The sequence below is a fragment of the Arachis ipaensis genome, chromosome B3 (assembly GCF_059453495.1).
Source record: "Arachis ipaensis isolate K30076 ecotype BB chromosome B3, ASM5945349v1, whole genome shotgun sequence".
Lineage (NCBI taxonomy): Eukaryota > Viridiplantae > Streptophyta > Magnoliopsida > Fabales > Fabaceae > Arachis > Arachis ipaensis.
The window spans coordinates 39,901,578-39,973,666 of record NC_142438.1 but is presented as its reverse complement, the minus strand read 5'-3'; the positions used below and the strand labels follow the sequence as shown (position 1 = coordinate 39,973,666).

The following is a 72,089-nucleotide window of genomic DNA, read 5'->3' as shown; positions in this document are numbered from 1 at the left end:
AAATTCATTAATTAAGAAAATACTTATAAAGGTTATTAAACAAATTTATTATTAATATTAATTAGAAGATAATATTAATGAAGACTTTTGAATAAATAAAGACAATTTTAAAAAAATAAAAAATCTAGAAGAATAATAACAACACAAAAAAAAATTTATGTGATAATAGAGTAATAGATAAATATTAATTTCTAATTGTGATAAAATTTGTACATCAAGTTTTATATAATATAAAATAGATTTCACTTCAAAAATAAAAATTGTTGACTAGGTTAATGTTCCTATAAAGTATCTTTCAATAGATATATATATACTTCAATAAAATTTTATAACCATTATGAAACGAGAGACAGCTAGGTGGGTATGCACTAGAAAAAACTTAGAGATAAGGTGGTACACAAAAACCTATAAAAAAAACTCAATATTCTAATTTAAGGCATTTTTTAGTTAATGAGTCAAATAAAATTAGATTTGTTTTAATGCTAATATTTATTTTTTCTGTTTACACGATTAAATTTATGTTATGTTTGGTCCAATAATATCTTTTAACTTTAACTATTTACGTTAATATTTTTCTTTTAACATATTATTCGAGAAGTTTTTAAAAAATAAAAAGTTTAATTTATTCAACTAAGTCTATTTTCCTGTTATTGTATCCCGTTAAGTTTAATTGTGACGTTAATTTATTTCACTTAAGCTTAATTAAATTGAATCTCATTATAGTTGATTAAGGTTCAGTTTGAGAAAATAGCTTACTTAAGTTATTTTTAAAAACATAACTTAAATAATAAATGATTATATTAAAAATAGCTTATAAATAAGTTATTTCGTATTTAGATTTTTAGTTTTAAAAGTATTTATTTTATAAAAATGTGATAAAAAAGTGGTAGTATTATGAGAAAAGTCATTTTTTTTTTTTACTTTTCTATAAACTCCTAAATAGTTTCTTAAAAAACTGTAATTTAATTTTAAAAATTATATCAGACATTAATACTACTACTTTTCATAAAAAAAAAATTCAAACAAACTATTTTTAAAATTTTTCAAACAGACCCTAAATACACAATCAACAAAATCCAAATCATTTTGAAGGTGCACTCCCCAATTGGCTAGGTTAGTTTACACTTCTTTTTTGGTTGCATTCTCGGTGCAATTAATCTTTTTTACTATAGAACCATCATAAATAAAAATAATTTTTCTGTTGTCAGGTGATAATATCTGCAATAATTCTGAAGTAGCTAATGATGGTATATTATATCCTTAGCTCGCAACACTTGCAATAATGCAAATTTGCTATGCTTTTTTTTGTGTGTGATGCATATAACACATCACTTTTTTATTTTTTTATTTTTTTTTGTAACTTACTGAAATATCGGCGGTCCAAAATTTCTATGCCAACTGTGGAACTCTATTCTAGTATGATAAGTGTATAGAAAAGCATTATAATGCCAAATTTCCAAATTTCACTCTGTGTTGCCGGTGAGATCAAGTTCAACTTCCTTTGATGCAAGCACCATCTAAATCGTTGCAGAAACTTTATTTTGACGGCAATGAGCCAATGACAAATCATATCACTTTCGATTGAATATAAAAATTTGCACAATTATATATATATGATACTCAAAATGAGATACAAAATTAGATCACTGCTGTGAGATAATTTACATACCATTTTTTTAATTCTCAACCAAAAATAGGTTAAATTTTAATTCAAAGTCACGACACTCATCCGTATTTATATGATTTCAACTTATTTTTTCCAGCTCAAGGGAAAAATTGAACAACCTTTATGCGAATATTGTCTCTATTCTCAAAATTATGCTTGATGATCATAACTTGCTTGTAAAATTATTTCAGCTTCTTGGGATGCACTTGCTGCTGCTGATTCTATTTGGCTATGTCTCATAGGTAAGAGAGGAAAGATGGATGCAGATATAATTTGCCTTCGGTTTCTGAAGTTGTTGCCTTAGTTGTTGGTGATTTTGATGGATCTACAATAGAGTGAGATATTATTGTCGAGGATAAATCAGGGTCACTTCAAAGAATAATTGAGTTGCACCCTTCCTATCTAGGCTAACAATATCGACTTTTATTCCCTTACCGTGAAGATGGGTGGAGAAGATATTCCATTGAACAAAATTAAAAAAGGACAAACAGCTGAAGACAAATATGTCACAATGTGAGACTTTTATTTCATTCTGAATCCAAGATCGACCTTCACACAATGGTTGATGCATTCTAAATGGTTGAAAGCGCTAGGTTAAAATATGTTTACACCCACTAAAATGACTTTAGAACTGAGATAGACAATGGCCTTCGAGATGCCATTTTCAATGGCGAGACAAATGCTACCTCAAAAGGAAAGAGAATTATACTCCCAGCAATATTTACTAGTGGGGCAAGATACATGATACAAAATTATCAAGACACAATGACGCGGTTATCCAAATTTGTTTATCACTTTTACTTGCAGTCCACAATGGGATGAAATACAATGATACTATGCAAAGCACAAGGTCAAACCAGAAGACAGGCCATACATCATTTGCAGACTATTCAAAGTTAAAGTAGACAAGATGATTAAGGATCTTAAATACAACAAATTATTTGGTTCTACTAACGTAGGTACCTAATTTACATACAAGCTTCGAAAATTTTTTTCCTATGTCGTTCATAGCTGCTTCCTTATTCTAAGTTAGACATGTTAATACCATTCAGCTGCTATTTTTTTCTAGTTATTTATACAATAGAGTTCCAAAGGAGAGGACTTCCACATGCATATATGTTGTTGTTCTTACATGAGCAAGATAAGTATCCAACCCCAGCAGACATAGACAAAATCATCTGTGCTAAGATTCTCGATCCTAATGTTAATAATGCATACTATGAAGCTATCAAGAGTTTTATGCTGCATGGTCCATGTGGTCTTATTAGCAGACCAACTTCGCCTTGCATGGAAGAAGGACATTGTATACGTCATTTCTCTAAGAAATTCTATGAAGTTACTACAGTTGACGAAGATGGTTACCCAAGTTATAGGCATCGAGATAATGGACGCATGGTGAAATTGTCTGGAATTCATCTTAACAACAGATATGTCGTGCCACTTAATAAATTATTGTTACTAAAATACTGTGTTCACATTAATGTGGAATGGTGCAACCAATCAAGATCTATCAAGTATTTGTTCAAATATGTAAACAAAGGGAGTGATCGTGTCACAGCCTCATTTTACACAAACTCCACCAGTGATAATTCAAGTATAAAAGTTGATGAAGTGAAAATGTTTTATGATTGTTGATATATATCTTCTTGTGAAGCTTTCTGGAGGATATTTTTCTATGACATTCACTATAGAAATCCATATGTTGAGAGGCTTAGTTTTCATTTACCATATCAACAACCTGTTGTATTTATAGATAATGAATCATTAGTTGAAGCTATTGTAAAAGAGTCTATTTCTAGCTTGGTTTGCAGCTAACAAAATATATGCAGAAGCTAGAGAACTAACATATATTGAGTTTCCAGCCAAGTTTGTTTAGAAACCTTCACCTCGAGCTTGGGAACCCAGGAAAAGTCATCAAGTCATTGGAAGGATGATCTTCGTTCCACCATCATCTGGTGAGTTATATTACTTAAGAATGTTGTTAAATATTGTAAAGGAACTAACAATCTATGCATATATTCAAACCTACAATGTGGACTACTTGATGATGACAAAGAATATATTGATGCCATTAAGGAAGCAAGTCATTGGGGCTCAGGTCATTATTTGCAAAAATTGTTTGTGACTCTATTGTGATCTAACTCAATGGTGCGACTTGAAGCTGTATGGGAAGAAACTGCCATGAAATTATGTGATGGAATTTTGCATAATCACAGAGCCATGTTTGGCCTATCTGGTAAGCAAACAACTGCAATGAACAACCTTCTATTAAATTTCTATCTTTAAAATGTTGCTTATATGTTTTCATAGTAATTCTTTCATCTACCATATATTTTCCATAATTACAGAAAATAATATTTTTACTTTGTCAACATTTTAGATTTGGTGATCAGCGATGAAGAATTAAAGGACCTAACATTGATTGAGATTGAACAAATCTTGAACAGTAATGCAAAAAGCTTGCCGAATTATCCGACCTTACAATTTCCATCAAAGGATACCAACCATCTTAGTACATGAAACAAGATGATCTTTGATGAGTTAAATTATGATAATGTTGAATTAGAAAGGCAACACATTGAATGCCTCTCCAAATTAACAATATAGCAAAGGAGAGTATATGATAAGATCATGAACGCTACAAAAAGTTAACATGGACGTGTGTTCTTTTTTTTTATGGCCATGGAGGTACAAGAAAGATTTTTCTTTGAAAAACTTTAGCTTTAGCACTGAGATCAAAAGGACAAATAGTCCTAACTATTGCATCTAGCAGCATTGCCTCTCTATTGTTACCTGGAGGTCGGACTGCACATGCTAGATTTGCCATACTATTAACCCCAGATGAATTCTCTACTTGCAATATCAAGCAGGAAAGTCCATTGGCAGAGTTAATTGTAAAAGCAAAGCTAATAATCTGGGACGAAATCCTATGATGAGAAAATTTTGCTTCGAAGCGCTAGATAAGACCATGAAAGATTTGATGAAGTGCAAAGATAATGAAAGCCCACAGTTGCCATTCGGAGGGAAAACAATAGTCTTCAGTGGAGATTTCAGGCAAATCTTGCCAGTGATTCCAAAGGAAACAAGACAAGATATTATAAATGCGTCTTTGAATTCGTCATATTTATGGCAACATTGTGAAATACTAAAGTTGACTATAAATATGCGACTGCAATCCATGGCTGCAGATAGTGGCATACAAGATTTGAAGCAATTTGGTGAATGGATTCTTCAGGTCGGCAATGGAATATCGGAAGGAGTAGGGAACGAGAGCAATTTGATTAGTATATCTCATGAATTCCTTATCACCTATTATAATGATCCAATTCAAGCAATGGTTGAAGCAATCTATTCTAATTATATTTCTGGCATGGATAACCAAGGTCATTTGAAATTAAAGATGAGGTGAATGATTACATGACCGAACTCAACTACAATGAACGCAAGACTTATATTAGTTCCAATAAATGTTTGTTTGAAGGAGGTAGAAATGAAATTGAAGGCACACACTAGAGTTTTTAGCGACAATTAAATGTTCTGAGGTTCCAAATCATGAATTGAAGTTAAAGATTGGTTGCCTTGTTATGCTAATTAGAAATATTAATAACTCTTTAGGGCTTTGCAATGGTACTAGATTGATAATTACAAGACTTGGAGATAAAGTTATCGAGGCAAGATTATTAAATTCCAACAACTGTCTCGATAAGGTCTTTATTCTTAAAATGACACTCACACCAACTGATGTCAGGCTACCATTTATATTCCAAAGGAGATAATTCCTTCTTATGCTATCTTATGCAATAACCATAAACAAAAGCCAAAAACAATTATTAGACAACGTCAGATTATTATTAAAAAATTTGTCTTCACACACGGTAAACTATATGTTACCATCTCAAGAGTCACTAATAAAAAAGAATTAAAAATTTTAATTGCTTATGATAAAAACACTGACAAAAAAAATGTTATCTACCCAAAAATATTTAGAAATGTATGAAAAAATCTTTAATATTAGTTATTTCTTAATTATTATCTCAGATATATCTATTTGGTTTGTAAAAAACTTATTTTTCTTTGTTTACATTAGTCTAACTTTAATAATACATAAATAATTTTTATATCTCAAAATTGTTCAAGAATTAAATATTATTTTCGAAAAAAATTTTTCTAGTGTCAGATCTAATAGAATTGACTTGAGAAGAGTAAGGTGGGTCAGAGATTTAAATTTTCGAATAAAATTAGGATGAAACTTAATCCTATTATATACTACCTATAGCTACTCTTAGAAATGGCCAAAATTAGACAAAGAGACATGTATGTATATAACAAAAAGTGTATAATACATAATACATAAATACAACATAACATAATAACGTCGTTAATTTTTGCAATTGTTAAACACAACTTGATCATTGAGTATTACTATATAGTAATAACATTTTTAAAAGAATACAAATAAAAAAGGTATAGAAAGGCAAATGCAGAAAATAGGAGCCATCAATAGTGCGTGAAGGAAAAGCTATCAAAAAATTAATAATCTACAAAACTAAAAGGGCAAAAGTAATAATTGAATGTAGACCTTAATCATATATCACTTGTTAGTTTAAATTGAAAGTACCTATAAAATAGATTCATATGTACGCATTAGATTAGCTTAATACATAAAATAGATTCCACTAAAAAAAATATGTTCACTACCGTTAGATTTATCGGTAGAATTATTTAAAAAATTTGCTAATAATATATTTACTATTGAAATAAATTTAATGGTATAAATTTTATCGGTAATTATTTATTAGCGAAATTTTTTGTTTGTCACTAATAATTTTCGACAAATTTAGCGACAAATATTAACTTTTAATTGGCAAAATTTTAGAGCTTGTTACTATTGGATTTATCTCCTGATAAATTCGATGGTAATCTTAAATTTTATTTTTGTTAAAAAAAAGTTGTTTAAAAATTCAATATATAATTTTAAATGTTTAAATTCAATAATTTTCAAACTAACAAAATTCAAAATTTTATAATTTTTTATAATAATTTGTCTATAATTTTCCGTTAAAAGTCCACAAATAAGTTCACACATCAAAATTTAAGAATAAAGAAAAAAAATAATAATTACTCGTGTACGAAAAAAAGTACATATACTCTAAATCCAGAAAAGATGAACTTACATAAGGTTCGATATGAAAAATAAGATACCTCATGATGGCTAAGTAAATTGTATAGTTGAAATTCTCTAGACAATAAAATATTGAAAAAAATTAATTATACAAATAGTATATCTATTTAAGATTTCAAGTAATTTACTAACATACATATGTATATGTCTCTCAAATGGTATATCTATTTAAGCTTATACAATTTTAGCAACTTATAAACCTAGTTGAAAGTTTTACATCATAAACCTACTGTCTACAAGCACATTTTCTGGAATAACAAGCTGTACACCTTCAATTGCAAACTATAAACATAATCAACATACAAATTATAATTAAACAAGCAAATTAAAGTTCATATATTCAAATGAATAAATTGCAACAAACTTAGTAAAATAACAACAATCAACTCAGTGAAATTAATTCAGAAAATAATTAACTTAGACAATAATAAAATCAGAAAATTAACAACAATCAACAATAAGTCAATAATTAACTTAAAAAATTAATAAGCTAAAATTAACTCAGAAAATTACAAACAATCAACAATTATTAACTCAGAAAATAATTAACTCAAACAACAATAAACTCAGAAAATTAACAATCACCCAAAACACCATCAACTCAAAGTAAACCCTAATGGCTTAAATTACACCCTACCTAAGCTAACATTATTTAATTTCTAATTATACTAAATTAATATAACAAACCCTAATCACACACTTTATTAAAAAAATTAATCAATAATTCAATAAAATACCTAACAAAATCCTAAACAAATAAAAAAATCTAAAAAATACAAAAATTATAGAAAAATTATCTCTGATAGTGGCTGCAGAATAGTGAAAGCGTGGTGGTGATAGGAAGCAACAGTGAAACCTATAGTGGTGGAGTTAGGGTTTAGTAACATAACAAACAACCAAAAGAAAAAAATAGACAACAACCTTACCTTGGCGCGGTGGACCAACCACGATGATAGCGACAAGGCGACGATATCCAATTGACGGCAAGGGACACCAACAGCGGCGGCACGACGGAGGCTTTCCACGGAGACTCCAGCAGCAGTGATGAGGATGTGCTAATCTGCAACGACAATGTGGCTTACCGGCAGCTCCAGGTGGTGGTGGCGCAACCTTCTTCAATTCAAAGACCAGAGGGAGAGAGATGAGAGAGAGACGAGAGAGAGAAGAAGAGAAGAGAGAGAGAGAGTTTGCAGAAGTGAGGGAGAAGGGCTTCACATTTGAATTTTATCCCAAATTTACCGTCGGATTTATCGACAGAAAAATCTACGGTAAGTATTCGTCATTGCCTAAATGACGCATTTCACTAAATCTTGTTACTGTCAGAATTTTTAGATGGAAGATCTCGTAAAATCTGACGATAAATTCGGCGCTAATAAAATTAATTTTCGTGCCTCTATTTATCGTCGGATTTAGCGGTAGAATTTTAAATCTGACGGTAACTTATTCGAATGACGAATTTTTACTCATAATCGTCCAAAAATCTGCCGCTAAATTTGTCGATAACGTCCATCACTAAATCTGACGATAAATCCGACTATAAATCCGATGTTATTCAGCGTATTTTTTATAGAGTTCCATCTATATCTAGTTTATATTTTTTGCTTTATATCCCAATAGAATTAGTAATATCAGATTGAGCTGAATTATCAATTTTTGAATCTCGTTAATATTTTTGCAAAACTAACCACAAAACTAACCTTTAGGGCTCTTCATTTTTCTTTTTAAGATCATTATTTCCCTCCGTTAATAAATGCTCCTTTATTTTTCACACTAAATAAGATCCTAGCTACGTATTACCTTTACATTATCATTGTCTTCATTTATTTTGCTCACTCGATGTGAGGGTATCTTGCTAATTAGTACTGAAAGGCCATGACCCATGATGGATACTCACAGGCCTGAATTTGAATCCCCTAAAATTAAAAATAATATATTAAAGTGATAAAATAAAAAATAATTATGATTAAATTTATAATTTCTATTATTTGTAAGATTTACTATTTTAATTGAAGAATGATTAAACACTTATTTCTTACTTTATTAATCTTTTTATTTTAAAAAAACGTGATCCATTGAAAATAATATTGTGAGAAGAATAATATTGCATGATTAATAAAATTTATATATAGCCAATAAAAATAATTTGTATACAAAATTTTAAATCTTAAATCTTAAATTTTAATAGTATAAAAATAAAGAATTAACTAATATTAATAAAAAATATTGACCTCCTAACATTTTTTATTATGAAAAATTGGTGTGTTTGAATCATGTTATGCTTTGATGTTGTTCGTCCGTAATTATATTCAGCTAAAATTGTGAGCTTCGAAATTCAGCTCTTGTTCTTGTGCATGCAGAGCTTAATACTTTAGAATAATTGGTTACATTATGAGACAATATTATTCATTAATCGACGTATATTTTAAGATGAATTATGCAATTATGGTAACTCCATCCTTAAAAGAGTGTTATCATTTTATGGTTGTTCTGAGAGCTTGTAACCTTTTTCTCTTAGTGATATTATTATACTCATTATTGTGTAGATAAATTATAGGATTCAATTTCACTTCTCACGCTCAAAAGAAAATGACGAGAAAATGCGAAATGGTCGATCCTAAAACAAATACCGGATTGTCTGATGTGACCAAGAAACGGAATCATCCACTGCTCCATAGGATCTTTGTATTCAATCAATTTCATTATGAACGGCATTGACAAGGTTTGTTTGAAACATTTGCAATGGGATACTCTAAAAATGTAAAGATAAAACAAAGTTTGATTGATCTACACTCAACCATTTTCAACTCCATCATCTAAATATAACGTACATATTTATAAGATTTTCAGGTACAAATGAGTACTACAAAATAAGCATCTCATTCTATTATTCTGTATACTACATGATATACAGAATCAAAGGCACACCAAGAAAACCTGTAGCTTTTAGTTTTATTAGCAACATCTTTTGTTGTTGGAAACATTGAACATGCAACTTGTGCAGCACAGAAACGTTGGATTTATCAACAACTATCCCCTGACAATGATGCAGTGGAAAAGTCTGTTGCGGATCTTGGAGGAGATGACATAGTTGGTTTTGGTGGCATTTCCATAGACTCCATGCTACCTTCCAACATGTCAATCACTCTGCTTATGGTTGGTCTTTGAGAGGGAATTGTCTGAATGCACCACAAACCCACCATAATCATTTTCTTCGCCAACTCATTTTCTTCTGTGCTCATCACCCCATCAAGCCCCAAATCACTCCCAACCTCAAGCTTCTTGTAAATCACCAATTGTGGAAAGTATATCTCGCTCGAGCGACTCGCTTCAACATTCGCATTCTTCTGCCCTCCAACCATTTCTAGCAGCATCATTCCGTAGCTATAAACATCAGATTTATGAGATACACCTCCGAAACTCTTGTTGCACATCTCCGGAGCCACATATCCAACTGTGCCTCTAGCATATGACATTGACATAATGCTCTCATCCTTTGTGCCGAGTTTAGCTAGTCCAAAATCTGATATTTTTGGACGATAATTTTCGTCCAAAAGAATATTATGAGGCTTAATATCAAAATGCACAATCTTAGTGTTGCATCCTTTGTGCAAGTACTCCAATCCTTTAGCTATTCCGATTGCAATCTGGTACAACTTGTCCCAACTCAGGGCCGGAGTGCTTTGATCGGCCTTTTTGTGAACAAATTTTTCGAGAGAACCATTAGGCATGAATTCATAGACGAGAGCTTTTCTGCTTCCTTCGAGGCAAAATCCGACAAGAGTGACAACATTAACATGAGATGTTTTGCTAATGCTGGCAACTTCATTGACGAATTCTTCGCCGTTATTCCTTTTGGAGTCATTGAGCATCTTTACAGCCACAGAGGAACCATTGGGTAATTTTCCCTTGTAAACAGAACCATAACCTCCTTCTCCGAGTTTGACTTTGAAGGAGTTGGTCATTTTCTTCACGTCAGAGAAATTATATCTTTTTATACCAAGTGGACCTTGGCTTTCTAGAAAGGCTTCTATATTTCGATCATGCTTATTCATCAATCCTAATTGATTCTTTATGAACTTCCACACCTTAGCTTTATTGCGGCATATGATCACAGCAATCAGAGGTAGTCCAATTCCAGTTCCTAGGAAACCTGTCAGTACAATTCAGCATCAGCAAATCTAATTCCAAACTTGATTCATATTATTAGGTAACAAATTTATTTGAAAAAACTTGTACCTAAAACTAGCTTCAAGACTTTGTGCTTCGAACTACCTGCCAAGAGGGGGGAAAATTAATCATAATTAGATGAGTAGTGTGGAGAAGTGATTGTCAAATGGGAAAATATTTCACTTTTTGAGTTTTACAACTTTAGATATAAAAAAAGTAGAGAATGTTACAGCTACTTTCCTTAAAAAGAAATATTCAATGCTAAATAAAGCATGCGTTACACGATATCTGCTGATAGTATCCGTCACACCACAGCATCATGTAGGATGCATTAAATTACGGAGAAAGGTAGTGACAAGTCAACAACTGTGGGGAACTAGGTGACAATTTAGACATGTTAAATTTGTTCCTATGTGACAATGTCAATCATCTTTATTATTTTAATATCTCTTTCACTAATTAAGCTAATTGGCAATGTTTATCCCATCAGATTTATTATTTCACAGCTGCAGAGAGTATGCATTTTTATAAACACGGAAAATAGGGGCATTGTTAGGTGGGAACGTCTTTAAGTCAATTTTAATACGCTAGAAAAAAGGTATGTGCTATAATTTAAGAGTATCTTAAGGAGCAATCATTGCAATGGAGAATTGGAGATCCCATTTATATGTAACCAAATCCATCTCTGTTCTCATGACACACATGCTATATTAATTTATTTAGTACAGTAGAGAGGTTAGACACCTAAGTCAATGTGAACACAAGAAAATTAGTCATAGTTGGTTTTTCGATACTAGTAGTGATGGTGCTCTTCTGCTTTTAGCTTTTGGTATAAGATTATAATATAGGGAATAAAAAGACCATTTGGTAATTGGATTTTATTTATTATTATTGTTAGATGAATTTTGACTCTCTTTCTGTTGTTTTTGGACTACGATTGGCATAACTCCGATCCCATTGCATTCCTCTTCACACATTTGAACTTAATCCAAAGGCTAATTGAGAAGTCCCTTAAGACTAATTATTATAAAAAATCAAGATAATTATACATTTGTGTTGTAGAGTTTAGATAAATGTTTATTTTTTTTAATTTTTACAATATTTTCAATCAAATAAGTTATGTACTAATTTGTCATGAATCTGAATTTTATTTAAGAATTTATGATGGTTAATAAATTGTTTTATAATCCATATATAAGACAGAATTATTTAAATTTCTAATACTTATTTAAGCCGATAAGTGAACTCATTGCTAATTCATCCAAACTTAGATAAACTTAAATGGTAAATTTGCAAGAGAAAATTAAAAGAGAACATACTTTTATGAGAAGAACAAGCAGAAGCATGAGTTCCAGTGGGGCAATAACATGAAAACTGAGAGGAATCAGTTTCGTTATTGGTGCCACATACTCCTCCAGATTCCGTGCATGTTTTGCACTTTGAAGACAAGTCTGCATCATACTGAACATCAAACCCTTCATCCAATGCTCCCTTGAGATTATTCCCTACAGAACCTGAAACTTGCACTTGAACACTAACCCCACAGTTCCGAAACTGCTGAGCCTGAGTTCCATTGACAGCATAGAAACCACGTTTGCTGCTATCATTCTGGCACGTAAAATTGTTGGTGTAATGACTCCCAGATGGACAATCGTAGAATATAGTGATATTGTGAAGAGTGTTTGGGAGAAAATGAAAGGGACTTCCATTGAGAGAAGTGTTGGTGAGGTTGGAAGAACAGCGATCATAGACAAAGTCTGTTCTGACGAGTCTCATGGTACTCTGAGTTTGGTTTATGGCAAGTACATGGAACTTTTGCAAACCAATTTGAAGTGAAGTAGTGTTGTTGGTGCAGGTGAGTTTGAAACCATTGGTTCCACAAAACTGGGGTCTGTTCCCTCCCCAGAAAGGGTACGATGCGTTGGTGATGCGTGTTCCGCAGCTGAATGGTTTGCTGCAAATGGAGTATGAGGTGTCATTGTTTTCAGAGTAGGATTGCTGCAGAGTTATAAAGAAGAAGAAAAAGAAAACAAGAATGGTGTTACTCATGATTCTATGCAGAGAATGAAACAAGGTTATGGTCTTATGGAGATGGAGGAGCTCTTATTAGTTATTATTACTGTTGAGGAGCTCTTATTAATAAATAATAATGACTCGGAGAAGCTAATAAAGAGAGTTTCTTAGTTGTTTCACTTTCAGGGAATAGAGGAAAACAACAAATTAATCACGCGAAAAATTTGGACTTGGACTTTGGCTAGACTTTTCTTGGAAGCGGCGGGCTACTACATAATATTTTATAGAAAAATCGTTAAAAGTTTTATTTACTTAAAATTTCTTTAGTCCATACCGTTTAAATTTTATTCATTTAAATAACTAACGTATATAAATAAATTGAATTGGATTAGTAGTTAGTTTATTAGTCTATTTAAATAAGTATTAAGAATTTAAATTCTATTTTATGTATAAAATAACTAATTACGACTAATGATAAATTCTTAAATAAAATTTTTAATGACAAATTAATTTTTCACATGTTAGATTGGGGAGATACTGTGGAAAAAAAAAATCTAAAGCATATATAATATTATATATTGTGTAGACTAAAGTGATTAGTGATAAGCGTGTTCATTTGAAAATTCTAGGAGGAGAAGATAAGAGAGCGATAGATTCATGTTTGGTTAAACAAGATCGATGGCATAGTGCTGAAATGAAACCCATGATTCAAGACTTTTTGGACGTAAAAGGAGTAGCTTGAAAGTGAAATTTCATCGGAGCCAGGTGTACCAAGACTATTATACTAAACGTTTTTATATTTTTAAATAGGGTTAAGTACTGAAATCGTCCCTAAGGTCTGGGGTGAAAATCAAAATCGTCCCCACCCTTTTTTTGTTATTAAAATCATCCCCAACGTTACAAAATGTTATAAAATCGTCCTTTTGTCCATAAATAAAATTTTTCGGACAATTTTACCCTTATACAAAAATTAAAAAGTTTCTCCCCCTTCACCACTAACCTCTGTATTATCATCAACCCTCTGCATTATCATCATCACCACCATCGCTACACCATAACCACCAACAATCCAGCAACACCAACAGCAACAATCAAAATCAAATCAACAAAAATTTTAAATTAAACAATTCATCAATCATTAACTATAATTTCAGATCCAAAATTAACAACAACATAATTAAAAAATTTTAAAAAAGAAGTACAGGATGAACAAGAACCCACCACCACCACCACCATTATCATCATGGTCATCATCATCATCATCATCATCATCATCATCATCAGAATAACAAGAAACCAGAAACCACAAGAAACCACAACAAATCAGAAACCAGAAACCACAAGAAACCAGAAACCACAAGAAATCAGAAACCAGAAACCGGCGAGGAGCAGCGGTGGCGGCGGCAGCGAAGAGCGGCGGCGTCCGTGAAACCCTTCGCGTTCCCGAAACCCTTCCCCCTCTTCTTCCCGAAACCCTCCCTCCCCCCTCTTCTCCCTTCGCGTTCCCTTCCCCCTTTCCCTGAGGAGCAGAGCGGCGGCGGCAGCGAAGAGAGTAATGAAGACCAGTGGCGGTGGCGAGGAGAGTTCCCCTTCCCCCTCTTCTTCCCGAAACCCTCCCTCCCCCCTCTTCTCCCTTCGCGTTCCCTTCCCCCTTTCCCCGAGAAGCAGAGCGGCGGCGGTAATGAAGACCGGTGGCGGCGGCGAGGAGATGATTATTCATCTGCTTCTCACGTTCCATGAATAGAAGAAGAAGAAGAAGAAGAAGAAGAAGAAGAAGAAGAAGAAGAAGAAGAAGAAAGTGGTGGTGCAGGGCGGCAAGGCGGCGACAAGGCGGTGCGATGGTGCGGCGGTGGTGCGGTGGTGCCCTTCCCTTCCCCCTCCCCCCTGCCCCCTTTTTCTCCCCCCCCCCTTTCTTTCTTTCTCTTCACACCCCACCCCCCGTTCTCTGTATCTCTATCCTTTCTTTACTTTCTTTTTTATTTATTTTTTATTTATTTTATTTTATAATTATATTTATTTTATTTTATAATTTTTTTAATGAGGGGTAGTTTGGTAATAAAAAAAATAAAATTGGTAAAAAGGATGATTTTAAAACGTTTTTGAATGTTGAGGATGATTTTAATAACGAAAAAAGGTCGGAGACGATTTTGATTTTGACCCCAGACCTTAGGGACGATTTCAGTACTTAACCCTTTTAAATATTAATGATTAAAAATAATAAATTCTGATTATTTTTAAACATTCCTCTTCTTAAATTAAAATAGTAGAATTTATGTATAATAAAAATAAATCTAATGATGATTAAATTCTCTCTCTATTATTTTATTAATTTTTTTTATTTTAAAAGATTTATATTCATTAAAAAATAATAAAAATAATATAAATAAACAATTTAGTACTATTTCAAAATTTAAAATTGTTTTAATATTTAAATTATTTGTAGAATATATGACTAACATAATTTATTTATTAATCTGTTTGTGACATATATATATAAAATAAAGATTGCTATTTATATTTTGATAATGTCATTTTATTTTTAAAAAACTTATGTAAGCATACAATATGTAATACCCTCACTATTAGAATGTCACGCTTTCTACTGCGTTACTCTGATAATAAGAGGTATTACGACGACTTCATGTACTTAATAATAAAATATGAGCTCTTGACTTGAAACTGTGTCACTGTTTTTTTTTTTTATTGAAAAATCGGAAAAAATATTTTTACAATAAAATAAACAAGCATATACATAAACAAAACTCCTTACCCAAGTGACTTATACATGTTATATACATACAAATCATATAACTCCTATCCCTCCTACATAATTATAAAATTAATGGCGAGGGAAGAATAAATAATAACTGAACTAATACATCCATATCGCATAAGCTAAACTTAAAAATTTTTCATAAGCTTCTTCGTCCGTTTCCTGAAAAGAAAGTCTATAGGAGAGTGAGAACATTGTTCTCGAAAGGGTTCTTAGTAGAGGATTTTTAAGAATTATTGTAAGAAGCTATTATAGTTAATTAAAAACTATTTTCAAAACATAATGATTATCAATTTGTTATTCAAATCTAAAATTCGAATAACGGCGACGAAGGCGCGACAATGGCTCCAGTGGCAGCTCCCTCACAAGCTCTCTCTCTCTCTACCCAATATCTCTCTCTCTCTCTCTCTCTCATCGTCAGTATTGGTGGCAGCAGCGGGACGGATTTGACGGCGAGGCGTGGTGGCGCGGCGGCAACGCTCTTCCTCCCTTCTCCTCTCTCCTTCCTTCTCGTTCTCCCTTTCTTCCCTCTGCTCTTTCCCGTTCTCTCTTTTCTCTTTCTTTCTTCAGCGTCTTTGTGTGTGTGTGAGTGGTGTTATATGTGTGTGTGGATGGTGTTACGCGTGTGTGTATATGGAAAAGATGGGGTGTGACGGTGGTGAGGCGGTGGCTAGGGATTAATGGGTTCAATTTGGGGATTAGGGTTTTGTGTATGAAGTTGGAGATTTTGGGCAATTTAGTAATTTTAATAAAATTAAAGGGTAATATAGTAATTAAAAACTAATTTTGAATCCAATAGTAATATTTATACAATTATCATTTAATTATCAATTTACAAATTATTTTCAACTCAATACTCTAATTCAATATTTTGAGATAATCATATTAGTTTTTTTTTAATTATAAAATAGAGCTAAAAATCTATTATTCAAATTAAAGCATATAAAATTCTTATTATTATTCAATTACTAAAACTTTAAATCATATATAAGAAATTTCTTAATTGATATATAAAATTTCTTAAAAATATAATTTTAATTAAATATAATAAATTATAAATAAATTTTTATTTAATTTTTATAAATCCGAGATCTTACATCCTACCCCATTTATAAAAATTTTCGTTCTCGAAAATTGTTATAATAAAATAAGTTTAAACTTAAATTAAAGAAAATAGAATCTATGAATAGAAGTATAGGCATTGTCAAGGATGAATATTTAAAAGGGTCAAGTAAGCAATCAGATTCACAGGCAAGCAAAGGTATACAAGAAAAAATAAGTATGGTTGGAAAACATTCGAAACAAAGAATTCCAAAGAAAACAATGAAGAAAGAGATGGCACAAGTTCGCGTGGCACAAATAAAGATTATACATCAACCCGAAACTAACTCCATAACTTCTAACGCTCCCAAATCCCGTAATTCTCATTACATATTACTTCTATTTCGTCAATGACAACCCATTAGTGTTCCCATGTACATAAATCATTAGTATTAAGTTGGCCAGACCTAATACCATGAAGTATGCAATGGTAGACTAACAGCGTTAATCATCAGACAGTCATGCATATAAAACTCGAACTCTTGTTATCAGAACAAGTCATAAATCATGACAGACTCTCAGAGTATGCAGTGAAGCATAGTCAGTTCATTCCTCAGGCTCTATAGGAAAGACTACTTTGATACCATAATGTAACACCATCACTATCAGAATATCACGCTTCCAGATGCGCCACTCTAATAGCAAGAGGTATTACGATGACTTCATGTACTTAATAATAAAATATGAGCCCTTGACTTGAAACCGTGTCGCTTTTTTATTTGAAAAATCGGGAAAAAATACTTTTACAATAAAAAAAACAAGCATATACATAAACAAAACTCCTTACTCAAGTAACTTATACATATTATATACATACAAATCATACAACTCCTATCCCTTTTACATAATTATAATATTAATGGGGAGAAAAGAATAAATAATAACTGAATTAATACATCCATATCGCATAAGCTAAACTTAAAAATTCTTCATAAGCTTCTTCGTCCGTTTCCTGAAAAGAAAGTCTGTAGGGGAGTGAGAACATCGTCCTCGAAAGGGTTCTTAGTAGAGGTTTTTTAAGAATTAATGTAAGAAGATATTATAGTTAAAAATTATTTTCAAAACATAATGATTATCAATTTGTTATTCAAATCTAAAATTCGAATAACGGCGACGAAGGCGCGACAACGGCTCCAGTGGCAGCTCTCTCTCTCTCTCTCTCTCTCTCTCTCTCTCTCTCTCTCTTAGTCAGTATTGGTGACAGCAGCGGGACGGGTTCGACGGCGAGGCGTGGTGGCGCGGCGGTGACGCTCTTCTTCCCTTCTCCTCTCTCCTTCCTTCTCGTTCTCCCTTTCTTCCCTCTGCTCTTCCCCATTCTCTCTTTTCCCTTTCTTTCTTCAGCGTCTCTGTGTGTGTGAGTGGTGTTGTGTGTGTGTGGATGGTGTTACGCGTGTGTGTATATGGAAAAAGATTAGTTGTGGCGGTGGTGAGGCGGTGGCTAAGGGTTAATGGGTTCAATTTGGGGATTAGGTTTTGTGTATGAAGTTGGAGATTTTGGGCAATTTAGTAATTTTAATAAAATTAAAGGTTAATATAGTAATTGAAAACTAATTTTGAATCCAATAGTAATATTTATACAATTATCATTTAATCATCAATTTACAAATTATTTTCAACTCAACACTCTAATTCAATATTTGGAGATTTGAAGTTTTCTTTAAATTATAAAATAGAGCTAAAAATCTGTTATTCAAATTAAAGCATATAAAATTCTTATTAGCATTCAATTACTAAAGCTTTAAATCATATATAAGAAATTACTTAATTGATATATAAAATTTCTTAAAAATATAATTTTAATTAAATAATAAATTATAAATAAATTTCTTATTTAATTTTTATAAATCAGAGATCTTACATAATACAAAAAGATCATATATGAAATGTTATTATTAAAATAGGGTGACAATATCATCATTCTACACTATTTTTTATAAATAAATATTTGTAATTTTATAAGTAAAACACAAAATATTGTAAATAAAAACACAAAACTTCTAAATTTTTTGTTTTATTATTTTGTTTATTCTTCTTTTTCTCCTACTTTTTTTTATTTCTATTACTCTTTAGTTTTTTCTTTTTTTGTTTATCCTCTAAAAAGTTAAAAATAAAAAGAAGACCCAGCATAAGAACAAAAAGACAAAGAATGAAAAAAAAAACAAAACAATAAAGATAAGAGCAACAACAATAATAAAAATATAAAAGAAGCATGAAATTCATACGGTGAATGGTGTAGATAAATTTTGAGTAAACATTCAATTCAGTCCTTTTAAATTCTCAATTAGGATAAGACAACTCATGTCAATAAAATACACCTGTTTTGGCCCTTATCCATGACTAACGTGAGTCACGGTGGTCCCTCTATTATCTCTCTTCGTCAAACTTAACGAAAGAATCCTACATTGTAGTTAACGACGCTAATGTGGACATTTAGTCAGAGTTAAGTGTCACGTTGGCTGAGCAAGAATAGACCGGGGTCTAACTGTCACATTGCATTCTTCAAAAACGACGTCATTTCTAAAACTACAAAATAAAACGTCGCACACACCCATATAACCCCCAACCCATAACCTTTATTTACAGAATAATCAGACCCTTGTAATATTCTTTGCGGGAAAAGAGAAATACTTGATGGAGTAGCTGGCGATGGTGCTGACAAGGCCCTAGACGACCCTTCTAATGGCGCAATTGACTAGAGAGGGTCCTTTTTGAGATGCTTTTTCAAAATCATAAAGTTGGTGTTAACTTACAAGATGGGACATGCACTTGCAATGTTTAACAATTGACTGGTAAGGTTTTAATATGCACATTTATGTTATGCTTGGTTTTATATATATGCAGGTTTCAATTATATGCACATTACAATTATAATTGGTTTTATAAATCTTGGTGTGTTTCTGATTATTCAATGTGTGCTTCTGAGTATATTTTGTTTTCTGATTGGATAATGTGTATAGGTATGTCTTGTAGACATGCAGTTGTAGCATTGGCTAAAATGGGCCTTAAAGCTTAGGACTTTGTCCATAAATAACTAACTATGGATGCCGTCAGATCAACATATTCATACTACATTAAGCCTGTCAATAGTTAATAGTACTGGACACCAACTGATTGTCCAAAGCCGCTGCCTCCCACAATAAAAAAAGCTACTCACAAACCCAAGTTGAAAAGAAGAGCTGACCTAGTTGAGAGAAAGATAGGCACAACTAAAGCAAAAAAAGACTTTCATTGTTACCTACTCTAAGTGTGGCCAAAAAGTCATTACTACAAGACATTCATTAATAAGCTATAAGACCCTAATTAGAAGTCCATGATTGAAAAGGAGAGAAAAACACAAAAGGAGATAACAAATCAAAATCCATCTACCATTTTCATGACTGATCAGGTACTACTCCATATGTCACATCCTACCACATAGAGCTTACGCTTAAGTCGTAAAGTAGAGGTGGCGAGGTATTACGACCTCTAAAAGAAAACACACACACACACACACACACACATACACACACACATATTTGAAAGGAATTATAACTAGGAGCGTTGAAGAAGAAGCTAAGTAAAAGCGCAAATAGAAAATTGCATCGCACACGTAGGCTACGCATAAAAAGAGTAAATTAGTGCTTAAGGAAAGATAACATAGATATATATAGGGATCAGAGTACTAAAAGATACAAAATATCAAGCTCTAGACTCGACCTGCGAAACTAAGGCCGGCCGGAGTATACATACATATATATACATATCCCAAAGTTATTTCCAAAACATAAACAAAACATCTATTTCTCCAAAAGTAACATTTAAGATGGAAAAAATATAAAATATATACAGAGGAGAATCTATTTATATATATACATAGCATAAGTACAAAATACAGCATCCCAAAATAAAACTTCGCTTGCATAGGAAATCTCCAGATACATCATGTAAAACCCGGTTAATTAATGACTAATTAGCCCATAAATTAAAATATATTCTAGGAAGTGAGAAATAAGATTTTTATGGTTTAATATGATAGAGAAAATTAAAACAAAAATTTTGGCACCAATTTTAAAGAAATTGACCCAAGATTGGGCCGAACAGGCCAAACCGGGCCAACCGGACCCAAGTTGGGCCCAAGGCCCAGCCAAGTCTCTCTTTAATAAAGAGAGCTCAGCTCTCTCTCTCTTCAAAACACACACACACACTGGTTATGGAAAGGGAAACATGAAACCCTTGTTCCAAAAATCATTTCCAACTTCAATCCTTGATAACTTTTGATCCGGAGCTCCGATTGACGAGCATTTTGCGGCCACGCATCGGGCTTGTCGAGCTCTTCAATTCTATCTAAACAAAACTGTAAGTAAACTGCTTTTGCCTAGCTCCATTTCTGCTGGTATGTTCATTTCGGGTTTAAGGTTTGAAAGACTCAATTCCTTGATGATTTTTATATTTTAGGGGTTCACTAGACTTGATTCCTTGTGGGTATTACTCAAAGATCAGTGGATAGAGGTAAGGAAACTCTAAACCCTTGTGGTTGTCCAATTTCATGTGCCCTAGTATTAAAATTGTTCAATTATATGAACTAGTTGAGTTTATGTTGAATTAGAGTTGAAATTGCCAAATTGGAGCTTGATTAAAGTCTTGGAAAGGCTTGGAGCGAGCTTTTGGTGCTGGAAGACCCATTTGAAAGGTGTTGGAGTCTTGAAAGTTGAGGAAAAGTTAAATTGAAAGTGTTCCGGGTTAAGAGGGGAATCGGCCAAGGTATGGTTTCGGTTTTCTGTATCTAAAATTTAATGTGGTGTGAAAACTTAGGCTAGTGACCCATAGGATAGGAGTTGAATTTGTGATGATGGTTGATTGGTTGAAATGCATGATATTGATTATGTGAGTATTGGTTTTGGAGGGTGTAAATGATGTTCTTGTTGTTGGTACTTGTGAATTGTATATGATGATGATGAATGGTATGTTGACTTGATATTGAGATTGGGTTTGATATGGATATTTGATAGTGTATGTTGAATATTGTGGAATTGGAAGTATTGGATTGGAATTTAATGAGAATGTGGAATTGGTAAGGTGATGAATGTGTATTGCCTATTGTTGTACTTGAAATATTGAGTTTGAGATTGATTAAAGTGAATAATTTTAGTAGGTTGTAGATTGTATAAGAAAGTTGGAATGTGGTTGAGATTTAAAATAGTAAGGTTTTGGGTGGCTTTGAATGAAATTGGGGAGTGTATGTTTTGGAAAATTGGAGGTTTATAAAGTTGGTAAAATGAAATTTTAGTGAACTTCAACGGAACATATCTCAAGCTATTGTTTTTGGAATTTGATGCTTTTTATATCAAAAGAAAGATAATTTCACAAGCTTTAAAATGGTTTAAATTTGGTGGAAATCTGAATTTTGTGGAAGGAGATATGATCGTTGGAAGTTCGGGCCAAAAATCTGAATTCTACAACTTCAGCAGATTTTGTGATTTCTGGTTTGTGTGCGGACGCACAGCCCTGTGCGCATGCACACTCGGCGAGAATTTGGTCATGTGCACACGCACAGCCTTATGCATATGCACACGCAGAGACAGGGCTATTGGTGGCAGCGCCAGCACGCCCTGTGCGCACGCGAAACCAACGAAGGATTGCGAGTTGTGCGTACGCACAAGCCTGTGCGCACGCACACGTCTAAAGATATTTCTGGGCATGCGCACGCACACCCCTATGCGTCCGCACGCGACCCAGTTCTTTTCTAAAGTTTTTGTTTTCAAGCCCTTCACTTTCCCAACAAGCTCGTGACCTTTTGAGGTGTTATTTCACACTTATAAACCCCAATTTCATCCCCTAAATCTTAAATTGATGTAAAATGCCTAGTGAATGAGAGTGAGTTAGGGAAGAGGGTAACTTGTGGGTGAAGAAAGAGGATGTAGTGAGAAGTTATGATTAATGATGAGGTTATGAGTTGTTGAGGATGATGGTGGAATGACTGAGTATATGGAATGAGCCGAAGGGCTGTGTATAAGATACGAGCCGAATGGCGGTGTATATGATATGAGCCGAATGGCTGTGTGTGATATAAGTCGGGTAGCTATGTGTGATAAATTGTAAATTTTGGTTGGAAATGAAATGTGAATGTGAATGATTTGTGTATCTTGAGTTCTCTTTCTCGAAAGTGCGACCCCAGAGAGATGGTGGAAGGTGAGGATCCCCTTCCTGGTTTCTCCTGGTATTGTAAAATCGTCGCCAGCGAGATGGTGAGAGGTTAGGATCCCCTTCTTGGTTCCTCCTGGGCATATGAGAACGTACCTCCTGGGTAAATGCAAAGGGTTATGGTTTCGCCCCACTTGCTCCATGTTGGTTAGTATAGAGGCTCCCCGGGTGAACGCAAGGGTTGTGGTTCGTCCCACTTGCCCCGGGTTATGATGAGTGATGATATGGTTATAAGGAAAGATTATGGAATGTGTATGGATGGATGTGAAATGACTATCTGAGACACGAGTTTCCCTGGATGAAAGCAGTGACTAGCCACCACGTGCTCCAGGTTGAGACTCAATACTCTGCTGACCCTATGTCGTAAGTGTGGCCGAACACTGTGAAAGGTCCGGATGAGCTCGCCCCCGTGATAAACACCAAGAGTAGGTGTTGTATTATGATTATGATTATAAATATGAATATGTTATGATTGAGTATTACTCGAGTTGGGGATGCACGACAGAGGGACCGTCCAATGGTTAGCTACCAGGACTTGTCGGGTTGGCTCTATAACTGACAGATGAGACTCATCAGCCGCTAGGATAGGCATGCATCATATGCATTATATGTGATTTGTTTGGATTACCTAAGTGATTGCATATTAAATGTTACTTGATTATTTGCTATATTTGAATCCTATTTGTAATTTCTCTGTTTGTAATAACTGTGTTTGTTGCATTGGTTCCGATGGTGGTCGGGAGGTTCGGAGGAGTTGGAACGGGGAGTTTTAGATAGTTTTGAAGACCCTTAGCTAGTTGCCAGTTTTATCTCTATGGTTTAGTTATGCTTTAAGTTTTAATTATCTGTTGGAAGTTCTAGGATTGCCTTCGGCTTTTCCAGGACATTACATGTTAGATATGTGGGCACTGTTACCATGCTGAGAACCTTCGGTTCTCACCCATGCGAATTTTGTGGTTTTCAGATGCAAGACAGGTAGTTCCTCGCTGAGGCATGCTGGAAGCTTCTGATGTTGCGAAGATCTAAACCTTTTGGGTTTATTTTGGTTATTTGTATTTTTTTAGATACTTATTATCTCCACTTATTATATATATGCTGTATTAATTCCTCTTAGAGGTGATTTTGGAGACTCAGGTTTTGTAACTCTATATTTTGGGGTTTTCTTTTGGGTTCTCCTATATATCTATATGTATATACACTTATTCGCTCGGGCCGGTTTATCTTCACGAGTCGAGTCCTGAGTTTTGTTATATGTACTTGGAATTCTTGGTAACATAACTTCTTAGCTTGTTCTCTCTTGCACTGTCTGCTTTATCGTTTCGTGAGTGTTACGTTTTTTTTATTTAACGATTTTGTTTTATCCCTTCCTTCAAAGGCTCCTAGTTATAAAAATTCTTCACTATATTATATATTAAATTTTTATTTTTAGAGGTCGTAGCGCCTCGCCATCTCTGTTTTACATCCTAGGTGTAAAGCTTTGTGTGGTAGGGTGTTACACATCAGCGAGGTGCCTCTCGTCTTACATCTGAAAAATAACAATATATGTATGGAATGAGAATTGAAGGTTATCAGCATGATAAAGGTGCCAACATAGATAATATATAAGGTCTCAAGAAAGTCAGAGGCATTCATAGAACACCTACACTCAAATTTCAGCTTAAAGATCCAATTAAATTAGAAATTAGGTAAATTATCTAAGGTATACAAGTTCTAAATCTAACTTTAACCTAACACTTCACATTCTGTCTCCTCCAACCCTCCAAATCACCGGTGGAACAATCCCCCCTCACACCTCCGCCAAGAGGGGTCTCTCAGAAAACATAAACATACAATTCAAGTAAGAAAAATACAAATAGAATACAAATACAACAAATAGGCAATTAGCATATAAGCATAGTTAAACAATTAGACAAACCAAGATAATGCACACTCAAGCAAAACATACAAATGCATATGATGTATGTATATCCTATGGCTATTGAGCTCAACTGTCGGTTATACAGCCAACCTGATATGTCCTGGTAGCTAACCTTGGACACTCCCTCTGTGCGCGCATCCCCAAGCTTAATAATATCCATAGAAAAATCTCAAGCTCATCCATGGGAGAGACAATCACTCCAAGCTCAAATATATATATATCATGCACATGGGAGAACCCAGGGAGTTAAAGTGTCCAGTCACATCTTATGACAGAAGGTCAATTTGTCTCAATTTTATAAGCCAAATAGACTTTCAATTCATCATTATCAATATCATAATCATCATTAATTACACATCATGTATCATTCATCACTTCATTGGTTTAACAATTTGACTATTCACTTCTCAATCTCTTCCTCAATTTTCTACCTAACTCATTCAACATGTTCTCCCTTGTTCTAAAGGTTAAAGACTCACTAACGGACCCTAAATAGGTATTAAAAGAGTTTGAAAAGTTAGAGAAATAGTTTAAAACTTATGTTCGCGTACGCGAGCCCTTGGGCAGGGAGGCATCCCCACGTCGTACGCGAGCCTATCCTTAGGCCAATTCCACATGCATTTCATGTTCGCGTATGTGGGACGTCTGGAAGAACCCAGGGTCTGCGTCGTGTGCATGTTTGCATACGCATCTGCATCAAAAACATCAAAAAAAGATGTTAAGTTTGCAGAAAATAGGTTTTGACACCAAATTTCAAACGTGCATAACCTTTTCATTAAAAATCATTTTTAGTCCGTTCTTCAAACATTACAAACTTCGTGAATCCAATTTTTATTTGAAATAAATTTGACAAAATTTGATGGTCTGCAAGCCAAGTTATAGCCCACCAAAATTGGTCAAAAATCAAATTTTTGCCAAAAGTACCAAACCTCTAAATTTCCAAAACTCTCAATTCAAAACCAATGTTATTACACCCAAGATAGCACTAAAGGTATTCCATGCAATTCCATATCCTTCCCACAACATGCCCATACTCAATTTTACCATTTTCGTTCTAATTAATCCAAAATCAAAACCACACAATTCATTATTATTCAATCTATCATCATCACAGCTTATTATCATCACAATAATCAATAATCATTATCAATCCTCATCAACATCAATAATCAACACATTCTCATAATAAACTCAATATTTTTACCAAAATTACTAAACCTTAACAAGTTTACATAATTCAACTTATCTTATGGTCAACTAGCCTACGTTTTTGTGTTACATTACACATTATCTACAAGAAACCAAAACCATACCTTGGTCGATTCCTCCCTTGAAATGGTTTGGTTAGGACCCTTGAAGGATGGAAAAAGTCCAAGTTTTAGAGGAGATGTTGCTGAAATTTTTATAAAAAATTAGAGGCTTCGTTTGAAGTGGTTATTTAGAAATATTTGGATTTAATGATTTTATGATTTGATTTTTAGTTATTAAGAAAATGATTATGTTTTGAGTTTGAATTTATCGATGAGTGGAATGGGAGGTATGATGAGATTGAGTGTGATAATGAAGGATGATGAGGATTGATTTTAAAGTATGATTTTGAATGAATAAAATGATTTTGAGAATTGATTTGAAAATGAACTTTAAATCTGACTGAGATATATGTGACCGAGTAAAAGGCAGTGGCATTGTTCACTTGCTCCGGATAAAAGTTCGAGATGTTGGGTAAGAGGCAAGGGGTGAGTTCTGTCATCGCTTGCTCCGGGTCAAGATTTTAAAAGATTATGGTTTTGAATATGAGTTTTGACCTGTCAAGAATCATGGTGGTATACCGCTTGTCCAGCATCGCAATGTTTATGGGGATCGTGGTTATATATTTACCTCCCACGGGTGTGTGTTTTCCAATTGAAAATCTTGCAAGGATCGTGGTGGTGTACCGTTCGCAATGGTGGGGATCGTGGTGGTATACCGCTCACCAGGTGGGGATTGCGGTGGTGTACTACCCACCGATTTTCAAGAGGACGATATCCAGGTTAGCTACCAGATGTGTCAGGTTCTGGCAAAGTAACTGACACGTGAGCTCACGGCCAATAGGACAGGCATGCATCATACTGCATTTGTTTGCTTTGTCTGGGTATGTTTAATTGTTTGGTTTTGCCTATTTGATGATTTATGTCTAATTATTTGTTGTACTTGCTGTAATTGCTCTCTAATTGTATTTGCCTTGCATTGTTTGTTCCTATGATTGATTCTGTTTTGATTTTAAGTTTTGATGATGATTTAATTTGAACTAGGCCGGAGGCCAAGTTGTTTTTATTTGGGCCAGAGGCTGAGTTAATTTGATTTGAGCCAGAGGCCGTGATTGGTTGGATCAATAGTAAGTTTTGGTTAAAATAGTTTCTTGAAAAGCGGTGAAATGTATGGAATGTTATTTTGCGTGAAATTTTTATTAAAAAAGTATGAGTTTTAAGTTTGGATTATGAACTAACGAATCACTGTGATTGAAAATAGTTTTATTTAAAATGTCTTCTTATGAAAATTCTTAAACCCTCTACTTAGAACTAGCGAGGACGATGTTCTCACCCCCCTACAGACTTATCTTTTTAGGACAGACAAGGAAGCGTGTGAAAATTTTGTTAAGTTCTTAGATATGATATTTCTGTTTGTATATACAAGTTGTAGATTTCTCTCGCCTTTATTATTATATTCTTGTAAGAGAGATTGGAGTCGTGACTGTAATGACCTGTATATATAATATTTGTAAGTTGCTTAAGTAAGAAATTTTGTATATATGTATATGCTTGTTGTTTTGATTAAAAAGTATTTCCATATTTTTTAAAAGAAAACAACGATATGGTTTCACGTCAAAGGCTCTTATTTTATTAGTAAGTATATGAAGTCGTCATAATATTTCTCGCTATCAGATTGGTGCAGCCGTAAGTGTGACATTCTAATAGTAAGGGTATTACATTAAATGTATGAATTGTTGTGTTTTTCTGTTTCAATTCTACAATACATCCCTATGGTCCTTGCTAAATATTTAGTACCATTTAGCATTGACACTAGATGGATTATCAATAGCCTTCCATCACTTATTATGAACATATGGATTATCAATGGACTTCCGTCACCTACTATAAACATATTCTGCTTTAAGGTATTCAACAGTTCTGGTAGAGGGAAGGAGTTCAATTTTGGTCATGGTTGAAAGATTTTTTTTCGAGATATATAGGATTGTATTAGGAGTTGTTTGTATTTTTAAGGTTTTATCAATCTTTCTATTTGAGGTTCATGTTGATATAGAAAGATATTGTGTATTTTAGTTATATTTGGACTTAGTTTTATATAAGAGTAAATTCTTGTTTTCAAATTTTACACAATATCACCCTTGCTTCTTATTGCAGCTGAAAATGTTGTATACAGAAATGTTTTACCAGTTCCACCGTATTCATACACAAAGAAGAATCCACCTAAATTTAACTGAACAACCTTAACAATCTCATCAAATGCATGGTGTTGTTCATCATTCATTTTCTGTTTTGACTCATTGCATTGTGAATGTAAGATACCACGGTCAAAATTAAGCTCATCAATAATCATTCTATCATCTAAACCATCAATATTATCTTCACATGGGTATGGAATGGTTTTAAAATCTCTAAGTGATCTGCCATTTGCTTGCATTTATTCTTCAATCTTTATAGGAGTGAGGTTCAAAATCTATTCATCTATTAAACATAACTCTATATCCGAAAGAAATACAAAAGAACACAGATATTGTAAGACAATAATGTCTTAAAGTGTAAAATAAATTTAGGATACTACATATTGTATACATTACCTTGATTATGGTGTTTCCTTCTCATTTCAAACAAAATATCATCTGCAAAATATTTGTAGCATGTTTCCCAAACATATTCAAGTCTAGAAAGTGTATTTAAGATTAACAAAACAACAAAAAGTCCACGAAGGTATTTAGCTGAAGCCCACGTGCTAGCTTCTAGAATTGCATCAATAAATCCTCTGTCGTCTTGGAGGAGACTAAGTGCATAGCATATGTTTTACAAGAACTATACGAAACCCGTTTCACTGTACGTATGTCTTTGAAGCTTTTACAACCACGTTGGATGTTAAGTAGAAGTCTTAAGTAATAATCTTCACTATTACCATGTGGTACATGGCTTAGCCTACCTATTGAGAAGCCTATCTTCCTTGGAACCCACATAGAATGATCCTCCTTCTATACAAACTTATTTGAAAACTCACTATATGTAAGAGTCCTACCAATTTTCATATCTTTTATTAGCAGCCATCCATGCCAATAGTTTAGTCAGCTTTCCATCGGCACGTTCAATTACATCTTTTATGCTTTCGTTGTCTCTAAAAATAATTGGATACTCATTTGATGGATGAAATGGAAGTCTAATAACAACATATTCTTTCACTTGAATATCATAACCAAATATTTTTCAAGCTGCTTCACTCGCAGATATATACCTGCAATCATAGTAGTTGCATATCTCGTCAACAACTTGCATTCCACTACCATCATCCGATGTCTGAAAGAATGATGTAGTGACTTTGTCATTTTCTTTGTGTACATATTTGAATAAGTACTTAATGGCAGAAGTTTAACATGTATACTCGACGTTAATGTGACAACATACTTTAATAACAAACATGGATTGTAAGGAACAATGTATGAATTATCAAGCAAAACGTTCCTCTTTGCTATAGTACAACATCAACCCTCTTGTACTTTGGGAAACCAACCTCATCAGTAATGGTCCTAACACGGAATGCTTAGGGAAGAATTTACTGCAACGGCCATTAATCATGCACAGGCTATCCTTGTTGTACTTCCCTCAAGGGCCATGAACTATGAATTTCTCCACTGCTGCATATAATTTAGGCCTAGACCTTTGATCAGGTATCTCAACAGTAATGTGCCTATCTTTTAATCTGGCCGATCTTGTGCTTGTAAACTAGTTTTTTGTAGCAATCTTTTAATCTCAGTCTACTCGGTATTGCTTGTGATAGTTATGAATTAGCTTGGGTAGCCAGCATACTTACATATCGCAAATACATCTTTACAGTTGTTAAACAAGTATCTAGGACCTCCAGTAAAGCTACTCGAAAGAAAAATACGTTGGCCAGTGACAATAGCATCAGCTTCATCTCTAGTAAATGATTCGTGTAGGACTTTATAATTTTCAACTCTTAACTTATATTGGTTGAATCTGAAAAAATTAAGCCTATCAACCTTTATCATTGTCTATGCATCAACTAAAAATTGTTGAAAAAGCCTACCTGATTGTAACAACATAGGCAATTTTGTGCTCTCATTTAAACACGATAACTAAAGAGTTGTTTGTGTTTTTAAGGTTTTATCACTCTTTCTATTTGAGGTTCATGTTGATATAGAAAGACATCGTGTGTTTTAGTTATATTTGGACTTAATTTTATATAAGAGTAAATTCTTTTTGCAAATTTTATACAAGTGGATGGATAATTTTTTTTTTATATATACTTTATGAATCTGTGCTCTTTCGGACATTTTATTAGTAGATCTATTTTGTGATAATTTTGTCTTTTTTTAGTGTGACCTAATTAAGTATACGATGTTGTCCATATTAGGTCATCCAATTGAGTAGTTGTCATGTAACCATATAACATGTACATTCATATTTAGCATTTTCGTATTATAATTAGTTCCGATTTTTTCACTAATAGAATATTCTACTTTAAGTTTTTCAATAGTTATAGTAGACAAACTAAATTTAAGTTTGGTTTTAGATGGAGGAATTTTGTTATGCTGCCTACAAGTTACAACCGGGGATGTTTGCATATTCTAAGATTATATCAACGTATCCATTTGAGACAAAGGTTGATATACTCAGAAATGTTAAGGTATAGTGTTCAAAAACTCATCCTTTACGTTCCTAAAAAACAGTGTAAGCATTTCACTCATGTCCTAAAACAAAATGGAGTTAATAAAAATAGACCATAAAAAATTCAGTACAATGTAATGGATGATACAAAAACAAAGAAATATATAAAATAATAGATAGAAACATAAATCATATCAGGGTTAAGCTTAAGGTAAAAAGATGGTGCTTTGAGATATCGGCTAATCATGACATTCGACGAAGTAACTAATACTCTAAGAGGACTAATAAATAAATGAGATGCAGGGAGAGGAGAGGGTAGGGAGGACAAAAACCGAGATGAATGTGTATATATAAAGGATACATATTGCTGTATTAGTCAAAATTATATAAATACATTAAATTATATAAATTAGATAAATGAAAATTTGCTTCAGCATCATAAAATGACCAATAAATGTATCCATATCTACATGCTTGTAATAGTTCAAAAGATCAATGAAAAAAAAAGGGACAACACCTTGTGATTGAACTAAAAATATATCGGTATACAATACGATAACGACGATGAATGAAGAATGTGATTGGGTCATTAAAAAAGTTAGAGAAGAAAGATGTCAGAAAAGAGAAGATGGAATTAAATAAAAATTAATGAAGGTATTGAAAGAGGATCAAAGCAAAGAGGATGGGAAGAGAAACTGGGAATAAAAAAGAAGGAGCATATATGATCATCAGAAAAAAAGATCACTGTATGAACTCCCACTGTGAATTACTCTTGTTGGAGACACGTAAAAATTTCACTACTAAAATCCTCTTTTAATGAATATGTATTAGATATTTAAAATCTTTCTTTTAGTGCCACATCACATACTGACTGCGTCCATATCTGACATTTTATGTTATAATCATATTAAATTAGATTGGATGTGTTTCAAGATAATTTACCTTTTCTATTTTGGTATACATTAAAACTAATTTTAGGATACTTCTAGGATCCCAAAACCAGAATTTCAGAAAACTTAGAGTATCTGTAATGCTAGTTCTAATTTTAATTTTATTTTGGGTCTTATAACAATATTTGTAAGATTATATGTCATAAATAGTGATTTGAAATTAAAAGTGAAATTCGCTCCTTCAATACTTAGTTTTAATTCAGTTAGAATTTTATAGGTTTAATTATTCTGTTGGTCCTATAGTTTCGTAAAATTTTTTAATTAGGTCTTTATACTTTTTTTCTTTTTAATTGGGTCTCTACACTAATTTTTTTTCAATTAAGTCCCTCTTAGTAGTAATTGGCTTAATTATAGGGACCTAACAAAAAAAAGAATTGGTATAAAGACCTAAATAAAAGGAAAAAAAGTGTAGGGACTCAATTAAAAAAAAATTGGTACAAGGATTCAATTAAAAGGAAAAAAAGTATAGGGACCTAATTGAAAATTTCGCAAAACTATAGGGACCAATAGAGTAATTAAACCAATTTTATATTATTTTTAAGGATAAAGTATACTTTTTGTTCCTAAATTTTGATAAAAATTTTTAAAATACTCCTAAGTTTTATTTTGTTTTAATTTTGTCCCAAAAATTTTCGATTTGTATCAAATATACCCCTAACAGCTAATTTTTCAAAAAATTTAAGACCAATTCAACAATAATTTCATAAGAACAACCCTCAACACAAGCAAATCAAGTATAATTTTTATGTATTATTATTAGATTGGTCTTGCATTTTTTGAAAATTTAGCCGTCGAGGATATATTTGATGCAAATTGAAAATTTTTGGAACAAAATTGAAACAAAATAAAATTTAGGAGTATTTTTAAAAATTTTGCGAAACTTTAAAAATAAAAAGTATACGTTACCCTATTTTTAATTATTTTATTAATATAATCATATGAGTGATTCATTTTTATTAATTCTTCATCAATGTAATAATAATATATTTTTAAGGTTATACCGATTTTATTTCATAAATTAATTTTAATATAAATTTTAATTTTAAATTAATTCTCTTCTTAAAAATATTAAAAATGATACCCTAAAAATACTCGATTAAAAATACTCTCAACTATATCTGTTAAGGGTTTAAATGTTAATAAGCAATGTCACTAAAAGTGATCAGGAACAAGGACAATTGTAACATGACAAATTAAATACTGGTTCATAATCAAGAGTCAAACTTGGACTTAGACTACCACTGGTGCTGGACACAAGTCAGACTATCCTTTTGCTTGGGCTTGGGTTAGAGAGGGAGTGCAACACTGGCCCAATAAGGGCAGGTTGAAGTGTTGAACCACCCTAGCTAGTCCATCTAAACCTATACGCTAGTTTTTTTATGGGTTTCAAAACTTCTAACTGGTTACTACTGAATTGCCAAAGAAGTTGCATATATACAGTAGGTAGGGGTCTAAATCCAAATATCAATTGGGCCACTCAGAATCAGAAGTTGAAGCTCCAGTCTTTGAGAAGCCGTAAGCCATGGCATTCAGTTCCCAGTCTGGCAACTCATTATTATGGCTATGGCTACTGCTTGGCACATAGCCAAAATACTTGCTTTCATCATATTCAAGTGTAGCTGCTGCCGCTTCATGGTTGTTTGCAAATTGCTCCTCCCCTATTTCAGTCATATACATTGATTAAATCAGTTTGAATCCATGAAAGAATTATCTAATTGTAAAATGCCAGGTCATCAACATACCTTGTGTTAACAAAGCAACGTTATCATTCAAAACGGCTTGATCAATTTCCTCCAACTCATTCCATCTGCTATATGCTTCGCTCACCATTTTCTCTAAATACACCTGCAGGCGAATTATGGGATCAAATCAAAGTCCAAGAATAAATTAAAACACTTGCTTGATAATATATATAATTAATTAATTAGATAGATATGCATACCCTATTGTAGCTGTTTAGGTCTCGGCCTTGCAGGATTTGGCCATTGATATCAGCTCTAATCAACTGGCATATAGGACTCAGATAGATGGTATAATTAGCATGACTGTACATATACACTTTGTTGCCCATGTTACATGTCTTTGCATGCTTTATTGTCGCTTCCCACATTTTCTCCGACATCCCAATCCCTAATATCTGATCGTACACATAATACTACTCATTAATTCATCCATGTAAATATTACAAAGTTATTTAATTTGACAATAATGAATATTGTTATACCTTTCTAAGCATTTGAGGATCAACAACCGATAACTTGAGGAATTCTTGGACTGTATTAATCCCCTCCGCCGAGAGTTTTTTGTGGAAAGCTCCGTCTTTCCCGATCTTTTCTAGGCGCCACACTTGGTCGTCCAACATTGGTGGGTGATGCTTTTTGTACACTTGAGACCATCAAAACACAAGAATTATATTAGCACACAAATTCTTTTTCAGAAGGGAAATAGAAAGAGGATGGAGTAAGAACTCACATTCACCACGGTGATCCTTAACTACGAAGGCTTGAGTGATGCCTTCACGAATTCTGATAGCACCTTGTTGGTTGGGAGAAACCCTGACAGCAACTCTGAACTTTCTGCTACGGATCCAGCTAGAGTTATCGGTAAACTCAATGTCCCCATTCATGGGTGCAATGTCATCCCTCATGGTGAGATTCAATTCTCCGCTGAGCAAGGGCCTCTTCCCTGTTCTCTCCTTCACTATATGCCTGTTAAACTGCTCGCTGCTCCACCACGATTCTTCGCCGGGAAAATCACCATCAAGAACCACCAGCTCTAGCTTTACGGGATAGGGAAGGCTTGTTCGAACCATTTGATCATTGTTGGTTTTGTCAACAAGAATCACTTGCATGGGGTTCCCTTGTGCGTCGAGTATTCTGCTTGAGGTGAATATGGGCAGGGAAAGTTCGTTTGTGAACATGAGTTGCAACTTCGGTGGTTGCTCCGATGATGACGATGATGCCGCTTCAATTCTCAGTGAAGGGGAGCGCGTGTAGTTACTTCCATGACGGTGTCTTATTATGACTCTTTCCACCTCTTCATTTACCACTTTTCTTAGCAAAGGTTCCAACCCTGACAACAGGCTCTGCATGTTTTTCACCCTTACTGCTTCCCCTATTATCCTGTGCCAACAATTAACAATTACTAATTATTAATTAACTTCAGTTCATCAAACATGTTATTCAATTCAATCTAGTAAATAAATAAACATACGAAGCAAGAGAAGGCCTATTCGGTCTCATGCGTTTGTCGCTTGCCTCTTCTGCATCTCTATCAGAATCGTCAAACAACCGTTTAGACGCCATTGATGACAATTATTATTATTATTTAATTTCTTCTCAACACCAGGAATTTATATAAATATACTGGAGAGAATTAGAGACAGATTGCAGTGATGTATGTGGGGAAATATTGGAATGGAAGAGAATAGATGAAGCAAGGTGTATGTGTGGATGATAACTGAAAGAGAGGAGTTCGAGTATATTTCTATATATACCGGTCAGAATTATTGTGAAATACTAGAAGCAGGTTCTTGGAATGTAGGAGGAAATAGCCAAGAAAATTAGCTACCTAGAATTCGTATCATACCATGTAAAAAAGACTTTGACTCTTAACACTCGCTTCAGAAGTCAACCTCAAATATTTTCGTTTAGTTTTGTTTTATACTATATAATATTACTATCTGTATGTATGTGTATATGATATGAAAAATTAAAAATCATCAAGTAAGCTAGGCAAATTTGAAAAGGTTGGTAAAAGTGTAGGACCCAGAGAGTTATATGGATTGAAATTGAACGGCACCAGCATTCACATAATCACATGTAATCTGATACCATCAGATTCATAGCAGATTATTGCTTGCTAAAAGTGAAAAGTGGCCGCCGATACCGTCAATAATCCCATATATCTTGATGCATGAAGTGAGAGGTACCATCACCAAAAGAGGATTAATCTTTTGATTCGGAGCACTAATTGTGATCAAGTCAAGTGTACGTGTTAGTTATTTGATGTGATGACTTATAAGTTATGCTTGTTTTCTTACGAGAAAATGACATTTATTTAACAAGATATTTTCTTTTTATTTATAAAATACATAATCAATTCTTATAAAATTAAAATAATACATTTTTTAATTTATTTGATCAAAATATCCTTCCCTAGTTATTATTGTTATATATATAAATTAGTAGCAATTATTTGGTTGATTTAAATAATAATAATGTAAAATAAATTCATTATTGTAATAAAAGTTATTTATTTTTAATATTTCATCACATAATATAAAATATTTTAACTTGTTCTAAAAGTACTTCACTTAAAATCTTTATATATTTGATGATTAATGATAAAATATTAAAAATAAATATTACTGTTTAAATCAGAAAAATAATTATATGTTTTATGTTATATTTAAATCAACCAATTAATAATAATAATAAATATGTATTATTATTATTATCAAACAATAATCACTAATTTATATATAATTATATTATAATAATTATTGAAAGATATTTAGGTCAAGTAAATTAAAAGTAGTTTAGTCATTTTAATTTTGCAAAAGAAACGAACATATATTCTTTAAATAGAAAAGAGGAAATGTTGTTTAAACATCTCGTATAAAAACACCAATTGTGGTCTTTTTTTTTTTTAATTTATTTATTTCACATCTAACAAAAGCATACAATGATCTTTTTAGTTGCATACCGTATATGTAAAACAAAACGATAATAAGCAGTTTATTTATTTATTTTTTAAATGTTTGATAATAAAAAATTAATAAAAATAACTAAATTTATTTTATTTAATATTTATTAATTATTGTAATTTATATTATTTAATATTATAATAATTAATAAATATTAAATAAAATAAATTTTGATTTTTTTTTGTCATCTTAATATTATTGGTTTTTTTTTTTTTAACTTTGTAATAACTAATAAGCAGAGAGTGGCACCAAAGTACGACGGCAAATACAAGCAGAAAGATTATAAAAATTGTTTATTACTGCCTTATGTATAATCTAGTAATTTTCCAATAATTTGCTTTCTTTTATATATGTTTTTTGCGTTTACCAGTTTAGTCAAACCACATGCTTCAAGTCACCAAAAAAAAAAAAACCACATGCTTCTAGGAAGGATCCAATGCGCGTTTGTTCTCAACTATACGCTGTTCGAGCTCATTTTACCGACGATTATTCTCGTGTTGCTATGAAGATAATTACATTGTACTAACTTAAAGGTGGATTTTTTTTAATTATTTAAGACACATTAATTAATAATGGAATGTAAATACAGTAGATATATACTTCTATTCAAATAAAGTCTTCATGAGTCACCAAAAAAAATAAAGTCTTCATTCTTTTATACATACATTTGTCAGAAACAATTTAATCCGAAACAAAGTATTTCAAGAGAGATATGTCTAAAATAAATACAATAAAAAATATTAAATTTTAAATATTAAATTTTTATAAATTATTTTCAGTAGATATATATATTTATTGAATGTATTACATTTTTACAAATTGTCTAAAATAAACACAATAAAAAATATTAAATTTTAAATATTAAATTTTTATAAATTATTTTCAGTAGATATATATATTTATTGAATGTATTACATTTTTACAAATTATTAAATTTTCAGTAGATATATCTATTGAATGTGTTACATTTTTATAAATTATTAAATTTTATTAAATATAAATTAAAAATTAATATAAAAAAAGAATATTAATAAATTATAATAAATATAGAATATATTATTTTTAATATAAAATATACTAGACGTTATTAATACATAAATAAATAAATAATTAAATATTTTTTAATATATAATATTTTAAATAAAAAATATAACATTTTATTTTTAAATAATAAATATAAAATATATAAATATAAAAATATTTTATTTATTAAGATCAATTATCATGTAATAAAATTTTTATGATATTAAAAAATTATATTAAAATAATATTCTAAACTGTAAAATAAACCGCGAGACCCCTTCAATATATTTATACTAACGCATAAACTGTTATATCTCTCTCACGGTTTATGCACATTTTACATTCATCCGTAAACCGCGACATCTCTGTAGCGGATCACGTGTATTCGTAAATCGCAAGACCCCTATTGCAGTTTACATAGATTATGAAAAAAATATATGTTAGTATCCTTCTTCCATTTTGTGCATTTTTCATTTTGTGTATTCTGATCAAATTGGTTTGTATTATATTTATTATAGTAAATTGTCTTAATTAATATTATGACAAATATAAAATAAGATTTAATTATTTTATATTTTTATGTTGCAGTTTAGGTTATTATTTTAATATAATTTTTTAATATTACAAAATTTATTGCATGATAATTGATCCTAATAAATAAAATTTTTTATATTTACATATTTTATATTTATTTAAAAATAAAAGATTATATTTTTATTTAAAATATTATATATTAAAAAATATTTAATTATTTATTTATTTATGAATTAATGACGTTTAGTATATTTTATATTTATTATTGTCTATTAATACTCTTCTTTTATATTAGTTTTTGATTTATATTTAATAAAATTTAATGGTTTATAAAAATATGACACATTCAATAAATACAAAATTATTATGTTTATTTTAGACATATCTTTTTAAAAGATTCAATTATTATTATTTTTTCAATTGAGTAATGTTACGTGTACACTAAAATTAGCCATCAAAATCAGTTACCAGTATAAAATACATATTAAAATACAAATATATATTGAAAATAAATTAAACCACACGTATATGTATACACAAATAAATTGATAATTGATTTTGGTGTACACAATTTTTATTTCCAATTATACTAAAAGTGCAAAAGCAAGTGGTGTACTCGGTTGATGATCAGAAATAGTAGTAGAAAATATAAAATATGGCATTGCTCCTTGGTAAATTGTTCAACGACAGAGTGGGTAGGCCACGTAGCACACGCTCAACGCGGCCCTTTCACAAAAAGGAACAAAAAGAGAGCTAACTTGATTTTGACTGACTTATTATTGCATTGAACTTATAAAAAAATTTGTTAGTTTTAACTGTAATTTTCAGTTCAAAAGCGATAATGAAGAACGTAACACGTCTTGTTTGTTTTATTTAAGGGGCCAGGTAGCCCCCTCATTCAATTCAACTACTCTTTTGCTTTTGGCCAATGGCCGCACAACATTTTCGGCGAAAAAGGGCAGAGCCGCAGAGCACGCATATAGTACAAAACTGACAGTGATGGTTCTTAACTTGTTATATTTATATATATGAAAGGAAACAGAAGTGAAACTATGAGGCGCTTTCTCCGTAATAACATGTTACAATGATAATGAATTACAAATAAAAAAGGATCAAGAAGAATGGAAGTGCATTAAGCGGGGAGCAAACCTTAGCAATCTATCGAGAGAGTGAGGCATGAACTTCCTTGCAAACAAGTGGCAAACATTGGTGGTCTTGCCATTGTAGCGGCATCTGGTTGCATGCCTTAGTCTCTTCAAGAACGAAACAGTGACATCGCTTCTCATGTACCTGGATGGATGGGACCCGCCCTTTGACCAATCAACCCAAGTCAAAGTCCTGTTGGCATTCCTCCTCCAGAACTTGATGCTAACAAGAGTGGGCAAGTAGTGCTCGTCGGCAATGCAGCCGCCGTACCTGCAGTGCTTCTTGAACACCGGGTAGTACTGGCGGTCCGAGACCACTTCCAGTGCCAGGGCACGGTCTATCTGGAACCACTGGGACCCCTTTCTCCACTGAGACGGCTTGATCAGTGGCCTCATCCTTTGGGAGTACCTGCCCCTCCCCACGGGCCCCGCAAGATCGTAGGCTTCCACAAATGTCTTGGATGAGTTCATAAGATACCCATAAACGGTTGAGAAGTTGAAGAGAGGGATGCATGACTCCGATACAAGAACGAACCGTTGGTTCGACATGTCCAGCAGCGCATTTGCTAGTAGACGCCTCTCTGCATCTACCATGTTGAAGTCACCCCACCTTACCCCCTGCCATCATGTTCATAAAATATATTATCACTGATTTTTAGTCTGCACATAGTATTTTCAAGATTAATTAGCATACCTTAAGCTTGTGTATTCCCCTAAATTTCTATAATAAACACGTTAGTCTGTAATAATTATTCTTTCCTCTTTTTGCATTTTCACTTTTGTGGCTCTCAAATACAGCATCACATGCCAAAGTAGGAAGAATAATGGAATTATGAAAAATCATGTGGTTGTAGTGTGTGGAAACCGAAGAGAATGGAATTTTTTCTCCAAACTATACAAATCAAAAGGAGTGGAATCAAAGAAAAGCATGGCTAATGATCAAGTGCGTGCGTGCTCACCTCTTGAAGCAACTAAGCAGCTCTGACGAGAAAGACAAGGGAATCAGGAGTAATTAAGTAAATGTCCTTAATAAACATATAAGGAATAGAGGGCTTGCTAATTGCTATTTAAAGGTATGGGAGGGTTAGGTGGTATCCGCTGATGGCTTAATCTCTCACGGAATCCTCGATTAACAAGTATGCTGACCCCGAATGTTAGCCTCTGACGTACGTCGCAGAATACTATACTCTTAATAATGTACGTGTTCAACTCTAATTGGAAATTTAGGTAGCTATTAAATAAAGAAATAAGAAGTGGCTTCTAGTTCTAGGGTTCATTCGGACAGGTGCTGCCCAACATTGCTCGTTTTTAAATTTATTATAGGAAGCAATTATTTGTTATAAGATAATGACAGATGTGTAATTAATTAGACTAGTGTCCTAAAAATGGAGCCGACGTGCTTGCATTTTGCAATCAATCGTATCTTGCCCTTTGAGTACGTTGCTAGAAAACAATTAACGATGGTATTATGAATTATGATTGTTATTGAATTTGATGAAGGATTATTGAATAAGAGTATGATGAGGACTGACCTTGCTTGGAATTCTGCGGCCATAAAAAACGGAGGTTTTGGGGACTGAAGAAGCATTGAAAGAAGGATGGGAGTGGATGTAGATTGAATAGAAGCCTTCGTTTCCTTTGAAGAATCTCTCCCACAGTGGACCCAAATACAGAGGTCCTTTCGTCAAGAACATGAACGCTACCTTAGGCTTGATTCTGAGTGGCACTTCCCGAATCTTGGGAACCATGGAAGCTCTCCACAACAACTCATCGTCGCTCATGTCATGCATTATTGCCTCCTTTCCTGCCATCAAGAAACTCCCCAACCCATCTCTCTTGATCCCGCTTTGACTATTGTTATTGACAAAAACAGGATTATTGTTATTAGAAGGGAGAAGGAGCTGCTGCCCGTTGAGAGAGAAAGCGAGTGTGATCCCTATGATGAATCCAAAGGCCAAGAGAAGAAGATGGGAAAACAAGTTGAATAGATGGAGTTGTTGTGCACTCAAAAACAACCTCACATATGCTGCTACTGCTGCTGCAGGGGAACGACGTTCTTGCTCGTGCTGATCATGCTGCTTATTATCATTCTTCATACTTTTATTGATTGACTTTTATTATTAGCAGCAAGGAATAGAAGAAGGGATCATAACACAAAGAAATAGGATGTTGGTGGTGGACGGGTCTACATACAAATACAATAAGTATAAGTATAACCATCAGACTTGACCGGATATGAGCAAAGCAACTCATCTAGATACTTGAATTCACTGTCAAACCATAGTATTTCTACTTGACGTCACCTCCTAACCTTATTCTAATCTTCAAATACAGTATCAATAAAATAATAATAGCCTTTCTTATTCATTTCCTCGGTAATCAAGCATCGTATATTCCTATTTTTAGAGTAAGAAAAATAGTTAAAAATTCTCCTTTTTAATTTGAATATGGAAACAAAGGAAGTGTTAGACTCGCGTATAGGGAGGATGGGTGCTTCACCTCGTTGTGGGACAAGAGGAAGCAGAACTCAAACTCTGCGAATTGTGTTCCTCAAAATGTAAAAAAAATTACCACAGAGGGTTCGAATTCCAGATTTCAAATTCCATCAGCTGCAAATCGGACCATGCGATTTGTAAACCAAAATTTCATTACCAAAGAACTCGTATGGTTCAAGTTGTGTACTCTGAGTTTTTTCAATTTTTTAACACAAATCGGACCTCCCATTTGTGTATTCTGAATTTTTTTCAACTTTTTAAACACAAAATTTGTGTACTCCCACAATTTTAAAAAATACCAAAAATTACCATGTTAAAGTATATCACTCATTTTACTTTTATATAAAAAAATTTTAGCCTAAAAATTCCTTATAAGGTGGATACTACGATGAAGATGGCAAAAATATCTTTTCATGAAGATGCTTTGGTTAAAAGTGTGGTTTATTTATTTAGCCACACTTTAAACAAAAACAACACTTTTATAAATATCAAAATCTAATCATACAATCCATCATCTAAAGGTAAAAAAGAAATGGGGAATGTTAGGGGAACAATGACTTTGTTGAACAATATGAACAGCTACCAATCAAATAAAAACATACTACACCTCCAAATTAACCCTCTAAATTTTAATATTAAAATAACCATCCGTATACTAGTAAAATAAACATCTGATATATCTATTGTTTACATTATTTAATATTTTCATTGTTTACCTGTACTTTTTCAAAAAAAAATATATTCACATGAAGACAATTATAAAATTTTTATTGTAGTATCCACCAAATCATAAACCATAAGAGCAGGACCGGATTGTACATTATTTTGGGCCCAAAGTAACTTAACTTAGAGAAAAGTATTTGGGTTGATTGGGCTCATCTATATTAAGGGCCGGCCCAATAAATTGAGCCTCCAAATTCTACTCTCATCTCCACCGTTGTGTTCTGCAACCTCCAACTTAATCTCTTTCGTTCGGGACAAAACTGAAAAGAAACGAAGCATCTCTGAAGTGAAGAATTAGAGAGAAGAGAGTGTGAATCGAAGAAGCGGATGCCGGCATCATAACGAAGGATGGAATCGTAAGAGACAGTGATAAAATAGAATTGAATTTGCGATGGCGGGGTCATCGATAATGGAGAACCTGTTCCAGAGGACACTGGAGGACCTCATAAAAGGGATGAGGCTCCAGCTGATCGGCGAATCCGCCTTTATATCGAAGGCGGTTGAGGAGATCCGCCGCGAGATCAAGTCCACTGATCCCCACACGAAGTCCACCGCCCTCCACAAGCTCTGCTACCTCTCCGCCATCCACGGCCTCGACATCTCCTGGGCCGCCTTCCACGCCGTCGAGCTCATGTCCTCCTCCCGCTTCTCCCACAAGTCCGTCGGTTACCATGCCGCCGCCCTCTCCTTCCACGACGCCACCCCCGTCCTCCTACTCACCACCAACCAGCTCCGCAAGGACCTCTCTTCCCCCAACCCCTTCGAGGCTTCTCTCGCCCTTCAAACCCTCTCTCGCATCGCCACCGTCGATCTCGCTAGGGATTTGACCCCTGAGGTATTCTCCCTTCTCTCCTCCGGTAGGGTTTTCGTTAGGAAGAAGGCGATTGCCGTCGTTTTGAGGGTTTTCGATAAGTATCCTGACGCTGTTAGGGTTTGCTTCAAGCGTTTAGTTGAGAATCTCGAGAGTTCTGATCCTCAGATTGTGAGTGCGGTTGTTGGGGTTTTCTGCGAGCTCGCTTCCAGGGATCCGCGGTCGTATCTTCCATTGGCGCCCGAGTTTTACAGGGTTTTGGTTGATTGTAAGAACAATTGGGTTTTGATCAAGGTGCTTAAGATTTTCGCAAAGTTGGCTCCTCTGGAACCAAGGTTGGCCAAGAGGATTGTTGAGCCGATTTGCGAGATTATGAGGGCGACTGGGGCAAAATCGGTGATGTTTGAGTGTGTTAGGACCGTGCTCACTAGCTTGGGTGACCATGATTCTGGAGTTAAGCTGGCTGTTTCCAAGGTCAAGGAGTTACTGGTTGATGAGGATCCCAATCTTAGGTATCTTGGGCTCCAGGCACTTTCTGTTGCATCCGAGAAGCACTTGTGGGCTGTCTTGGAGAATAAGGAATCTGTGATCAAGTCCTTGAGTGATGAGGATTCCAATATTAGGGTCGAGTCTTTGCGCCTTGTGATGGCCATGGTCTCTGAGAGCAATGTGACTGAGATCTCCGGGGTCTTGGTCAATTATGCTCTGAAATCTGATCCGGAATTCTGTAACGAGATATTGGGTTCTGTTTTGACGACTTGTTCTCGGAATGTGTATGAGATTGTTGTTGACTTCGATTGGTATGTGTCTCTTCTTGGAGAAATGGCAAGGATTCCCAATTGCCAAGAGAGCGAGGAAATAGAGCGACAGCTTATTGATATTGGTATGAGAGTCAAGGATGCTAGGCTGCAGCTTGTCCGTGTTGCTCGTGATCTATTGATTGACCCTGCATTGCTGGGTAATGCGTGCTTGCATAGGATATTATGCGCTGCTGCCTGGGTTGCTGGGGAGTATATTGACTTCGCCGGCAATCTGTTTGAGCTCATCGATGCACTTCTGCAACCTCGAACCAATCTATTGCCTCCATCAATAAGAGCAGTTTATATTCACTCTGCTCTTAAAGTTTTGGTATTTTGCCTGGATTGTTACCTAATGCAGAATGAAGATGGTAATTTGGTTGTGGGACAGTCTGATCCGTTTATTGGAAAAAGATGCAGTGTGGCTCCTGAATCAGCAACATGTCAAAGCTCGAATCTTGAACAGCATGAAGATTTGACTTCTAACCCAAGGAACACAACCGAGTCTCCTGAAGATCTTTCAGTTTTTGAGAATAATGCTGATACAGCTGTTACCCAGGGTCCTGCAATTACACACGAATATATGCTTGGCCTATTGGATCGAATTGAATTAGTCTTGGGCCCCCTAACAGCAAATCAGGATGTTGAAGTACTGGACAGAGCGTCTAACATACTTGCCTTTGTTCGGTTGGTTAAAGCAGAACTAATTGATAATGCAAGCCAGAAGGCGAACAGAGCGGACAAGAAAGATACTCAAGTTTCGGCTATCATCACATTGATGCGTGATGCATTTGTTACAGACCTTGGTCCAGTCTCGGTAAGTGCGCAGGGAAGAGTTGCGGTACCAGATGGCTTGGATCTTAAAGAGAACCTTGACGACTTATCAGCAATATGTGGTGATATAGAACTGCCTTCATCAAGTTCATTTGGCATAGGAGGTCCTCAGTTCGGCATTTCTTCTGACGCAACTTCAACTGGTCTTCTAAAGAATGAAGAATCAGGGCTAGTAAATGAGTCTACATCTTTGCTTGAACACCGGAAGCGACATGGACTGTATTACCTGCCTTCAGAGAAGAACGAGATTTCTCAGTATGATTATCCTCCTGCAAATGATCCAAGGTCAAACAGTAATAGTGATGAAGCTGCAGAGCTGGCCAAGCTGACAGAGCAATCACTTGTTTTGAAGAAAAAACCGAACCAAACTAAGCCCAGACCTGTGGTGGTTAAATTGGACGATGGAGATGTGGTGCCATTGCCAATCTCAAACAAGAGACCTGAGCCAAGGGATGATTCACTTTCTGGTGCTATAAAAGATATTCTGCTAGGAAGTACAATCAAGCCAAGTTCTTCTCAGAGTAATCCTTCGGATAAGTCATCAAGCAAGCGCAAAGAGAAAAAGAAGCAAGTTGCAGCAGATATTCCCTCTCAAATAAAGGAAAATCTGGGTGATGCAGAAGGTCTTGGCCTTGAGAATCCGGGATCCAGTAGCAAGGATCATGATTATGTTAAAGAAAGAAGACAAAGAGGTAAAGAGAAGATTGTTGAAGGGGAAGGGCATGATCAGAAGGCAAGGAAGAAAAAGAGTAGTCACCGCCATGGTAAGCATAAAACTCGTCAAAAAGCCAATTCACCATTAAACGTGGTCTCACAAACACCCGAAATTCCAGACTTTCTTTTGTAACATTTAAGGATTTTGATTTTGATTTTGATTTATTATCCGCTGGTTTTATTGATTGAGGCTATTTGCTGTATTATTTGTGCTGAGCCCTTAGGTTAGTTCTGTAGATAGATTCCTCTTTAAATTTTATCCTTTTGTCATTGCACATGATTCCTTTATACTATTTTGCTTTTCTTTCCTTTTCTTTTTGGTTCTACCAACATGTCACAGAATGAGCCTATTAACAAGTAGTTCTCAAGTTGGATGTTGTTTGGGCTCTTCTGTTTCTCTTGATACATAAGGCTACGAGGGAATTATTATCTTTGTTTTTCTTGTAATTTGTAAAGAACGTGCATGGTATCATTTTCTAGGAAACTAATCTGACCTCAGTCTTCAATTTAGTCCTTCTGTGAAGTTGGTTTTTTGGCCATTTTGCATCTCGAGCCTAGAATTTTGTCATAGTCGCAGGTTAGAGAAATCATGGGAGGTTTGTATTATTACACTGAAATTATTATAAGATGCAATGGTGGTGTTTTCATCCTTCATTTATTCTATTGTAATTGCTTACGATTCCTTTATACTATTTTCTTTTCCTTGTTCTGTCAATGGAATTATGATAGGATGCAATGGTGTTTGTATTATTTGTTCCCTTACCTTTTAGAAAAAAGTTTGGTTGCTGATGTTGGACACTACACTGAGATTAGTGGAAGGGAAACTCAGGGATGAATGAGCAAACGGGAAATTATACTAAGTTTGATTCTGTTTTGATGCTAAATTATTTATCAAATGTAAAATTCATTGAAGGATATTTTAGGAATGCCCATAAGGTAAAATTCATTATAATAAGGTATACTCTGAAAGACAGTCACACTAGAGGTAAGGAATGCCCATACTATTAAAGTATACTCGTATCTTATAAATCACTCATAACTTATCACATACGATACTATAGTTATGTTAAATCAATCAGTGAAATTGGTTAGTTAACAGTGATTTGACTGCCATTAAGCTGGTAGATATGATGGGTGAGCACTTACGCTTGCATGTTTCTCACTTTCTAACCTTTAGGCTTGTACGTGATTAAAGATTATCGAGACTAATGGGAAATATGTGTTTGCCCATTAAAGCACCAAAGTCAGGTCACGGTACAATCCTATCCAAGTTGATAGGACACGATAAAGCAAAAGGGTGTACATAAGGCCTCACTTATCAGTTATCACACAAGGGAGGTTATGGGTGCGTTTGTTTTATTTGTTTTTTAATAAAAAAATTTAGCTTTTCTGGGTGGAAAAAGAAAGCGGTTTTGAAATATTTTTGTTATTAAAATCAGTTTTCAACCCTTTTTTCAATTATATAAAGATAAAATCACTTTTTAAGAATAAAAAAAAGCACCCTTAATCGCATTATTGGCAATACACTATTCAATAAAACAAACCAAAACAGTGAAATAGAGGTCCATTAAAAATTAAAATAATTGAACCCCTCGTTGAGATTGTATATTTATCTTCCTTCACTCAGAGACAACTTTACCTATAAAAATATGTGTATTATTAGTATAAAGGAGGATATCAATTGTGACATGCCTACCGTGGACCATCAGCAAACTTCTTACAAGCTAGTTTCATCATATCAATCTTAGATTTTGTTGACCACAAGAGTGAAGTAGTGTGAGACTGTGAGGCATTAGCAACTTCAAGAATCAATAATATAGCCATGACAATTTAACCTGACCTGACTCATCCTCTCTCTTTCTGAATGAAGTTGATTTTTCAACGGTTGACTAGGTTTTGGGTAAATATGAGTAATGTCTGATGAAAATTGTTTGGATATGAGGCAGGAATAAGTAGTGGTCATCCGACTGTATATTTATCCATACCTATTCCATACATACACAAATAAATGCTTAAGCTAGATTATTGTATTTGACGAGTTTAATTTGATGAATATAAATTCTTTAAGATTGTTTATAATTTATAATGTGATAATTTTAATTATATTTAAAACTTACATAACTTTTGTGTATTTTATATTTTATTTTTATAGATCATAAATTATATTTATACAAAAGAGATGCTATTAAAAAAAATGCACACAAAAAAGTACCACATTTGGGGTGTGGATAGGACTGAAATTGAGTTGAGCCAGCTCATGAGCTAGCTCGAGTTCGACTCATTAATAATTCGATAAACTGAACTCGTGAGCTAGTGAGCCGAGTTTGAGCTTAGATTTGAACTCATAAATTAAATGAGTTGAGTTTGAATTTGGATAAATTCAGCTCATTAGCTAGTGAACTGACTGGATTATATATATAATATTAAAAGTATAGATTAAATATATATACGATATACGTATTAATAATTTAATATATATAAAATAGTAATATATAATTTTACATATATATTAATATTCTTAATTGTTTAAAATTTTGTAGTCATTTTTTTAAATATAATTTTGATGTAGGACATAAATAAAAAATTTATAATTGATAGATAGACAGTATATTAAATTTATTTTTTTAATATTTTTAATATATATAAGTTATAATTTATTGATATAGAATTATAGATTATATTCTTATTATTTGAGTCAGCTCGTGAATTTTCGTTGAGCCGGACTTGAGCTTACGAAATAAAATGAGTGTGAATGTGCAAAATAAATAAGTAACATATGTAGAGGATCATAGAACATATGAACTTCCTTCACTATCCAATATGAATTTGTTTCTATTGGACTACTAGCTATAATCTTGTAAATCAAATTCAGGAATCAGTCTGTACAGGAAAAAAATTGTAAAGTAAATTAAATTTGGCACTTAATCACTTGCAAACCGCCGTGGTAGTGGCGGCTTAGCGACACGGCAACATGACGGCCGGATTTTACCATGTCCAGAAAGTCCTTAATTGTTGTATCAAATAATCTGTTGTCTGGGTTCTCTGCATAGCACACATAGTAACAACTCACACATGCTTGAGGTAGTGCCATGGCAATCCTAGTCTGCACCATCATAAACAATACAACATACATGTTAACATTAATAATAATAATAATAATAATAATAATAATAATAATAATAATAATAATATAACGATTCATCATAAATTAATTTTAAAAGGAAAAGAGTGAAACATAGTACTAACCAGAAGGTATCCAATGAAGAATGTGAGAAGGGAGAGGATGGCAGTGAAATTTTGGTAGAATTGGGAGGTCCAAGCAGACACTGCAATGACAGAGATTGAGGCAATGCTAACCCCAGAGAGGAAGCAAATTGCTCCATTTCAAGTCTCTTAAACAGAGACCAGGTGTCTTGGGATGCAGCTACAAAACCTTTACCATAGGCAGCTATCTGTTAACATAACATCAATTCAAATAAACCATGTCTTACTTAGTCATACTATGATTTCTAAGGCCATACATGTTAAAGTAACAATTTCAATTCTAATAGCCCCAAATTGCTTACCAACATTATTTAACACTATCAATATTTTGTATAGACTATAATTGCATTCATTTTGATGAAGCAAATAGTTTAGTAGTTGTATGTACCTGAACATAGGCCCAACCATTCCCATATCTGAAGATAGATTCCGTGACTCTGAAGCAACACCTAGCAAACAAGAACTCATCTTCCCCCTCAACCAAATTCAGAAACCTACTTGTCGCCTCGATCGCCGGCACGAACAGAGATCCCAAACAAGCACTCCCAAGGTTCCTTGTCAATGCCCTCAAGAATCCAAACTTAGTGCTAGATTGCATTCCCCTAAGATAATACAAAGCAACAACTCTGCTTAACACTAATGTTCACAACATTCCTCATAATCTCTGAAGTCCAAGCCAAGCTCAAAACCAAAGCAATGATCACCAAAGAAGGCAAATAGAAATTCAATGCACCAATCACTGCTAAAATCCATAGTGACATCCAAAACAATGCAGCACCAAGCATGTAAAATGTTGGCTGGTTCAAGTGAAAGTGTTAGAATTTTGGTGCAAAATTTGATTCTGTTCTGAACCCAACAGCATATAAACCATTCCCTATTAAAAATGCAATGAGAGAAACTCCAACACCATCTGTTGGAGGCTTTTGGAAGCAGAGAAGGAGAATTCCAGCAGAGAGTGACATGAAAAAAGAACACCATAGTGTGAAATGTGTCATGAAATTTGGCCATTTTCTTATTGCAGTTTGCCATGTTAGTGCTAGAACAATGCTTAGAACTGAAGCTGCTTCTACTTGAGGTAGAAAATACTTCACTACCCTTGTTTGTTTTCTCCTTTTAGAATCTGATGAGGGTTGGATTAGTCCTTCAACTCCCTTGAATATAAGAAAAGCAACCAATGCTATGGCTATTAACATGTGAAGAAGGAACAGAAACAGGGTAATCTTGTTGGTGTATCTTCTTGAATTCAGTGTCACCGTTTGCTGTTATAATTAGTAAAAAAAAATAACATTGAAACATTTTTGTTACAGACATGTAAAACAACAACAGCAGCAACAACAAAGTTTTATCCCACCAGATGAAGTCGACTACATAAATTAACGGATGCTATTGAATTATATCATTTATCATGTCTACAGTCAAATTTTCTATACATGTAGGTCTCTTTTGACCGCTCATATATAGTTTTTTTTTTTTTTTTTGGTGTTCCTCTACTTTTTTTACATTTATCTAATATTTTATTCAATGAAGTATTTGAATTGAAGCAGCAATTTGTCTGCAAAATTCAAGAAAAGAGAACATACTTGTGGGATTGATGGAGTAGAAGGAGGCTGAGAAGGTGGTGGTTGTTGAGATTGATGATGATGATCAGGAGAAAGAGAAGCAACTCTGGTGGCATTGTTGATCACAATCCTTAAAGGGTTTGTGGGATTCAACCTCTGAAACTTGGAGGCTTGAAATTCTGTATCACCATTATTATTATGATCACTCATCACTTTCTCTTCAAACTTCATTTGTCCATTCTCCAAGTCAAATGTTGCTTGTTCCTCTTCCTCCTTTGCATTTTGTTCTCTTACTTGTTCAGAAGCTCCCTCAACTGCTCTCATCTCCATCAACCATGCAGAAATTTGAAATTTCTTTTTATAAAAGCTGCAACAGTTTGTAAGAAAATCATTGATTTACCATGTTCTTTTTATAATATGTAAGAGAAATTAAAGTAGTTATATAAAAATTTTAGATATATGATATTATTCTATTTTGTCATATAAGAATAAAATGTTTATTAGGTGATATAGTCTTCTTTCTTTATAATTCTTCTTCTATTTCAATCTTTTGTTGATATTTATTTTTCTTTGGATTATTTTATGTATTTAATATTAATATTAATATTATTTTCATTTAATAAGTAGATGAGCAAAAGAGATATTTATTGAGGAGTGCTAAAAGGTTAGTAGAATTTGTGATGTTTAGTCATCAATTAGTGATCAATAATATTTTTAATGGTATGAGATGATATCTAATGGTGTAGGATTACTTATTTTTCTTTTAATTATTAAGTACTGACCAAATTTTAATAAAAATATTGATCTCCTAAATTTTTTCGTATTTATATTTAGATGACTTCTTTATTATATTCTTAGTATTTAAATATAAGATAAGCATGTCATTTTAGATATATCTTCATAATCTATTATTGAAATTTGTTTTTCGTTTTATTTTAAATAAGAAAAGTATAAAAAAATAAGAAGAAAAAAAAGCGTCAACACATCTTTATATTTAAAATATTTTTTCCTATTTATCTTTTTTTTTTCTTTTTTTTTTCTATCTTTAATCATATTTATCTATTTATAATAATATCAAAGCTAAAACTAAAATAGTTTTATATATATTGAAGAATTAATATATAATATTATCAAATACTATCGCATTATCTTAATATATAATGAAATTAACAACGTAATACGAAATTCACCCCCACAACTAACATTATACATACATTTATATATTTCCTATTAATTATATGCACCCATTGGCATTTGCTTGCGGAACAACAATGGCATATGATGATATAAGTTAAGAGGAATAAAAAAAAATTCACGTTGAAATAGATGTATACGGTAGCTATAGGAATTGATAAATTCTTACGTGTGATAGGTGTTATTATTCATAAGCTCACATGTGTAACGGTGATAAGGTATAGCTTCATTTAATTTATATATATGTTTGATGATTTTTTGTTGTTATGTACATCGTGCCTATCCAGCAAATTATCTACTCTCTTATTATTAGTGGCGTTAAACAAATAGTGTTTATTATAATTATAATTATAATTATAATATAACGAAACGTGAATTATTAATTAAAAAACTAATGTTATCTCCAGTACTTCAGGATAACAACGATATAATGCATCGTTTGCTTATCCCAATCACTCTTTCCAATTATTATAACGAGTGAGATCAAAGGGTCCGAGCAAAATTTAGCATTATAACATTGAATCCCTTTTCCACTATGAGAAATTCCTGTGGATCTGGTCCATGCCATTTTCTGATGAGCAGGATCCTCTTAAAGAGGCAAGCTCAGAGCATACTTGTTATGGCACTGGATTGAGGAAGAAGGAAATAACACTAGCTAAGCTTTTAGAGAGAGAAAAAGAATTCAGAACATTTTGAGAGATAGGAAAAGTGGATATATTACAATGTTTCTTGAGATCTGATTACAACTGGGGTGAGCACCTCTTTATATAGAGGCCTCTAGATAGAAGCGAAATCTAAACAAGCCTATCATACAATGCCACCTGGAGGATAAGGATAAGCCTTATCTTTTTTGGCATTTTCTAAACATGTGACTGTGGTCACTTTATTCTAGCACACTCATAATTATACATAGTGGAAACAACAGTATTCTAATAAAGAGACGGTTTGAAATAGTCTTCTGGTAGGGTCCCATCACCGTCTGAGAAGGATGAATCAGAAGCTAGATTGACAGCTCTGAAATCCGTATCTGGGTCTTGGAGGTAGAGAAACGGGTCTTCAGTGTTTTCTTCATTTGGATCTTGGGCATCTTGCAGATATGGGTCATATGGGTCTGATTTTGGGCCTTCAGCATCATCGGGTATTCCTGCATCAATTCTAGTTGGGCTTGGTGGTAAAGCATACACTCTTCCACCTGGATCTTCAGAATTCAGATCTTCTTCAGAATATCTGCCTGGAACTTGTGTGGACGTACTGGGCTGGTCCGTTGGAGCATAAAAGGAGTATTGTCCAAACTGGTTGATTATTCCTGAAGTTATAAATCTGGACTGAAACTCTTGGAGAGTTATCGGTGGGACATCCGATTGGAATGGGAGTCCTTCAACTACATCTTTTTCTCCATATAGTCCAGGTTGCCAAAGTTGACAAAGGTATTTGGCCAAGGCATTCAGGACTGTCTTTTCATCTGTGGGCCATATGGTAGAATATCCAACAATTTCGACCTTGTTCTTGGTATGTGTCCTCTCATTATGTGCTTTACATCCAGAAAAATAATCTCTCTGTAAAGTGACAAAGCAACAGAATTTTCGCTTTGTCTTGGAGGATTTATCCCATAATTGGTGCTGCTCGATCATGTTATATAACATTCCTCTCCATGCTCCAAGTGGTGCATACATAGCAAATAACCTGACTAGATGAGACTGGGCTTGAGTACTGTTACACAGAATGTGATATACTGGGAAGAGTGGTATTATAATAGCACATGGATATAGGGAAGACAGAGCCCAGATATACCACATCATCTCTTCTGGTATAGGTCCTTGGATTATTGGTATAGTGCAAAAAGGGGTATCCATGTCAAAGTACTTTGGATTTGGATGTATTTGGGTTATGGTAAGGAGCTGGTGTAGCCAGTAGAACAAAGTTTGCCTGGCTAAACAGACTATTTGAAACAGTGTCTGGGGTCTTGCTTTGAAAGGAAAAGGACCAATTTTTCTTCTGTATGGGTTATTACGAAGTGGACAATCAGAAAATGGGATGGTGTATGAAGGGTTGTAGGTGCTCATGGTGCAAATGTAATGGATTGGTTTAGGGAGTGATTCTACTGGTTTGGGGGGTGGTTCTTTGGTTGGCCTGGATAGGAAATCTGCAAGTGTGTTTTGGTGTCCTTTGATGTGCCTTACTTCGAATTTATAGCGAGAGAACCAGTCCTTCCATCTTAGCAATTGAGAGTCTAGCAGGATTTTTTTCTTGATTTCTAGCATTGATGGGAAAGAGGTGTTATCCATTTCCACAGTGAAATGATAAGAACTGAGGTGGAAATTGAATTTTTCTATCCCTCTTTTGACAGCAAGAATCTATTTGTAAGTGGCATGGTAATGTTTTTCAGATTCTTTGAACTGTCCACTAGCATGCGCGCAATAGTGTCTTGTCCCATCAATCTCTTCAAGTAGCACAGCTCCCCAGAATTCATCACTAGCATCTGTCTGCAATATTCTTTTTCCTGTGCTGGGAATCTTTAAAGGTGGGGGGTCTTGTGCTATCTTCTTCAGGGTTTTGACAGCTGTGGTTTGTTCAGGTCCCCATGGTAGGGGCTTCTTTTTTAGGAGTTTTGACAGCTGGCTGGTGTGTTTGGTCACATCTGGGATAAAGTCTCTGATGTAGTTGACGATTCCCAAGAATTGTTGGACTTGTTTGACTGTCAAGTTTTCATCAGGAAAATGGATTAATTCTTTGGCAAGGTGATCCCCTGGTTGGAAAAATCCATTTTCGAAAATCATCCCAAGGAATTCAATTTTTGTCTTAGCAATAGAGCTCTTTTTTGCTGATAGCATGATCCCTGGTCTTTGATGATCTGAGTGAATTGGGCCAGGAGTGCCCTGTGGGCTTCGCTGTCTTTTGAGAACAGTAAGATGTCATCAATGTAGATGAGTGTGGAGTGTAGTATGGGCTCAAAGATTTTGGTCATTGCTTTTTGGAAGAGAGAGGGGGCTACTTTGAGTCCAAATGGCATTACTGTCCATTGGTATTGGGCTTCAGGTATACAGAACGCTGTTTTATACCTATCTTCAGGATGGAGCCCAATTTGCCAAAATCCAGCTTTCAAGTCAAACTTGCTGAATATTTTTGCTCCACTTAATCTTTGTGTAATAACTGAGATTCTTGGTAGAGGAAACTTGTCGTCTTGTAAGAAGACATTAAGTGGCTTATAATCAATGACAAGCCTCTTTTTCCCTCTATTTTGCTCAGCTCTTTTTTCAACATAGAATGCTTGACATGCCCAGTTGGAGTTGGTTGGTTCAATGAGTCCTTGAACAAGAAGGGCTGCACATTCAGCTCTTGCCAACTTAAGATCTTCAGGGTTCATTCCTGAGTGCGTGGCCTTTGTAGGGTTGATGTCTTCATTCTTTTTGAAGGGGAGTCGGACATAAAATTCTGGATTTTTCCATAAAGGAGCAGGGTGGTTGAATTGATCATGACTATCACAGCAAGCACTGAGGAGTAGCTGTTGGATCTCCTTATATTCTTCTGGAGCTTCTTGGATTTCGAGGATACTTTGTATCCCTGTAAAAGGCAAAAACTGCCCTTTGTAACTCAGACCAGTGGGTTTGATGTGTAGCCCATGAGTTCGGAAGAAGGCATCGAATCCGAACAGAACATCTTTGTCAGGGAGGTAGCTTCCCAGCACTCTAAGCCAAGTGGTCTGGCCTGCAAATATCTCCAGTCCAACTGGTTTTTTGGAGATGAGATTGATGGTGAAGACTTCACTGTTAGCTGCTGCAAATTTCTTGGAAAAAGGTGCCCACATTTCTTTTGGTAAGACATGTGGTTTTACGACAGTAGCACAAGATCCAGTGTCCATTAATGCAACGGCCTTTATTGGTTTATCATAGACAGATGTTTTGACTTTTAGATCAAAATGAGGTCTAGGAGTACCATCAATCTGTTTTACTCCTAAAGATCCGAGATACCCAAGTTCTTCTTCTGGCATACTCGTTCCTTTAGGAATTCTTGTGGTGATGGAAGCAATAGATGATATGGTAAAGATAGACCTTTTTGGTGGGAGGTCTTCTTCTGAACTATTCTCTTCTGAGTCAGAGTCCTGGAAAACGTATTCAGTTTCATCATCTTTGCTTCTCTGTTCCTCAAGTACTGACTCTAGATCTTCCTCATCACCAATGGAGGCAGCATCCATTAAAGACTGGAGCATTTTTATTTCCTTCTTTGTCTTGTGAGGACATGACTTAGCAAAGTGTCCTTGTTTTCCACAAATGAAGCATTTGTTTGACTTGGTATGGGGTTTCCTCCTTTTGAAGTAACGGTATTTTTGCTTGCTTCTTCTCCTTCTGAATGCTTTCTGATGAAATGTATTGGTTGATGATCGCCAATGCATCTTTTTCTTTGGCTTGCATTCACACATACTTGACTCTTTGCACTTAATTTTCAGATGGGATTTGTTGCATGCTCCTTTGAGTTTGCCTGAGTTTTTGTTAAGCTGTTTGAACATTTGTTGTTGTTCACACAACTTGTCCAAGGCAGCTAGGGCTAACTGGTATATTTCTCCAATGGTTGTGGTAGCCACTTCTTTGCGAAGAGTCATCATCATTCGCTGTATTTCAGGCTGAAGTTCATCTGGCAAGGATGCTATAAAGACTTGCTTAAGTGGCGGATTATTATTTCCTCCAAGAGGATAATATTTAGCAGCCATCTTTTTGTAGTGTTTTTCCAAGTCTTTTCTATTGAGGGAACAACACTTCATCTCAAAGTATTCTTGAGAATTTCTTTTTTGGATAATTGCAATGTCTCCTAGAAATTCTTGATGTATTATCCCCAGAAATTGTGAAGAGGTACCATTGATGAGCTGGAGTCTTTCATACTCAGAAAGGTTAGTTGCCCATTCTCGGAGATTGCCAGTCATCCGATTTATAAAATCTGCAAGGACTTGTCTGCTTGTGAGATTTGGGTTGGCCATGTTGGTCTGAATCCATGCACTAAATTCATTCAACCTTTCTCTGTATCTTGCTGGTGGGACATCATCAAAAGTGAACCATTTGTTGGGAGTTTTAACTTCAATTGGGCTTATATGATCGTGATTAGCTGAAGTTTCTGGTTCATCCCTTTCAGAAGTTATCTCTTCCTCCTCTTCCTCTACAGGGTTGACCATGGCTATTGCTGAAAGATCTGCTTCATAATCTCCTTCAGACTCCTCATCTTCTTGTTCACTGGTCTCAGTAGTCTCATCTTCTGATTCTTCAGTAATTTCTTCACTGGGTGATTGAGTATCCAGAGTAAGGGTATATATTGATCGTCCTGGAGCAGGAGACCCTTCTTTGATGCCCTTATCTTTCATAGGGACATTGGAAGATGTTTCGTCTCTAAAAAAATTTCCTGGTTTCCAAGGAGGATGATGTCTAGATTGAGATTGTGGTGGCCTAGGCAAGGACGAATGATGCCGTCCTTGAGGAGAAATAGATCTTTTAGTGTTTGCTTGCCTGGCCAAATGGTAGGTGGATTTGAAGATGGAGTCATAATCTGGGGTTTCTGGTGGTGAATATGTGGAAGGGAATAAGACAGGTGAATATGAGGGGTATGGTTTGGCATACATGGATAATGGGTCTATGGACAGCGTCTGGGGTACAGTTGTTTTGCTTTTGTCCATCTCAATTTGTCGAAGTTGAGCTTTGACTTGATCCAATTCTCTGTTCTTCTTTTGGAATTCTGGGCCAAAGTAACGATTGTCAATGTAGGCCTTGAGTTCTTGATCAAGTTGAAAAGCTTGTGCAGAAAGTCGATCTTTGAGTTCAGCCACTTGTTCTGCCATAGAACTTAATTGTACTGAGAGACCCTCAGTTTTCTCTACAAGAGTATCAAGAGTGTGATCTATTCGGAGCAGTACTTTATTTTGGCTGACTGCATTATCTGTATGCCAATTGAGCACTTCTTCTTGAGGAGTTGTAGCTTGATGTCCATGTGGAGTGATTCCTTGAGGTATCACATAAGGTCTCCTTGTGATTTTCTTTTCATCAGTTTGGATCACTAAAGGTGGGAATTCTTCCTCATAAGATCTGAGGGTGGCGATACATGGGATTGTATCGTCTGGCTGAAAAGGATAATCTGTGAAGCTTTTCCTAGACAGTTTCGTCCTCTTGATCATTGGTTTCTTTCTGAGCATTGGAGCTGATTCAGCATCATCAGGAGGCTCAGGTCTTTTATAGGAGCATGGGGCTTGTAACGACTTCTTCTTCTTTTTCTTGTTCCTCCGTCTTCTAGCATAATCTTCATCATCAGTGTCACTCCATTGATTAGCACAGTCACAGTCAGAATCACACATAGAGGGATCAACATCCCAAATGAAGTGGCCATTTACGTGAGAGACGTAAACAGGTTTTCCATTCTCATAGAAATGCACTGGTGGATTATTTTAATCATGAGTTGTTTGCACCTGAACAGGAGAAATCATATTGATCCTTCTGAAGGATGATCTTCGCAGTGAACTTTGTTTGGTCATTCCAGGTTTCTGAAAAACAGTCGTCACCGTTCCATCACTATTATGGGTAATAGTTGGAGGTGCTGTAGTATGAACATCAACCTGTTCTTTTGGGAAAGCTTTCTCATAATCAGTAATCCATTCCAACGGAATGATAGAAGCAAGTTCTTCAGTAGTGATCATCCTTGGAATATTTACTATTGCAGGTCCTCCAGCACTGTCTGTGAACATGAATAGGGCTTCTCCGGTAGTGTTTGGGAGATTAAGATCAAGAGCATGATCTTGGACTCTGTAGAGGACTTGGTGATGTAGAGTGGCCTGTTCAGCATTAGAGTCCTGAATTACTCCTACCAATTGTATTTGGATTTTCAGCCTTTGACTTATCGTAGGATCTGATAATCTCATGGTGAAATTAGGAGCTATAGTAAGAATGACACTTCCATTTGAGAGTGTTGTTACTAATGCTCCGATCAAGGCATGTTGGTATTCTTTGAAAGTAGTATCTAAAAGAGCAACTTTGGCTGTTACCGGAAGAGATCTCCTTCCATGAAGGGTAAGAATGAGCCTGACTGCCCCTAGATGCATATGAGTGTAGCCTTGGTTTTGGTAGTTTTGGATGAGTTCTTGTGGGATTTCTAAGGTGATGTATTGTTCGGCAGTAGTGGCTTTTAAACCACACTGTTGGAGATTAGAGGACTGGATGACTTCTTTGGGAGGAGGAGAAGGGTTTCTATGGATGAGATGGCGAATAGAAGTGAGGGTTGATTTCTTTTGTCTATGGTAGAAAGAGTAAGGACTTATGAGAGGGTATTCAGTGGCCGGGGTACGAGAGTCTTCTGGAACATGAGTGAATTCTACCAACTGATCAATCTTATTTCCAAGAGTTTTCTTTAAACTGGCGGGTAATCGGTCTATGCTCAGAGGGGTAGAGTGATGTATAGGTTGAGAAGAACTTGATGAGTTTGTGAGATCCATGATTATGTTTAGTAATTCTCTCTTACTTGCTTTTACTAGTAATACCTTCTTCTTCCTCTTATCAACCTGAAGCTCTGATACCACAGGGGTGGATCTCCAGTACTTCAGGATAACAACGATATAATGCATCGTTTGCTTATCCCAATCACTCTTTCCAATTACTCAAAGCCAACTCTTCATCTTTATATAATAATTAACTAATTGTACGATAGATTATTACAAGTGTTTGATATTCGTTACATTAGTTCTTAGAAGTCATATATATATGTATAATATAAATTAGTTGACTTTGTATTATATTTCATGTTGATAATTCTCTTTTTTTCTTTAACTAGCTTAGTACGTATATATATTAAGATCTCACTATTAAACGTTAATTAAAAGTGTGTTCTTGGAATGAGTAATGGTGTATCTGTCTTTAATTAACATAATTTTTTGGAGTAGTTATAGCATCATCAGTGACAACCTACTCTTATGATATGTAGTTTTCTTACTTAGAACTCTAAATTTGTTTGTCATTATTGGACTAATAATTAATGAGGTGGTGACCTTAACTAATCACTTGTGAGAATAAACTTGATTTATTATGAGAGTTCCAGTACTTATAATTAAGAATCTGACATGTCATGTTATTAACGACTTGTGTTCCTGTAATTCGCGTACTTTGAATAACTTTCCTTTGAGCTTTAATTTGACCGTTGACCGCTATCCATTATCCTCTTTGTGTTTTCATTGTTATCATCACTAAGATGGTTTTCATTGCTGGAAAGGGCACCGGATAATTGTGCCGCATATGCCTTTTATTGCACTTGCATGCCTCTTCTTAAATCCAAAAGTCTATTTTGAATACGGGTGTATATGATTCGGTCTGATTCGAAAATTTAGTCCAGTCCCGAATATTTTAAAAATTAATTTGGTGTGATTTATTTAGGTTTATGGCCGGATAAAGATTTCAAAAATAGACTCGATCATTATTTTGAGTCGGGTCTGGACCATAGCTTGGGTCATCCGAACTTGGTCCGGTGGCCTGGTCATCATACACAATTAATATTTTGTGTTATTAGTAATAGATGATGGCTATTCTTATGTGGAATTTAAGTATGGTAAACTTTAATATTTTGTGTTATTAGTCATTATAAGACTATAAGTTAATATTTTATGTTTAAAATGCATAAGATTTTAGACTAATGCATAATATTGTGTTATTTGTAAGGTTCTAAAAACCGGACTGGTCGTCGAACTGTTCTAGTCACTGGTTCACTGATTTATTGGTTCAACCGGTCTAACCGTGATTCAACCGAAAAAATTATTTTAAAATAAAATAATAAATAAATTATAAACATCCTAAAATATAAAAGCAGCTTGTGAGTGACTATTGAAAGAAATGCCAATTCAAATAGTACAAAGTGTGAAGATATCACATAATACGATGATATATTGAAAGAAACCCAATAAACAACTCTATAATGGTTGTTCCAAGAAGAAGTCCTAAGAGAATGCAAAGCTAAATTAAAACAGTAAATACAGCAAGTAACATTTCAAAGAGAGATAACAAGTATATCAATACTCAATACTCGTAATTGTTATTATCCTATTCTGCAACATATGCAAGCTATAATGTACAAATACTTTGTTTCTACTCAAATATCTGTACCATAGATGTATCTGCATAAACTTCCTAATTGTGACTATAGTTTTGATAAAATGGTCGTATTAACATATTCCTATTTGTACAAAACGGGAGGCCAGGCTCGCTAGCTTTAATTCTCTTACAAAAAACTAGTATAACTTGGAAAAACAATGATAAAGTCATGAAGAGATTATATTAGTTCCTACTAAACAAGATCAAAACTAAGGGTGAATTTTCAGTATTAAGAAATCCACTATCTCTTGAATCTCCAATTCAATTATGCCAGTAATCCAAAGAGTTGACTTACTATACAATGAACGAGTGCAGAAAGAGGGCAGAAAAAGAGTTAGTTTTCTTGTTCCTGCGAGTGTGAGCACGCACTGATGCTGCAAAAATTCTTTTGCTGGTTCAGATTGCCATTTTCCATCTCACTTTTGATAAAGAACATTGACTATAATTCAAAAAGATGATCAACACAACGCAAGTGAAAAGTGAACATTGACATTTTAGAAAGATGATCAACACCGCAGAGCCACAAAACACACAACAGCACACCAGAACTCAGAACCCATAGTTATTAAACAAAATTCACAGTTCAGTTCACAGAACTTCATAGACTTCACACTTCACAGTTCAGTATCACTATGTCAGATTATCAGTATATCAGACTTCAGACTTCAGTGACTTCAGTTCACAGAGCTTCATATATTCAAACAATTATTCAATCATATTCATTAGGGAGATAGAGACATGTAACAGTTATTCAATCAAACGATCATTGTAACAAGGGACAGAGACAAGGAGCAGAATGACCAAGACACCTTCAGTTCACAGTTCAAAAAATTACTTGGAAGCTCGAAGATGCCTTCAACAGAGCATGCAAGAGGGAGACAGAGACACCGAGTGACCAAGACAAGGAGCAGCGGTGGAGCACCTTCAAATCGAGTGACAAACAGAGCTAGGGACGACGGCGAAGTGGCTGCGCAATGGAGGCTTCGATGTTCCCACGGTGGCTGCGCGATGGAAGGGGAGGAAGCTTGCAATGGCTGCTGCGCGATGGAGGGGAAGGGAGCCAGCCCCGTCGCGACGGCGGCGGCACGAGGCGGTGGCTGAAGTGCTGAATGGAGGTGAAGGATGGAGGTGAGCTCGATGAGATTGGGAGGATGGAGTTAGGGCTAACTGGCTACTGGAGGCTGGATCTGGGCATCAGGATGGAGTGATGGACCATGGAGTTACCGAGAGAGATTGAAACGACGACGTTTGGATATGCCTTCAAAAAAACGGCCAGGTCACAGTTCGGTTCCGGCCGGTTTACCGGTTCAACTCCGGTTTTTAAAATCTCTGGTTTTACTATTTGTTTGAGCGGTATTTCTTCACGGTTCACAGTTCAACTGGTTCGACCGGCCAGTCCAAATCGATTTTCAGAACCTTGGTTATTTGTATTGATTTAAATATTTGGTGTTATTAGACAATATTAGTATTAATTATGGTTATGCTTTAATTTTAGAGAAGGGTTGGTTCTTATTATATTTTTCTAAGTGAATTTTACCATGTCAAATAATAGTTGGAGTCTTGGAAATTTGGATATTTTCACATGCTAAGAAGATATCAAGGTAATGTAATGTTAACGACCTAGTTTTTATCCGGTTTTTACCCGGTATAATCGTGACCCGAATGTGTATAGGTTTCATCAGGTCTAGGGTCGAGTTCGGGTCTAACAAATAGATCCGGTATATATTTCGGGGCGAATCTGGATCACATTAAACCCGGTTTCTCCCAACCCATAAACATCCCTAATTTTGAATATATATATAATTTTTATAAATTGACAAGTAACAAAAAGAAATATTCTTTTTTTAATAAATGATGATAAATATCTTTCATATTTTGCAAATCAATTTGTGTATTGATTTAAAATTTTATAAAAATATTTAAATAACTATTTAAAATGAAGATATACGTAAAAATTTAAATCAAAATTTGGCCTATGGCTTTATTTATTTATTTATTTGCTATTCTCAAAATACAAATCTTATCAAATCAGATATTTAAAATCGTTTTTCAAAATGTACATAGTCATACTTTTAAAAGAAAAAAAAAAGAAAAAAACATTATCAACTTAGCTTGCCCCTCAAATCTGTGTAAGTGGCACATACATGGATGGATCAATTAAATTCATAACAAGGCTAAGAATATAAAAGATAAGCTATTATGTATTTATTTTATGCATGACTTAAAGAAAAGTGTTCACATAAGATGCCCATGAAAGATAAACTCGTATAATTCAATCCCACAAATCTCGCCTTATTCCAATCTCTTTCTTGTGCTGCTTTTAATGTTATTATTTGTGGTCTGTCTCTCTGAAAGTATGGTCAGTTTACTTCTGTTGTTATATACATGAGTAGTGTTTATTCTTTTGACGCAATAGCTCTAAGTCTCACATCGGGGAATGAGGAAAATATAACAATGTTTATAATAGCTCTGACAGGATTGTCAATTTGCCGAGTTGGGTAACGCTAGCTTGTAACCCAAGTGGGGGCTTTAGGGTGATGGAACATGGCTCTGGCTATGCTTGGTTGGGCTGGTGGTTGCACCATGTTGGCTTGCCCACTCCAAGTTGAAAGTTGGGTCATGGTACTTGGGCGAAGGCTCAAGTGTCCTGGCTCCTAAACTAGAGGGCACCGCGTTAGGCTGGTTTCACAGAGCAACGATCACCTCTGGCTTCTGACAGTGGAGGGATTACAAGCTGCTGCACCATTGGCCCACAAACCATCACTTTTTTATATGGATTTATTCAGTGTGTGTTGCTACACATGCTACTTCCCATAATAACAATTAAGAAATAGAAAATTATACGGTACAGATCTAAATCTGTACAGATTTAAAGATTTGCTTACTTAAACTACATTTTCTAAAGTCACACTTTTCACTTAAAACCGTAGCTCTTCACAAAGAAAAGCGTCACCTAATGGAAAAAAGTAAATTAGAAGATTTAAGAGAAGAAATAATTAAGTTATCAAAATTAATAGATCAAAAATTAATGATTTTAACTAATGTTAACTGTAATGACACCGAATTCTTAAAATCAATACAAAATGATTTTTCTCAAAATCTTTATTTTACTATAAACTTTATTGAAGGACTTCAAAAACCTGAAAAAATTTATTTTTCACACGGAATTTCTAAGAAATGTTATCATGGAAATGATTCCCCACATCTTTATCATACTTTTAACCCACAATTAAATTCTATAGTAGATATACTTGAAGAAATACTAGTATCCATAAAATTTCAAAGAAATAAGGAAAAAGAAAATCCAAAAGAAGAAAAATTTCAAAATATAATCAACATAGCAGGTTTAAAAGTAAAACCACCACTAAAATTATGAATATTGAAGAAAAATTAGAAGAAGTTACAATGCTTTTTAAACAATTAAAAATGGCTCAAAAAAATAATATTATAGAACAGGGATTTCAGATAGAAGAAGAAATAGTAAATTCTGAAAATATAGAAAATGAAGAACACATCCTAGATTATTCAAGTGACGAAGAACCAGCAATTCCAATACAAGTAAAAAATGAAGCTGGAACATCTAGGGATAATCAATCTCAATTTAAATGGGAAACAGGTTTTGATAATTATGCTTTTAAAAAAGGGTTTATAAATAAAGATTCAAAATATACAAAAATACCATCAAAATACGTTCCTAAAATCCAGGAAATGGAAGGAGAAAGAATGCTCGATTTAGACTGTAAAACGAATGAAAAAGAAATTTTCGAAAATTGGTTGAATTCCTTCTTATTAGAAGCCTTTACTAATCCAAAACTTAATGAATTATCTGGAAGAGACATTTAGAATTACATAGGGTTTCATACTAAAGGAGCTATAAGAGATTATATGACATCAATAGAAAACCAAATAATAGAAGAATTAGCAACAAAAATAACAGCTTATGATAAGATATTATATATAATGATGATTCTATATAAAGAATTTTTTGGAAAAAATATTATAGATCATAAACAAGAAGTCTATAATAAAGAATATCAAGAAGCAAAAAACCATTTAGCTAACATTCACATATATGATCTATGTAATGTGGAGTCTTATATATGTGAATATAGAATACATTATTACAAATTAAAAGAAGAAGATAAAAATCATTATCTTAGTATGTATATAACAAAACTTCCATATCCTGCTAACGAATTTATTATGGGAAGATTTATAAGAGAAATAAATAAAGGAACAATTGAAAATAATTTTGGTGGAGCAACCTCTGCAATAAGAGAGGAAATAAAAGAACGTTGTATGCAAGAAGCAACTCAAAAAAGATTTGCAAATATAATTAGAATTTGCTGTCAGGATAATGAAGAGATACCTCAAAAATATGGTCTTAATAAAAATTTTCAAAGAAAAAGAAAATATCAATTTAGAAAAAGAAAATACTATCCAAACTGGAGAAAAAAGAGGTATTTTAGAAAAAGAAATAACAATAAAAATAAGAAACAAAAAAGTGATTATTGCCCAAATAAAAAAGAAAATTGTAAGTGTTGGTATTGTCAAGAAGAAGGACACTATGCAAATGAATGTCCGAAAAAGAAGGATAAAAAGGATCTTACTAAACAAATAGAAATTGCTAAGTCTTGTTTCATGGAACCTTTAGAAGAATCTGATGATAACTTAGATTATATTTTTGAATATGTCTCGGAAACAGACTCAGAGACTGAGTAATAATGCTACATTTATTACTATAAAAATAACAGAAAAATTTATAAATGCTTTAATAGATTCTGGAGCAACACAATGCTTTGCTAGTTCAAATATAAAACTTGATTGGAAAAAATTAAAGAAACCATTAAGAGTTAGAATAGCTGACAAATCAATACATAAAATTGACCAAAAAGCAGAGATGGTTGAAATTTTTATTCAAAATTATAGGTTCATTGTTCCATCTATATACATGTTAGATTCTGGAATGGATTTTATCATAGGAAATAACTTTTTAAAGTTATATCATCCATTCATTCAAGAACTAACATATATAGTTTTAAAAGCTCCACACGATTCTTCAATAAATCAAAAATCAAAACGTATAAAAATACCGACTACTACTATAGATAAGATCTTAAAATTTAAAATATTTTCTATATTAGAGACATGTTATTTAAATTTATACTTTCAAATAAATATCCCAAAAAATAATCTTGAAATAAAGATAGAAGAACTTTTGGATGAAATTTGTGCTGAAAATCCTTTAGATATTAAAAATACAAATAACGAATTAGTAAGCATTAAATTAAAAGATCCGACAAAAGAGATAAATGTTCCAAATAAAATCCCTTATTCCGCAAGAGATAGAGAAGAATTTTCATTAGAATGTAGAGATCTTTTGGAAAAAAGAATTATAAGATTAAGTAAAAGTCCTCATGCGGCTCCAGCCTTTTATGTCGAAAACAATAATGAAATTAAAAGGGGAAAACGAAGAATGGTTATTAACTATAAGAAGATGAATGAAGCAACTATTGGTGATGCTCATAAACTTCCAAGAAAAGATTCTATTTTAGAAAAAATCAAAGGAGCAACTTGGTTTTCATCTCTTGATGCAAAATCAGGATATTGGCAACTTCGTTTAGACGAAGAAACAAAGAAATTAACTGCTTTTACTTGTCCAACAAAAGAATCAACAAGTGTGTTGCTCTATGAATGGAATGTATTGCCATTCGGATTAAAACAAGCTCCAGGTATTTATCAAAGATTTATGGAAGAAAATCTAAAAGAGTTAAATGAATTTGTTTTAGTGTACATTGATGATATACTAATTTTTACAAAACAGGATAGAGAAGATCATCTTCAAAAATTATTAATAGTTTTAGAAAGATGTAAAGAAAAAGGATTAGTTCTTAGCAAAAAGAAAGCAAGAATAGCAAAACAAGAAATAGAGTTTCTTGGATTAATTCTATCCACTCAAGGAAAGCTAAAACTTCAGCCAAATGTCCTAGAAAAGGTAAATTTATTTCCTAATAAAATAGAAGATAGAAAACAATTACAAAGATTTTTAGGGTGTATAAATTATATTTCTGATCAAGGATTCTTAAAGAATATAACAGAATACACTAAAAGCTTATTTCCAAAAATAAGTACTAAAAAAGAATGGAAATGGGATGAAAAAGATAGTATGCAAATTCAAAAGATTAAAGAATTATGTGAAAAACTTCCAGAACTTTATATTCCAGAAGAAAATGACTACTTAATAGTAGAAACAGATGCTTCAGACATAACCTGGTCAGGATGTCTAAAAGCTAAGAAAGCTATAAAAAGTTTGGAGCAAGGAAAAGAATCACTAGATTCTAAAAATTCCCCAAAGGAATTACTTTGCAGGTATATTTCAGGGACTTTTACTCCAACAGAACAGAGATATACCACTCATGAAAAGGAAACTCTAGCAGCAATTAAATCTCTTAAGAGATGGAAAATTGATTTACTACCCAGAGAATTTACATTAAGGACAGATTCAAGCTACCTAACAGGTTTCATACGATATAATTTAAAAGTTGATTATAATCATGGACGATTGGTAAGATGGTAATTATTTTTGTTACAATATCCAATAAAAATTGAATATATTAAGGGTGACAAAAATGTTATTGCAGATACATTAACAAGAGAATGGAGTTCGTCTACAACGCATTAGATCAAGAAATTCAGAAATACGAACAAGAACTCGAAAAATGCAAGCATTGTCAGCAAATAAGGACACAGATCCAATCCCTCAAGAAGGCCATCAAAGCAATGAAATCAACACAACAACCAAAACCATCAGAGCTCAGCCAGCTAAGCGTGGTGGACAAATCAGGTGAAGAAAAAATTCCAGAAAATAAAACAATTCCTGAAATTATCAAAAAATCCACCAAAGATAAAAAATATTATGTAACTTATAATGGCCCCATGAAAGGAGTATATGATGCCTGGGAAAAAGCAGCACCATTTACACATCAATCAAGGATAATTCATAAAGGAGGGTTTTTAACACTGGAAGAAGCAAAGGAATCTTTCAGGGAATATGAAGCTCTTCATCCAGAGCAAACCCTAAAAAGAGCAGATAAAGCTCCAATTCAAACCTAGAGAACAGGGATAATAAGAAACATTCCTACAAGGGCTGAAATCAAAGAAAAGAAAAGGGTCTGTAGATCAAATCTCAGAGAAACCCTTAATATAGTCCTGAACTGGACTGAAGAAAAAAGAGCAATTTTGGGATATTATCCTATTGCCAAAGAACAGCTAACAAAGCTGGTTATATTTCCAGATGCATCCCCATCGGACACCTATCAGTTTTTCCAGTATGGATTAATTGATACAATTTTAATTTTTAATGATCTAAAAATTATTAGTGAGTTTCCTGCAGGATTCGTTGATGCAGTGAAGAGATTTAAAAATATGATTGACAATGTAAATCCAAGGGATATATCCCTAAAATTTACGAACAGTCAACCTATTTTTAATGAAGAAGAAGAATGCTTGGTTCCAGCACACCAAGTAATATTCATGTCCGTCTTCCCAGGAAATTTTCAACCAATTGATCAAGTTCAAGATTTAACAATCTACAGTCATGAAGGAAGGCTAGCCAGCACACTAGTAAGGGTCTTCGAAAGAACTCAAAAGATAACAAGGGAATCTCACACAAGAATTAATTATAAAAGCAGAAATACTTTGCTTGTGTCTAGTAAAAGGAATGAAATTGAAGAAAGAGAGATGAGACTCTTAGTGGAATTTGAATCAGCATTCTACAACTTATCTGGACTCTTAGAAAAGCTCCCTGAAGGGATAAAGAGGAATCTCTACTATTTGATAAAAGACAGAGAAGACCACAAGTGCCAGCTATGCGTCTCAGAGTTATCTGAAGAAAGCAATAATAAAACGGAATCAACCCACATGATAAAGGAAGAAGACAACGCATCTGAAGGTCACAAAATGAAAGAGGAAGACAGCACATCTGAAGCATCTCTCAACATTATTGCATAGTGACGTAAGCGCTTAGGTCATAGAGCACCAACAATGTAGCTGGTGCAAGATAATAAACAATGACGTAAGCAATGACGTCATAAGAAGGGTAAGGATGGGAATTGTCCATCAGACCCAACCATTATAAATAGGTTGCTTAGGCAATTGTAGAAGGCATCAGACAATAGGAAGCAGGAGGCTAAGAGTACTCATATGCTAGGAGAGCAAGGAGGAAGCTGCCGAGGCGATTCTATAGTCTGAGGAAGAATCCCCTTAGGGAAAAATAGTTCTAAACTCCCCTCTGGAGTTAGTATCTACAATCTCCCCTCTGGAGATAAAAACCCCTTATGTAAAATATACTGAATAAAGGAAGTTTTTCTCCAGAAAGGTACATCTTCATTCTAGTCTTTCAATTATGAATTATTTAGAAAGTTTAGAATTAACAGAAGAATCTGATTATTATAGATTAACTGCTTTATTAGATAATGAAAAGCAGGCTGTTCTAAAAACAGAATTAAACCTCAAATCAAATGAAAATTTCAATAAACAAAATCTTTTAAAAGAAGTTTTTAATAGAAAAAATATAATATACTATGGAAAAATTCAACTTGAAGCTCCTATAAAAATAAAATCTGCCAATGGAGAACTTGAAATAGCTTTGATAAATAATGAAGAATTGAGTAAACAGATTGAGAAAATTAAGGATCAACAAAAAAGATCTAAAATTGGATGGATTCATATTAGTACTATACAAGTCTTAATCAAATCTACATATATGAAAGGAATTAATTCACCAATAAGTTTAGCAATCTATGACAAAAGAATTACTGATGACCCAATAGATCAAATAATCGGAATTGTTCACGGAAATTTGGCAAACGTAAATGTTAAATTTAATGCCCATCTTGGATATGCTATACCTTTATCAACTGAAAATCTTGGGAGATCTATAAGTTTGGCTTATAAATTTCATAGAAAGAATCTAATGGAACAAGATGATGAACCATTTTCAATTACATATGCAATAAATTATGCTTTAACAAATAGCCATCATAGTATAATATTTAAAAACAGAGAAAGAATTTATGTCGATGAATTATTTCAGAAAATTGTAAAAACAGAAATACCAAAATATAAAGCTATTGAAAACTCAGTTCTATTATTAAAAGAACCATCAGAAAAATTGGTTTCATCAAATTTTCAAATAAGAGAATCTAAAATTAATAGTCCTTTAAGTTTATCTAAGTTAAAGATTAAAGAAGAAAATTCTGAAATAAAAGAATTAACAAAAAAGGTCGAAAAATTAAATGAAACCCTAAATACTAAATTATGACCATAAATAAAGAAGAAATATATGTAACTTATCAAGATAAGAAACAAGAGCTCTTTGAAAGAGAAAATCGTTTGAATTATTTGTAATTTTCTGAAATAAATCAAAGAGCATTTGAAGCTCTAAAAACAATCTATGAGAAGTTAAAAAGAGAAGTTGAAGAGTTAGAAAAATTAATAGAATCTCTAGAAAATAGTGATGAAGCGATGATAGAATTTGCAGAAATTCTAAAATAAATAATGAAGCATGCAAAGATTGAAAGACCAGAAAATAAAATAAAAAGAAAAAGAGCGAAAAATTTAAAAAGTAAAATAAAGGAGTATAAAGGGAATTAAATAATCTTCAGATCGAAATTGATGATCTCATAATAAAAAGGATAGAAATAAGAATAAATATAAACAAGTTGGAGTTAAACTTAAAAAATTTATAAATGCCTGGAAAATCATATTATGACTTAAAAGAATTAAAGCTGTTGAAAGAAAAAATGGAGAATGAGGTTGAAAAATTAAAGAGATATTTAAAAACAACAGAAAGTGTAGAAATAAAAGAAGTTGTTGAAGATTTGAGAAAATATATTCAACAAAAAGACAAACAGATAAAAAATTTTATAAACAATAATCCATGCAAAAAAGACTATTATAAACTAAAACAAGATTGAAAAACTATAAAAATCAGAATTATAAAAGTAACATATTTCAATTCTATACAAATTATAAACTTATTCGAAGTAAAATATGAAGAGTAAAAATTGGTATCAGAGCCAAGTTAACGATTAAGGGTAACACTTTTTCTTTAAGCAACACTTTTAGTGACACGCTTTTCAGCCACAAAAAGACAAAAATCTGTACACCCACATCTGTACACTATAAGGCCCCTTAAAAATACGTATAGCAGAATGGAAAGTATTTGCTCTAATAAATAATAACAATCAATATGGTTACTATGAAGAAGAAGATGGTGAATCTATTAGTGGCTGACATGATCTAGAGAAACTTGAACAATGAACAGCTGCTTTAGTATTTGTAACCATGCCTTTATGGAGGAAATCCGGCTTCTCGAATTCATCATTTTCATGTCTGATCTCCTTAAGCATTGCTGTTACATCTTTCATGGCATGCCTTTCTTCTGGTAAGGATTCACACGTAAGAGAGCCGCCACTCCAAGAATTTGAAGCATCTCAGGGATCCTTGTTCCACATTGCACTATGTGTGCACCCTCTGGAATCCTGTTATCTGTTCGCTCCATCCCTGTTAACTATACACATCGCTTTTCTCTGTGATCCTCAAACTGTATCCATATTCTGCAGTTTCACAATGAATACTACTCATAAGGCACAACGAATACTAATTCAAAAGAATATGTTAAGTCAATATATTTGGATTTAGAAGGTAAGAGAATTTGTATACTCACCAGGAGCTATGTATCCATAGTTAAGAAATAGGTGTAGCAGAATGGAAAGTATTTGTTTTTTAATTCACCACTAGTCTCCGCAAGAACATTAACCCTCTATCACGCTCAATAATCTCCCTATCAGAGAACAGCATCACAATCTAATCTAAACATATTCTAAGGTTCTTTATCACATGAAATGGTGTTCCATCACTCATACAAAATCAAACTATATATCTATATGCCAGCCACGGCCAATTTCTCACTGCTATAATTCAAAGCATTTTCATTGTCTTCCTCTCCGATTAGTCTCAGCTGTATATCCATAGGCCCTAATCTAATGATTAATCTCATACAGATTCGCATAAACAAATTAGTTAGGGAGGACCATCACAAGCAATTATTATCTATTAGTAACCTTTGAAGTTCCACATCGACTAATGCAGCACAGAACCCAATGTTTATCACAATTCTGACAGGAGTGTATAATTGCCGAGTTGGGTCGCGCTAACTTGTAACCCGTGCGGGGCCTTAAGGGGTGATGGAACATGGTTCTGGCTACACTTGGTTGGGTTGGTGGCTGCAGCTTAAGTGTCCTGGCTCCTAGACTCAAGGGCACTGCGCCAGGCTGGCTTCACAGA

General features: G+C 33.9%; 5 protein-coding genes, 1 non-coding gene and 1 pseudogene across 7 annotated transcripts; 2 read left to right on the top strand and 5 right to left on the bottom strand.

Moving 5' to 3' along the window:
- Positions 1-9,606: 9,606 nt before the first annotated feature.
- On the bottom strand, positions 9,607-13,282 carry LOC107630346 (LEAF RUST 10 DISEASE-RESISTANCE LOCUS RECEPTOR-LIKE PROTEIN KINASE-like 2.4). Its single transcript, XM_016333445.2, has 3 exons — positions 12,335-13,282; positions 11,085-11,120; positions 9,607-10,998 (listed from the first exon to the last, which is right to left on the bottom strand). The coding sequence occupies exons 1-3, from the start codon at positions 13,062-13,064 to the stop codon at positions 9,869-9,871; spliced, it is 1,896 nt and encodes a 631-aa protein (XP_016188931.1). The 5' UTR covers positions 13,065-13,282; the 3' UTR covers positions 9,607-9,868.
- A 15,087-nt stretch (positions 13,283-28,369) lies between these two features.
- Positions 28,370-28,681, bottom strand: LOC148570377 (uncharacterized). Its single transcript, XM_088507013.1, has one exon. It carries the CDS (start codon positions 28,679-28,681, stop codon positions 28,370-28,372), a length of 312 nt encoding a protein of 103 aa, XP_088363139.1.
- Positions 28,682-32,955: 4,274 nt separating this feature from the next.
- On the bottom strand, positions 32,956-35,767 carry LOC107630344 (protein SAR DEFICIENT 1-like). Its single transcript, XM_016333444.3, has 6 exons — positions 35,052-35,767; positions 34,311-34,960; positions 34,063-34,223; positions 33,781-33,975; positions 33,581-33,683; positions 32,956-33,496 (listed from the first exon to the last, which is right to left on the bottom strand). The coding sequence occupies exons 1-6, from the start codon at positions 35,141-35,143 to the stop codon at positions 33,303-33,305; spliced, it is 1,395 nt and encodes a 464-aa protein (XP_016188930.1). The 5' UTR covers positions 35,144-35,767; the 3' UTR covers positions 32,956-33,302.
- Positions 35,768-39,103: 3,336 nt separating this feature from the next.
- LOC107630343 (glycosyltransferase BC10) lies at positions 39,104-41,505 on the bottom strand. The gene is made up of 2 exons (XM_016333443.3): positions 40,781-41,505; positions 39,104-39,866 (listed from the first exon to the last, which is right to left on the bottom strand). Exons 1-2 carry the CDS (start codon positions 41,342-41,344, stop codon positions 39,216-39,218), a joined length of 1,215 nt encoding a protein of 404 aa, XP_016188929.1. The 5' UTR covers positions 41,345-41,505; the 3' UTR covers positions 39,104-39,215.
- Positions 41,506-42,533: 1,028 nt separating this feature from the next.
- Positions 42,534-46,291, top strand: DELTA-ADR (delta-adaptin). The gene has a single exon (XM_016333442.3). The coding sequence runs from the start codon at positions 42,858-42,860 to the stop codon at positions 45,753-45,755; it is 2,898 nt and encodes a 965-aa protein (XP_016188928.1). The 5' UTR covers positions 42,534-42,857; the 3' UTR covers positions 45,756-46,291.
- A 2,120-nt stretch (positions 46,292-48,411) lies between these two features.
- LOC107632993 (uncharacterized) lies at positions 48,412-52,357 on the bottom strand (annotated as a pseudogene). The gene is made up of 5 exons (XR_015907151.1): positions 51,809-52,357; positions 50,467-50,812; positions 49,275-50,145; positions 48,869-49,074; positions 48,412-48,725 (listed from the first exon to the last, which is right to left on the bottom strand). The product of XR_015907151.1 is annotated as an uncharacterized LOC107632993 (transcript).
- A 10,871-nt stretch (positions 52,358-63,228) lies between these two features.
- On the top strand, positions 63,229-63,526 carry LOC148570376 (signal recognition particle RNA). The gene has a single exon (XR_015909006.1).
- Positions 63,527-72,089: the final 8,563 nt, after the last annotated feature.

Excerpts from the sequence above, each read along its gene's own strand:
- LOC107630346 (XM_016333445.2), bottom strand. The coding sequence starts at position 13,064 with ATGAGTAACACCATTCTTGTTTTCTTTTTCTTCTTCTTTATAACTCTG. Across the intron at positions 11,121-12,334 it reads TGCTTGTTCTTCTCATAAAA|GTAGTTCGAAGCACAAAGTC; the intron begins GTATGTTCTCTT and ends CCCTCTTGGCAG. Across the intron at positions 10,999-11,084 it reads AGTCTTGAAGCTAGTTTTAG|GTTTCCTAGGAACTGGAATT; the intron begins GTACAAGTTTTT and ends TTGTACTGACAG.
- LOC148570377 (XM_088507013.1), bottom strand. The coding sequence starts at position 28,681 with ATGCAAGCAAATGGCAGATCACTTAGAGATTTTAAAACCATTCCATAC.
- LOC107630344 (XM_016333444.3), bottom strand. The coding sequence starts at position 35,143 with ATGGCGTCTAAACGGTTGTTTGACGATTCTGATAGAGATGCAGAAGAG. Across the intron at positions 33,976-34,062 it reads ATCCTCAAATGCTTAGAAAG|ATATTAGGGATTGGGATGTC; the intron begins GTATAACAATAT and ends GTGTACGATCAG. Across the intron at positions 33,497-33,580 it reads CGTTGCTTTGTTAACACAAG|GGGAGGAGCAATTTGCAAAC; the intron begins GTATGTTGATGA and ends TGACTGAAATAG.
- LOC107630343 (XM_016333443.3), bottom strand. The coding sequence starts at position 41,344 with ATGAAGAATGATAATAAGCAGCATGATCAGCACGAGCAAGAACGTCGT. Across the intron at positions 39,867-40,780 it reads GCCGCAGAATTCCAAGCAAG|GGGGTAAGGTGGGGTGACTT; the intron begins GTCAGTCCTCAT and ends ACATGATGGCAG.
- DELTA-ADR (XM_016333442.3), top strand. The coding sequence starts at position 42,858 with ATGGCGGGGTCATCGATAATGGAGAACCTGTTCCAGAGGACACTGGAG.